General features: G+C 43.6%; 1 protein-coding gene and 6 long non-coding RNA genes across 7 annotated transcripts; 3 read left to right on the top strand and 4 right to left on the bottom strand.

The window, feature by feature from the left end:
• Positions 1-16,350: 16,350 nt before the first annotated feature.
• On the top strand, positions 16,351-21,794 carry LOC129583349 (uncharacterized). The gene is made up of 9 exons (XR_008689774.1): positions 16,351-16,706; positions 16,770-16,853; positions 17,020-17,280; positions 17,377-17,653; positions 19,140-19,722; positions 20,116-20,398; positions 20,515-20,616; positions 21,193-21,348; positions 21,540-21,794. It is a non-coding gene; the product is annotated as an uncharacterized LOC129583349 (long non-coding RNA).
• Positions 21,795-22,163: 369 nt separating this feature from the next.
• LOC129583350 (uncharacterized) lies at positions 22,164-23,909 on the bottom strand. The gene is made up of 3 exons (XR_008689775.1): positions 23,543-23,909; positions 22,884-23,308; positions 22,164-22,705 (listed from the first exon to the last, which is right to left on the bottom strand). It is a non-coding gene; the product is annotated as an uncharacterized LOC129583350 (long non-coding RNA).
• Positions 23,910-36,663: 12,754 nt separating this feature from the next.
• Positions 36,664-37,717, bottom strand: LOC129583352 (uncharacterized). The gene is made up of 3 exons (XR_008689777.1): positions 37,625-37,717; positions 36,997-37,095; positions 36,664-36,905 (listed from the first exon to the last, which is right to left on the bottom strand). It is a non-coding gene; the product is annotated as an uncharacterized LOC129583352 (long non-coding RNA).
• A 236-nt stretch (positions 37,718-37,953) lies between these two features.
• LOC129583351 (uncharacterized) lies at positions 37,954-38,485 on the bottom strand. The gene is made up of 3 exons (XR_008689776.1): positions 38,416-38,485; positions 38,190-38,361; positions 37,954-38,112 (listed from the first exon to the last, which is right to left on the bottom strand). It is a non-coding gene; the product is annotated as an uncharacterized LOC129583351 (long non-coding RNA).
• A 637-nt stretch (positions 38,486-39,122) lies between these two features.
• LOC129583452 (baculoviral IAP repeat-containing protein 3-like) lies at positions 39,123-42,021 on the top strand. Its single transcript, XM_055475248.1, has 3 exons — positions 39,123-39,530; positions 41,352-41,552; positions 41,617-42,021. Exons 1-3 carry the CDS (start codon positions 39,123-39,125, stop codon positions 42,019-42,021), a joined length of 1,014 nt encoding a protein of 337 aa, XP_055331223.1.
• A 4,958-nt stretch (positions 42,022-46,979) lies between these two features.
• LOC129583403 (uncharacterized) lies at positions 46,980-48,250 on the top strand. The gene is made up of 3 exons (XR_008689782.1): positions 46,980-47,334; positions 47,414-47,569; positions 47,707-48,250. It is a non-coding gene; the product is annotated as an uncharacterized LOC129583403 (long non-coding RNA).
• LOC129583402 (uncharacterized) lies at positions 47,516-53,592 on the bottom strand. Its single transcript, XR_008689781.1, has 6 exons — positions 53,196-53,592; positions 52,902-53,105; positions 51,391-51,702; positions 48,624-48,832; positions 48,162-48,254; positions 47,516-48,071 (listed from the first exon to the last, which is right to left on the bottom strand). It is a non-coding gene; the product is annotated as an uncharacterized LOC129583402 (long non-coding RNA).
• Positions 53,593-72,089: the final 18,497 nt, after the last annotated feature.

The raw sequence follows: 72,089 nt of genomic DNA, 5'->3' as shown, positions 1-72,089 counted from the left end.
CCGCGGAATGCCGATGACTTACGTTATCAGATTCAGAGCCGCAACCAGGACTAAAGTGGACGCCAAAGCCGTAGACAGCCTGAGCAACGCCAACTGCGCACATCACCCGGGAAGCGAAACGAGACGGAGTCCAACCTGGTTGTCGCTCAGTCCACCAAGCGTCAGCTCGGTGGCCCACAATATCAGCATCCAAATACCGATGGAAACGGAGCCCGCACCGCCGTCATCGGACCCACCGGCCCGACACGATGTGAGCGTCAGTGCCACGAACTTCGATCCATATAAGTATGCTGAGGACCAAGGCATTAACATCCGACCACTTCCCCACCGGGAGGTGACGGATTATATTATGAGGGCCATCCCATACCCCAGGGACCGATGGGCCCAAGTCGATGCCATGGTCCAGAATTTGCAAACCTTCGTCACCCGGTCCGGACTCGAAATGGAAATGCAGAGGAAAGACTGGCCCCGTGATTTTAACATGACGGAACATACCCAGAACCGCGAGGGCTACCCAATGGTCCGCGACAATGCTCTATCGAGCATCACGGACGTGAACTTACTGGGACAGCCTATCACCCGTCCGGACTGGAACGACTTGTGCCAATTGCACATCAAGGACGACCAACTCGACGTTGTCAAATACCTGGCCCCGTTCATCCTACCGTACGCGAACGCCAGTTTCATTATTGCAGCTTGCAGAGCGGCCATAGAAATCCCATGCAAGCCGGCTGATCATAAGGATGACCCGGAGACACAAACTTACTCCTATAACGGCACGATGATACGCATCTTTGCCGCTAGACTTGGCCACTTACACTGCCATTGGGAACTTGAAGTTGCTTACCGGCAAGGGAAAATCGTCCCTCGGCTATTGACCCAAGTGGCCCTCCTAGGAAATCAGATCCACGAGATCGAAGCGGGAGTCAAAATTCAGAGCGCCCTAAACGTTTTCAGGAGCTACGTCAAAGACTACCGTTATCGACGTCCAACGGACTTTGACGATAATGCGGAAGCGTTCGTTAATCGAACAGCAATGAGGAAACTTCCAACGAAGTTTCGCACTCAGCGATCCTCAACAGGATCGTCCGCACAAGCCCAGACACAGGCCACACATTCTGGCCAAGAAGCCCAGCCGACCAGCGCCTCCAGCCAGCAGCAAGAAAACCTGACTGAACAGGAACTGGCTGCCATGGAGGAAAGCGTCGTTGACCCACTCAACCCTGGATTGGGCGACGGCGACCAAGCCGGACAAGGAGGGCAGGGATAGGCCAACGGCCATTCCTGCATGTCGGCCCTAAAACTGGACCGGCATTAGCCGAACCGGACTTGAACACCATGATGGGTGCAATCTAACGGTTGTTACCCTCGCCCAACAAACGTGGCTTACGGCCATGTACCGTCTACCTCACAGGACCTTAATCCCTGGATCTTAACCGGATTCCCCGGATAGGCTCTGGCTTAGCGGCTGGGACCATGAATTTGGCCTGGCCATCCCAGACCATCCGACGGAGTCCACCGGACCGAACTTGGCACAACGCCCAGTTCACCGGCATGGAACGGATCCAGCGCCCAGAAGGCGGCGACGGCCCGCATAGAAGTTGCGACAAGTCGTGGATCAGCCTGGCCCGCATAGAAGTTGCGACAAGCCAAGGCCAAGTCCTGGCCCATAGAAGTTGGACCAGGCCCACTATACGTCTAACCGACCATAGATGGCTCACGAGTTTAGTTGCCACACCAGGCAACTGGGACGAGTGAGTTTGGGAGCCACATAGACGTTGTGGTACACCCACTTTGCATGCCATGTCCAACATCCCCACCACGGACCGCCCAGTGGCCCATCCAAACGATGCACCGCCCCTAGGCCAAAAGAGGATGTCCTCGGACTTAGAAATTTTCCCATTATGGCCCTCCTGGACTTAGAAGATTTCTGGACCTGGGTGCATGACCAAACCGGCATGCAAGGCCAAAACCGGTCCAAGTTAGAGACCCATATGGGCCATCCAAACGGAATCGGTCCAAGCATACCATTTTGGATAGCAGGAGTACCCCTCCCGCTCAGAGGCGTCATTTAAAGCCTTTATGACCACCCTAACGGGTTCGGTCCATTTCACTACAGGAGCACCTCTCCTGTCCAGAGACATCACTCTGGCCCACCACGGACCGCCCAACCGGGCTTGGTCCACCATAATCAGGAAGGGGACAACTTGTCCTTGCGCATGCAACCGTGCCTTCCTTATACACCTCCGCTGGAATTACTTCACTGGACCCCTGTGGATATCTCTGGGAACCGTCGCCCCGGATTCACAGGACCAGACATATCCTACCGGATAAAGCGGACCGTTGACTAGGACCCGTGTGGACACTGGCCCTGTGGTAACCCTAGTCGGAATAAGCCCTTTTGTTTTGTCTAGTTTTTTAACCAAACCTGGTTTTTCTAGACTTTATTAACCAAAGATGATGTTTTTATTTAGCCATTAACCAAAGGAATTGGCTTTGGGATCTCTAACTTTGATCTTACTTTAATTCTCACTGGAATTGTGATTTTCCTATTTCGATGTTTAACCAATGAGCCTTATAAACTTTATTTTTTTACTTGTTCGACCAAAGCAAGCCTTCAACCACACTGGAACCCCCAGCAACCAGAGTGCACTCCGGATTTCGGCCGTTCGGTGCACTGCACCGCGGGTCTGGAGGCAGCAACCCTACCGGGTTTAGAGACAAAGTGGCATCCGGCCCTACCGGGTATCGGATCCTGGCACCCCACCGGGTTGGCCAGGGGCAGAGTCGGAAGGTGCTCGCAGGAGCTCCCACTCCCGCCCAGAGGCTTGTCAGAGACCGCTCACTCGAGGCGGTAGACACCTCTTGTGGCTTTCTGTGTCGCCCGCCCGCACACGGCTACGCCGTTCGTGCCGCGCTTATTACGCTGATTACTCAGCGTTTACTTTGTCTCGCTGACCAATCAGCGCATCGCTCCAGCACTCTTGGGGCGTAGCCCAGCGCCTACGAGCGATTCCATGCTTTACGGCATCAGCTGTTGCATACCTGCAGCACGCTGCATCATTATCACGATTTCTGACTTGCGCGCTTGCAGCTACTTTTTCACAGCTTACGCCGCATTGGCTTTCCTGTGTTTGTTTGTGGTTGCTTTATTGTTTCACAATAAAGGCATATTTTGCCCCCATTTTCGCTCTGCTTCCGTGTCATATCTGACAGTGATTTGTTTAAAGTGCTTTTTCGTATGAGCATGAGAAAGATTTGACCTTTTCTCGCTGTTTATCGTAAACCAGGTAGCCCGGTGCGCGAATTGATTTTGCCACTTCTTTCCGCTGGTCAAGAAGATGCCCCTGGCCTAGGAGCATTTTCCCAGAGAAGTTGTGCGTCAGCGGTTAGACCACACTTCGTTATATAAATGGGGTTATTTTACGGTTGCGAGCGTGCCCGACAGAGCCTCATGGAGGTTGCAACAGGTGCAAACTATCTTTTAGCTGCAATTCAAGCACCGTATTTCCTCCATATCACATTCATTTCAATTATAACTGGAGAATCTGATGGGGAAAAGTGATTACTTTCACGGGGAAACGCACATTCACAATATCAGCTTGTTGGTTAGCTCAACTTATTTTATTATTTCTTTATAGCGATTCATGATAGGAAGAACGAGTACTGTACGTACGCCTCAAGCTGCAGGAAGCATAATTCAATGGGGAATTCAATGAAATTTTTTGATTCAATGGTGAACAGTACGATGCAAACAAGGGAATTCATCATATCACAAACGCTATCAACTACTGAGGAAACAGGATCGTATATCTGTACTGTACCTTAAATGGTTTACATAATTTATTTTACATCGAGAGTCTGCTGAAGCTTGAGACGCATCGATCAAAAACGATATCTACGGCAGTACCAAAGGACTACCTGCAGTGAAATGCATTTCGTTTCAACATCCACAGGACGGACGTCTGCGCCCTGCGCCATGGTCAAACGGACATACTGTAAAGCGTGCACATGTTCGCGCTGATTCATCAGCGTGCATTCATGGTTAAAAACAATGTAATTACAACATTTGCCCCATCCATATTGCCAGTAAGAAAAAAAAATCCAGTTTCTGATAAAAACTTTGCTGCTGTATGGCTAATAATTTGCAAGCTAGAAGTGCCAGTTAGTATGAGTGTTGCGTTCGTAATCCTGGAAATCGGAGAAACAGCGATACTGACGTGCCCCAGATTGGTGGAACCGCGAACGCTTTTCTGATATACCGATATCGGGTGGGTGATAAAGCTAAAGTACAGAATATGAACGCGAAATTTAAACAAAAGCAGTTGTTGGACTCGTCCGCGAAACGGTGCCATTCATGTCAAAGAAGTGGCAAATGGGCGTTGTCTACACATCTGCGCTGGAAAGGTCTAAAACGTGTTTCTTAATATCGGGTAAATATATTCACTGTTCATTTCCGTTGCCTGTTGATATGACTAACTGAAAGAAATCGGCGCAAACGACACAGCGAATCGGATGTGGTGGAGATAGCAGCTTCGGCAATTCATCAGTTGCCACTCAATCTTCGTATTATAACCGGCAACCGCACAATACATCAGCAAATTGCAATCCCAATATTCTTCCGGGAATAACAAACCTCAAAGCCATTTCCTTTCATCACGAAACGCTGGAGCTGCATGGACTCGCCGGCGGTGTTCTCGGGATCGCTGAAGTCCTCATACATCCGTTGCTCCCCGGGACGGGAGAACTGGTGATACTCCAAGTCCAGCTAGGTTATCGTCACTGGCCGGCGAGTGGAGCATAACTGGCGCGCTAGCGGCTACACTGCGCATGCGGTCACAAAGGGCGCAGAAAACAATGATAACAGAGTAAAATGGTAACGCATACCGCCAGAGCAGCGCGAGCAACTAGCGGCTTTTTTATCTCGATATTGGAGGACTACCACCCAAGACGGCATCTCTACATTAAAAGCATGCTAGCGGCAAGTAAGGGCACTGCACAGCGACAATTGTAAAGAACAAACATGTAGCCTAAATCATCTACTGAGGGATCAAAGTAAGAGCACTTAGCACACACATAATTTAATACATTCGCAAAAAAATGTACGCATTACACTTAAGTGACATAACGTACTGTATGAAATTACTTCTGCGAATATATTCTGATGCAAATTTGATATTTATGGACTGCGCCATAACGACAGAGGAGAAAATTAAAATGCAGCTACAAGAAACCGCAGCCGTTTAACAGACATTTAACATTACGTTAAATGCTTAATGAAATTTTGAAAATAAACAACAAATATTTTGTTAAGTTAGAAATCCCACTCTCGTGTTACAAACGAATCTGTGTCTTAGAGAGCGAATTGCTAATTTCCTTGTTCGGCAAACATCCAATTCAAAATTCCGCTACCGAACGCTTTGGAAATTAACTAGGACCCGTTGCAACTATAGAAGTTTATTTGCCAGGTTGTTTGCCACGCCGTAGTTTATTTGCCAGGGTTTGTAACTTTGTGTGACACCAAATCTGTTAAATAATCCGTTCGGTCAGACGGACTGATTAAAAGGTCGGATGGTACATGTACATCGCTTGCTGCTTTTACAGCGTATTGCTGTATGAGGTCCCTTTGGATCTCCTTGACTGACTTGTAAATTTGTTATCTTTCACTCGACGAAGAACCTCAACCGCTTTACAGTCTCTGGGATTGATGTATGTTCATCGGATCCCATCTGTAGAGAAACACCAGTTGACGTCTTCCTGGTACACTATTCCGGCTGCGCTCTGGTTCTAACACAGCACCCAATATCCGGCATGTACATTCCGGATATTGGGTGCTGGGTTTTTTCGTACCATAATATTATAATTGTGCAATTAGAGCTAACAACGCCTGATTCTTCTGAAATCATTATTGTGTGCACCAAGAACGATCAATTTTCTAATGAAGATCACAATTCCAGACATTTGAAGATACACAGGATGAACGGAATTTAGCGCGCCTGTATTCGGGCATATTGATTAAAAGTTAATTAGGATGTATTAGGACTGTGCGTTAGAAATTGGTCTGGTCCCACTACCCGCCAAAAACAGGGTTTCGTAAACTCGTTGTTTATGCGGATTCCCTAATTTCCAGAAGTCAGACGATGCTTGCCTCCTTAATTTGCTGGCATTGATTTTTTTCCGGTAAAGTTGTTTGAATGCGGATACTGGATACTTGAATGACTACGATTGTGATGCGCATCCCACGCCATTTGTGTAGTTGCATTATGGGGTGCAGAACGCATTCGCCCACCATGAGCGTTTATACGCCGTTGAACACGCTCTTATTCCAGGAAGAGCGAGAAGCACTCTATCCAAAGTGCGTGCGACATTTCATTACACTAATTCAAAATTGCAACGCCATGACACTCATTTAAAATAAAGCATCCGGATGCCATGATCATCAGTGTAGAAAACGTATCCACCAACAAACCAGCTACGTTGTTTTGTCATTTTGTGGTAATTTTATGATCAGACATTGCCAATTGCGCCAGCCACGCAAAGATCACTCCTTCACGTCCTAACATCAACATGAAGGACTATTTCAACATGACATTGTCTCACCCTATACAGAAAAATGCCTCGGTAATATCAAGCAGTCAAAATGCGGCAGGTGTGGACGACAGAGATTTTAGATTATTTATAGACGCTGCTGTATATCTGTTCATTTTAATCTCAAATGGGACACTGCTGGTGACATTCCTAACCAATCGAAACCTGATCAACGGTTTTGTCATTTATGTCATCAATCTCATGATCAGTAACCTGTTTTGCTGGTGTGTTTGCGTTCTTCCGTTGGCAGCCACGTGGGATTTTATGCAAACGACGGCTACAGGGCGATCGTCGTGTGAGTTTTATTTGTACGGTGCTTGGCTGCTGCAGGGTGGGGCGACATACTCCCATGTTTGCATTTCTTTAAATCGATTATGGGCTATCGGTTCACCGTTGACCTATCGTAACTATCACTCTTGCAAGTTTGCCATTTACATCTGCATTGTATTATGGGTATCAATGCATGCGCTCTGCTTGCCAATTATTCTACGGAATTCCTTTGTATTTGAGAGAGCTCGCAAGATCCCTTGCATAGCGAAGATTGCGGAAGAGAGGTTTGCTATGGTGTACTACATACCACTAATTTTCTACATCCCCACTGCGATCGTACTGTTATCTTTTCCGTGTATTATCGGCCTTAATGCATGGCGGAGTCGCAAGCTACACCCTGCTATCGGAAATACCTCCAGTCGTCCGCATGCTGTAGCTGGGACTACTTGGCGAAAAAATCAGTCGCACGCCCTGTTGGCACTTACGGCGATGACCACCAGCTTCCTCGTCTTATGGACACCCAATGGTTGTACAATTGTTGGCACGTCAGACGAAAATTGTGATCCCTCCCTGGCTGATTGTCATGGCGTCGCTAGCGTATTCCTTGCAGGCAGTCATGGATCCGCTTTTGTTTGCTGTTTGTCTGCATGATGTACGGAAGACCTATCTGATAATCATACAGAAATGTCTCAAGAAACGATAGAAACTATATTGCACAGCCAGCGGCCCAGCATCTGTAGGAGTGTTATTTGCTTTTCCCTACGGTGTGTTGGCTGTGGGATTAATTAAGATAAGAATACCTTATCCTCTACATTTTACCGACGCCATCTCATGATCTGAATCATCTCGAAACCAGTCTTGGTGCTGCTTGCTCAGAATCTTGCTAATTAATTCTTTTTTCTCTGGTATGGCTCATAAGTTCTCTTCGCCCGCCATCTCGCTCCATATACTTGCTAATAAACTCTTGCGTATACCTTGCACTACGTAACCACAGTGGGATGAACGTTCATCCCAGCCTTTGTCACATGGGCATAAGGTAATTTTCGGTTGGAAACAGCAGCTACTCCGTCGCCTCCGGCATGTGTCTGTCACCAGCAGAAAGGCTGAGGGGAGCTGCATCTCCGTTTCATGTACTGAATTTGACTTACTCGAAACTCGCATTGCGCTGTGAATTGTGCCGTATGCTGGAAGCAAATTTGCCAACACACGGTACCGCTCCGGCGAGCCTGACTGCATGGATACATGAAAATGCCAATCGGAAGAAACCCGGTTCCCGTCAGGCAGTAGAAGAGGTCAGTACTTGCCCCATACCTAAAGGTTGTTCGTTATAATGCGTTACAAAGTACGGCAAGCACAGTCGGTGACGTAATGCAGTCCCTTAAAGCAGATTTTATGCGACTTCCAAAACGGTGACGAACGTGACGGTGTCCACTACCAACAGCGCAGTTGGACCGCCGATGAACTGCGCGCTCTGGATGTGTCCAAGTTGACCAAACTAACGCTGCACGCATTACATCGCTTGATGAGGGAAAGTCAAAGGGTTTCAGTGGATGAAGGTCAGCAAGACAGCCGATAGTACTATTCATCCAATGATACTAGAGTGGAATGCCTTTGCTGATGAAATTATTTAGAGGTCTCCGTAATGACTATCAGGGCCCATTTCTCGCCAGTAATTCTTCGTGGCACTATTGAAGAACGGTGAACCGAAAATTTTCGGACGCATCCAGAAATTACATTTATGCGTGTCTGTAGTGTTTTTGCTGCTGTAATCGGAAGATTTTTTTCAACTTTTTGTGAATGTATGCGCAATAAGGTTGTACTAGAATTTAACATACTTGGGAAGACTGCGTGTTTTTTGCATGAGACTGGGATGTTACGAGTATGTACGTGTGCGATTCATGGCAGACGTTAAGTTCGTATAAATCATCAAATTTCTATGCTCCTTGTTTGCGTTCCGACGTTTATCGCATGCTGGAAACGCATTTACCAGCAGTGATTAACCATCAAGTTCGCCTTACCTAGCTTGTACAGCGTAAAGCTACTCTTTATTTATGTACATTGTACACTACATAATCCCTATGCCATTATGCCTATACCGCCGCGTACCTAAGAAATGTCGACTTACGAAAGTAAAACTAGCCTTTGTGTCGGGCAAGTCCTAATCATTTTCGTCTCTTCCGCTGATATCAGCACTGTTGTCGCTGCCCCCTGCAAAGGCCATTACGCAAGTTCAACCCTTTCGCTTGCGGATTTTGTTTATCCAGTGAAAGGGATCAACAGTTACCGCACTCCAAAAAGCCTGTAAAACGTCATCACATATGCCCGATGCTTATATTTCGTTATTGTCTGTTTGGCAGACTGATAACTCATACCTGTATCTCAGTTTCTTGTAGAAAGTTTCTTAAAAATTCAGAATATCATTTCTACCTTTCAACATTATTCAGTAAGCCTACAAATTGCTCGGAAACGCGACAAAAATTTGTACAGATTCTGGAGCTTTGTTCTGTCACGAGTACGACTGGTTGAAGTATAGTTTGTATGGACAGTCATACTGTGATATGGTTTGCAACGGAAGGAAGTGGCCAGAAAGAATTAGCCAATTAGTAATGTGTTAGGTGTACTTTGATCTTTCATAAAACAATCAATAAAATGTTGACTCATGGTTTGTCTATGAGTGCTGTTGAGTTGAAGGCGTGTTCTCTCATCTTCCATATTTGTATCAGAAATCACTGTTGAAGTGCTTGAGGGAGAAGAACTCTCTCTGAATGAATTAATGTCATCTTGCATGGCTAGCAGCTCTGGAATATCTGGTCTCGGAAAGTGTTCTCTAGAATGTCTTCTCAGCCTTGATGTTGTTGCAGTGCTAGCTTCAATCAGTTTACATAAAGGTCAACGTTACCAGAACGATTGGGTTAGCGTCGTGTCTGTAGTTGATAGTCAGTAAAGGTCACTCACCACCATAAACCATCAGTAGCTTTACGCTATCTGACAGTTCATTTTCGAAAGGACTAAATATTAGTAAACACTTACATCCGTTCCAGCTTATTTGTTCAATGTTCACTTTAGAGAGTTGTTCAATTTACGCGAGGGCCCCCCTGTGTTATAGTCTACGAGACGCGCCGGTTCCGTAATGAGCGTTCAATGTGCACCAGTGTTCAATTTACGCGAATGTTCAAAGTCACAGGTTTTACTGTATGAGTAAAAGTCGTGATTGCCTTTATAAAATTTGGCATAATATATTATTCCTTTGAAACAATGTTGGGTTTGACGTTTTGGAAAGATACAGACAATTTTCATGCAGACTGGAGTTAACTGAAAAAAATCTTTGTTAAACATAACAAAGATACAAATTTTCAAAGGTAGAGCTACTTTCTCAGGTCGCGCGCGCGGGTTCCAGCGAGAAAATCCAGGTGTTAGCCCGAACCTCCCCTAACCAACCGTGGACATGGTACCCGGCTAAGTTCCTCTCGCCCGGGCTTGTTCGGCGAAACATGCGCCTTTGTCGGAGTGCTCTGTGGTTCTCATATCGTCAAGGACTGCGTTCCTATCCAAGCGGTCCGCATTGTACCACCCACAACGGTGTTAAAGGCGCGCGCCATTCGCCTTTCTCAATTTGTGCTGGCATCCTACACCTTAGCGCAGTCGCACACAGACGATGCACCGATGCCGGCGCCGCTGTGGAATATCTGGAAGGAGATGTTAGCAGGATGGAGCGTTTATCCGATCCGTCACATGGGAAATGCAGTGGTGTGCCTGACGAGGAAGCGCGACGACGGCTTAAACAGCGATCATGTGGTAAGCTACAGCGCAATCTTTCCATCCGCTATCATTACGTTGAACTCCATAAACTATTGCCAGTTGAACGATGCACGTTAACAGTTAGCACAGACTGTAAGCCGCAAATGTGAGGGTGAGATACCTTGGTTCCTACTGTCAGAAAATATCCTGAATGTATCCCAGCGTACCACGTGGGTCTATTTGTTTAACGATTACCGGTTGATCATTGATGTCAGTTTTGACGCAGTGTTGTATTTTGTCTCAGACAGTCTGGAGGGACTATTTCCCCTTACTCGGGACGTTCGCCAGTTGCCCATTACGATATGCCACTGCACTGGTTTTCGCATCTGGTGTGGCAGCCGTAGTGCGTTATAGGCTTGAAAAAGTAGGGCGCCACCTTTGCAGATTCCGTGTTTCACAAAAGCGTTCGATTTCATCCAGCCCGCTTATGTTATAATTAAAAGAATGAAGAATAAAAATCTAAGAATGAAAATAAGCTTACAGCTGAAAGGTTTTCACGGAAATAAAACACTTGCAGTTTGTACTGAGTCACGGACGATTTAAACTTTTTGCATTTAACGTAGAATCTACGGCACGGGAAAATAGCACCAGCAAATGTGTGTACTGCTCGCATTCACAAATGCACTACAGTACTCGCGGAAATTCGCTTTTGCGTATGCTGATGATGCTTTAAATTACGCAACTTTGACAGCTGTTAACCAAAAATCCACAATTTCGGAAATAATATTGACGTGAAAAATAATGTTGACGCTTTAAAAAATCAAAGGTCGTGCAAGCAAATAAACGTAGATAGGGCTTGAAGAGAAAGTGCACCGAATGAATGGTAGTGCAAAAAGGTAGTGCACGGAATGAAAGGTAGTGTATTTTGCTGCTCGAATAACATTGAAAATGTTCTTATGTCGTGTCTGCCACAACAGGAAGTTCTTTTGCGAGATGCCCGGAACGCTGTGGAAGGGCGCTTTGGCGCAGGGTGGAGCTTTTCCGGGGCTAACTGGATTCCGCCGAAGGACGAACACGATGTGGAAACTTCTGAGCAAGAGCCGGTCGACCAAGACGACTGCCGATCAGTCACAATGCTGCCGGTGGAACTACTCGGCGAAGTGCTGCAGTTTCTGGACAGTATTGATCAAGTGCTATGCAGTCGTGTTTGCACGTTGTGGAATTGTGTGCTCACTCAGGATCAGTACTCCAAAGAAATTCGCGTGTCGTACTTGGTGGATTCCACAATTTGTGACCCGCAACTAAAGCGTGGGACCGTCATGCTGGCCAAAAGCCTGCGGAAACGTGTTACTACCTCGACAGAACGCATCATCATACGACGCGCTGTTCAGAGAGGCAATAACACCGACCTGGTAGACTGCCTGCGATTCATCCACGCTTTCGGTGAAGTGAAGGCTCTGGAACGGAAGCTGACGGTGATATTCGATCGGGGTGTCTGGGAGATGGTCAATCGGTTCACTCGGGAGATACACAGCTTGGCTGACGTTTGTGCCGATGTTGCATCGACGGTGGCCGCGGTAATCTGGAAAAACTGCACGGTTTCTCCGGGCGGTGGGCTCTTGATGGAGTCGTGGGAAGTGCCAGTTTCGTATGGCATGGTGAATGTGAATTCATCCGAACTGGGATCTGATTTGTGCCGCATGCTGAAAGCAGCTTTACCGACAATAAACTTCGATCCGGCCACCCTTACAGCGTGGATTGAGAAAACTGCGAATCAGGAAAACTCGCGTGACCGACGTAATGTCAGAGAGGTGATTACTGATTTGTTATTTCTGATTTTTTAATTAGTGAGTAGGTAGTTAGTTGTTCAGGGTTAGCGCTGCCTCGTATTCGACCCCCAATCTTCTCATTGTTGTTTTCCAGGTTGGCTATGTTAATTTTACTCCCTTATGGAGATATTTCTTATGATACAAAATGTAAAGTTAAAAACGCAGTTGTGAGGTCAGGTATGGCGATTTCCCCCTAGCTCAAGAGGTCGAAAATACATTAGGCCCCACCTTTAGGTGCTCTGTACCCTTAAGTGTTTAAAATTCGATTGTTTTGGCCCGTTTTTTAAACCAAAATCGCACTTACACTTCAAGCTGCTTTAGGAGTGAGCAGCGAGAGGTACTACGACAGGAGCGCATTACGGTGTACGACATGTTATTAGATGTAAATCATTGCAGTATTACATGAAGCCCCGTTGAACAGGTTTTGTACGATTTCCAAAACGGCGATGAACGTGAAGGTATTCACTACCGGCACACACACTGGACCACCGAGGAACTGCGCTGTCTGGATGTCTCTTATGCTACACTGGCTTTAGCCCATGCTGTTTTTTTTGTGGAACGTCGGACGTTGTGGCAAAAGGTTCATGTTATGCGATTCGACGAGACCAAAATCGTAGAATGGCTGGTAAAATGGTCTGTCCGACAAATAAAAGAAGACATCCAAACATCCTTGGAAGGGTATTTTAAGCCTACCGACGGGGACGACTTTGTCATGATCCAGCAACTCCCCATAACGTTAAAGGACATTGAAGAAATAGAGGTGCAGTACAAACCGTTTACCGATATTCTGCATACATGGCGCCATACAGTTAAAGAAAGCTATAGCGTTCGTAAAGGTAGAGATTTCTTAATATATATATATATATATATAATGCTTCTTTAGTTCGCACAACTACGAGTATTTACATGCATATGGGTTTATCCGTCCGCACAAAACGGAAGAAGAACTACAGAGGATTTATAGCCTGTACAAAGAAAGTTTAAATTAGTTACCGTTTCACTTTTCTTTGTTTTCGCAAGGCTGACGAACGCCGAAACCGCCGGGAGTCAGTTAAGAGAAACACAAGTGACACAAAATCTCCCAAACCGTCTCGACTACGTACCAGTAAGGCGCAGGATACTCCATCGGAAACGCCCCAGGACAGAATGGACACAGGTTACGTGCTGTGGTTTAAATGTCTCTTCGGCAATGCTGAAAAGTCGAGACGAATTAGTTTAATGAATTATTTTATATTTTTTTCGAAACATAATACTCGAACAAATCGAAAACTGAAACTGACATTGTTTTTTCGAATGAACTAGCCGAATAAACCAATCGAAAACTACGGCTTTGTTTTTTAAGGTCACCCAGCTGCACGTTTACAAGGCTGTATTGTGTGTGTTAAGATAATTTAGTAATATAGTGTTAATTTTCATAGAACTCGACTGGACGCCAGTCGGAGATAATCTGAACGATCTGCACGATACGTGTGGAGCGTTTGCGTCAATTCCAAAAGACTTGGCTCATGGAGCGCGCCTGCGAGAAAAAACATTGGCAGAGCCAGGCAAAAGCGACATGCGATTGTTTAAGCGTAGCGAATTTTGGATACTTTGGAAGGGTCTAACTGGTGTCTTGAATCAGCCCGCGACAACGATAGTCAACAATGCACAGGCTACTTTTCCTAAATTCAATCCCGAATGGTATTACTATTATGTACGAGGTCCCCCAGGTTCAGGGAAATCCTGTGCGGCGTTCAGCTTTGCCTTAAGCACGGCAGCTGGTTTAAACACAAGAGCAGAAAACCCGAACTATAACCTTTCGAACGCGGATGCGGAATGCACGGTGCTGGATTCAGAGTGGAATGTGCTATGGATCGGATTACCCAGCCAAGACCAAACTGGTGCACGGTGTTTCGAGTTCTTTAAGGACAAGGATAAGACGTTGAAATATAACATAATAGATTTTTCCGATATCACCAAGGATTCTGCTCTACAAATAATCAAAAAGTTGCAAGACAGCAAACCGCGCGTTGTCTTCATTGATGGACACCGGGGAGCGAAAGTGGATGTCAATGAAAATTATGAACCGTTCTGCAAAGAATTCAGAACCTGGAGAAAAGATGAGCGACTGCTTAATGATGGCTCCAACGTCCGCCTTAAAAATCGTAGGCTTATATTCGTTTCATCTATGGACATCAAATGGGATGCAGAAAGAGGTCGTGTGGTTGAATTGGAGCACTGTTCATGGGAACGGAACGATTTCGTTAAAGCCCTGCAGGATAAGGAATTCTTCCATTCTGTGCGGCTGATTTTCCAATATGATTACGACAAGTACCCCGAGTTCAGTAAAATTTTGGGCCAAGACGAACTGTCAGCTGAAGATGCCGAAGCGCTCATTGATGCAAAGTGGGAAACTGCTGGATATTCTGCGCGTAACATGTTTCAGAAGAAACTGTTTCAGATTGAAGCCGATATTGAAAGCGTATATCGGGGTGGTGCTGGCATTGACAAAGACAACCATAGTCGGTTGTATGGACTGCGGCGAGAAGGCGTGAAATACTGCGCCGAGGAAGACTGCGGCAAGGAAGACTGTAGCCATGAAAAATTTACAGGCTTTAAAATCACGCCGGATTTTATGTGCGCCTTTGCAAAATCAAGAGTTATCCAGAATGAGAAAACCGAAGATATTAGGCGTCAATGGAATTCCGTAATTTATGATGTTAATAATACCGCTTTTGGACATTATTTCGAACGATTTGTCATCACTATGGCTAAAACAGGAACAGAAAAGGGTGGCATAACCGGAGCCTTTAAAATAAAAATAAAATCCCCGGATACCGAGTTCAAAGAAATGTGGAAATGTGGTTACGCTTATCTTTTTAGAACAAAGAAGGATAAATACAGGATGTCCACATCTGAGGAGATAAGAACAGACGCCGCAAAAGAATTTTGGCTAATTCCGGAATCGCGAACTCAAGCATCCTTTGATTTGGTGTATTTGGATACCAAAAAAAACGGAGTGGTAACTTTCATTCAGGTCACCACGGCAAAAAAACACTCCGCTTGTTGTATAACGCATTTGTCATCGTACCTTTATCGGATCTGTACTGAACTGAATCCATTTCGCAAAAGTAAACTGAAATTGCCAGAAAACCCGATGATAAAAAGGCCTGAGAAAGTCGAATTCTGCTATTTGGTTCCATGGGGACATCCGGAGGAATACCACTTCACAAATTTACCTACGCATCGCGATTACGTGATCGAGGACGTATGGCCATGGAAAACCCTAGACTGGTATGAGTCAGTACCAGTGTACGAACTGTATGATTGGAAGTATGGTGAGTTGAGTTGAACTTTCTTGGCTTTCTTAGCTTGGTTGAGTTGACTTTCTTAATATTAACTGGTTAACATCCTGTTTTAGATCAGAAAAGAACCGAAAACCAAATCGCGTGGAAATTCAGTACAAGGCGAAAGTAATCGATGAACTTTTACCCCTGATAATAGTTTGTGCTGCCTTCGTAATTTTGTGATTTCTGTTTCTGGATGAGGATATTTTGAAACAAAGTATTTTGTAAAACTAAATCGTTTCTAAGCTTCGACAAGAAAGGCAAAGGTTTTGACCGTAGAATTCACCACTAAATCCTGGAGTATTTCCGACTAGAAAGCTAGCTGTCAAAATTTGTTGCAAGCCGACAATAAAACTCATAAAAGTCATACTTCGAAATATACCTACAGAAACTCTATCTTCATTTTGCGCTGCAAATCAGTATTTTGCTCTTTATTTTGCATTACAGTTATCTCTGCAGCCCGTCGTACATGTGATCAAAATAAAACAAAATAAGTGCATACGTAAACACGTAAAAAAATAATTATAATGCATTATATAAAAAAATAATTATAATAAAGTGATGTTAGTATTATAATACTTGTCCAATTTACCAAAATGCGCACTTGACAGTACTTACTTGTCATTTACCAGAGCTGATCTGACCTTTATTTAACCTTTTTCATATTGTACGGTTCTCCGTGCACGCCAGGACTTGGCGGAAATGATTATCCGCGCGACATTAGTGAGAATTATTGATCTATTATTCAGCGCTCAAAATGCCCCCTGCTATTATCTGCTGATTATGCGTGTTGATTGTACGAATGCTTCTGTGCCAGTGCTCTATTGGGAGAGGCACCTGATCGCGTGTCTCACGTTGAAAATCGTTATCTCCCCGCTGAATTGCGCTCTATCGACAAAAATATCAGACAGAAGGCACCCCCTAATAAATCATTTCGGGAAAACCAACAACTGGGGTAGGCGTAGAATATCTTTGAAATGATGGCAGTGTCTAGTTGCGACTGGACTTTTATTTGCAGTCAGCTCCAAAAGTAGCACCACCGATCCCTTCCCATTAGGCCATCTCCACGAAGCCGAATAAAACCCCCCGAGAACCGATCAAAGTACAGAGTACTTCCTTGTTTTGTTTTACTAAAAAGCAAATTATTAAGGAACATACAGACAAATAATTTGAAACTCTTTCTAAGCTTCCTATTAATTTATTTTTATTTATTTATTTTTTGCCATTATTACTCTAGCACTCTATTACCATTTTGATTGGCTGTTTAGCACCAGATCAAAGCGCAGTTGAGCACTGGTTCAATCAACCAACCTCAACTAACCAATCCCGTAAAAACCACCAGCACCGCCTCCAGCTCGTTTCCCTCCCCGGGAGACCAGCGAAGTCGGTTAAGAGCGGTACGGCGCCGCGGCGACGACAGGCCCCGACCAGGACTCTTGGTCCCTTCGAGCTCCAACCACCGTTCGGCAGGTGTGCGACCGGAAGTCTCCGAAAAGCGGAAAAAACAGTGTGCACGAGCAGAAATAAGCGTGAGTCGAGCTTCCATTGATCACACTCAACTGACCTTTGTATTCAGTAAAGCACTTGCGTCTTCTCGGTGGTTATCCGAAAATATGGCAACAAAGTCATCTTTAAAAGATGACGAAAAGCGGAAGAAATCCTCAATTAAGGATGATGAAAAGAGGAAAAAATCCTTAATTAAGAATGGGGAAAAAAGTCCCGTCGCAAGACATCAACCGCGGAGCGGAAAGCTCTTACAAATCCAGGTCTGACTCGAAAAGTTCAATAAGCAGCAAGAACGGCCGTCTTCGCGAGACCAGCCTGCCTCCGTACGATCCTAAACGGCCGTCGCGTAAAACACTGTCGGGTGCCACTAGACGAGGAACAGACGATTCACTACAGGTTAGCAATAGATTTTTTGTACGTCATTTTTCGTCGTTTCAACATCTACTGACGCCATCTGGTGTATCGAACATTTCATTCTATTTAGCCGTCACCGTTTGATCCAAAAATCGAAAGACTATTATTTACTTCACTGTATACTTACACGTGTCCTTTAAAACTAACTTAGCTAAATGTGGTAGTTTCTTTAGTTAAAAACATTTTATGCATGAATGTGGTTTATTGATATCTCCGTTGTATTAGATATTAGTTGAATGTTATTTTTCCAAATTTTCTTATTTGCGCTTCTTGGTTCAGCTAGGTACAGAATAAGTTCGGCTGTGCCGTTGATGATCTTTGCTTAAATTAGTCAATTGTGCGTTTAGAAAAGGCTGAAACCAGCCTGTACGTTTCTATTTTCAGGGGAAAACCTCTTTAGCTTGTACTAGCTGTATTTCCATGCAGCTAAGTAATTTCCGTACAATTCGTCAATAACTTCTCGAATAACTGATGCAGTATCATTGTTTTAATTTATAGTATTTAATAAAAACCTTTTGCAAATTTATACGGGCAAATTCGGCGTTCTCTTTCCAGCTTAACTGGTCGACTGGTACTTACATGTTCAACTCACCTCAGCCCATGCAAGTTAATAGTTCTATGTGATGTTATTATGTAGTGGTCAGTTGGTGTGTGACGCTGGACTTGTCGCTCGATTGACGGTGTGTGATACCACTGACATGTAGGAAAATGTGTGAGAATTGTGGAATGTAGACCATTTAATTGTAGAAAATTGTTTAAAAAAACGGGAAGTTAAAGAAGCAGTGTTTGTAACTGGGCTGAGACAGAGTAGGATGTAGTACCCCTGCAAGGGGCGTCCGGCGTTTAGTGGAGGAAGTGGGTGATAACGTTGTGCACAAAGCTAAAGCCTAATTTTATTCTGGCTTAGATTTTAAGATTGTCACGTCTGATCGCGCTGTCATAATCGCAGTTCGGTCGTATGAAAAATTGTTCAAAGTTTAGATTATATTAGTTTTACATTCAAGGGTTTGCCGGAATCTGCCACATTCTGCTCATACGAGTTGAGCGGCTCGCAGGTTTTATTTTGCGCCATTTACTGGTCAAATTTTGTTGCAGACATTTTGCGTTGTTTACTCACATCAAAGTGATCAAACTATGTTTCGTTACTGTACTGTTATAATTGTTGATATTTTTATGGGGTGGGCTCGGCACACAAGTTTAACCACCAAAATTTCCGCACACCACCTTTCACCACTACCATTGACTGCGCTGTCTGCGCACACCATTTTTTATTATCATCACTATATAATAATCGCGTGAGCCTTAACGAAATTCCCACTCTGTCGAGTTCGCCAGCCAGATCCACTGAAACAAACTTCCATGTCAACGTATCATTAGATAGCCCTTACTGCGTAGATTGGCCATCGCAAGTCAGTTTTTAGACAAAAACAAACGTTTGAATTTGAGAGGCTTATATTTTTCTTTTCAGGTTCCAAACAGTGGCTCCGAACTGGCGGTTGCCCAGAACCCTCGCTTATCGATTGTCTACTCTGTACCGGTTGACCTCGGCGCCGTCGTGTCTCAACGCAAACTCCAGGAAGCCGAATGTCTCGTGCATCAGGTGAGCACACCAGTCCTTCTCCAACTAAAATGCCTCCTCGTCGGTGAAGCCGACGGGTGCAGCGTTACCTCGCGCTCCTCGAAAAAACGAGACCACAATCTGCGAACTGGACACCAAACTTCAAGATAAGACCACACTGGAAGACGATAAATGCTGGTTATCCGAGCAGCTGACCATGAAGGACTGGCAGAAGCTGATGCTGGAATATGCCGGGTTCGAGCAGCAGATCATCGCTGCGCGCAACCGCCGCGGGATCTGCAGAACCAGAATAGAAATCATGAGTTGTTGAAGTTTCAGGAAGGCCAGTTGCGCGAGTTGAAACTGCTGCGGAAGGAGCATGGAGATAAGATGTCGAATCGCGCGGCGGGGATTGCGCTGCTGAGGTAGAAGGTCAGCAGCGAGCAGCTGGGTCCGGAGTATTCGCTAGACAGAGTGGATGAATAAATTACAGGTTCGTTTCTGTCAGATTTGAATACTGAGCTCATTCACCCTCGAGACTTGTTATTGAATAAATTAAAATAAGTTATTTGTTTATTTATTGACAATAATTATAAAAACTTTCATCGTGCCAGATTTTTTGTAAAAGTCATCAGCAATTCTGTATAAAAATAATAAATTTTGTTTTACGATTACGAAAAAATTACGAAAATTTCTAGAGAGTCGTTGCTTTCTCGAGCGTAAAGTAACCAGCAACTCGAAGTCAAAACCTTTACTCAAACAATTTTTACCAAGCCTGTCCATATACAGATAGTTTATTCTAAAGGTCACCGGCAGCGCCCAAATAAAATTGAATTAAAAAATCTCTACCAAGTCTTCTATTATCATTGCGTGTTTTTCCATACAGGTAGCCAGCAATTTGAGCGCGATTTAGAGAAGACGCTAAGGGAGGTGCAGGCGCTCGTAATGCAGGTGGAATCGACCGATGAGATTCGGCAGCATGCGCTGGAGGTGGTACTGCAGAAAGCGCAGAAGCCAGGGCACCATGGTGTGGATGAGAACATCCGGGTGGAGATTAAGGAAAAAGCACTGGCACAGCTGCTGGGCGAGAAGAAGGAAGTGCGCTCGGTGGAAGACAAAACGGAGGTGAACAAGGCCGACGCGCTGCCAAAGATACCTTCCGAGTACTGGTGAGTCATAAACTAGTCCATGTGTAACTGCATGGTTCATAAATAAATGCACTGACTAAACCATATTCACGCTTTAAGAATACTAAGTATGTAAAGAAAATACTTATAATTTTCAGGAGTCCAGATGTTTAGTTGGGATTCAATGCCAAATAGAGGACATCGTTTATTGCATGGCAACGAGAAGCCTAGCATCACCAAGCCCAGTCTGATACGTACGAGTAAGTACGGTTAAAGTTCAGTGCGTGGAAGCATGCGTTGCAGTTCAGCAGCAGCGTACAGTAAGTATTTGAAGTTTGGATCAAAACTTCGGTGGTTTGTCTGTTCTTTACGCCTTTTAAGTTGTCACAGAAACACGTACACATTGCCTTTCGATATTAATAGGGGCATGACGTCACAAGTCATTTATCAAGCGCATGAAGAACCTACGCTACGATTAATGTACTGATAAAAATTTTGTAGTTAAAGTTATTAATTAAATGTTATTAAGTTTAAATATTTAGTGTAACCGTTTCAAGCCTTGTCCTAAGTTTTACTTTAATCGGTTACTGCCGAGTAAACAAAATTATTCGGGAGTACCATTCAGTATTAGTGGACTGTCAACCGGAATACCGGATTTATTGTTTTGATTTTATTTGTACTTTTGCTTCTTGGTGAATCTACAGAGTACGACAGATCGCCGTATGCTGTAATGGATAACGAAGTAGAGAAATGTAAACAAATACTGTAACAGCCGATATTATTTTAATTCAGCGTGATTGCCAGTTATCCCCACTTATACACTGTTGATTTTGCAGCATGTACAACCAGTGCTTCGGGCGTTTCTCAGTGAGCAGCACCGGCACAATCCACCGCGTTAAACCGTAAAAACGCCTGAACTCCGCCCACGATGGACCGCGACACCCTGCGCCGGATCACTCGTACTATAAACATCTCGCGGGTCGAAAACCATAGTAAGCAGTCCACCGCATCCTCTTGTTTCACGCGTTTCTAAAGATTATACACTTTTTTCATCAAACAGTTTCTCGCCTAAAATTTTTGATATGTATCTAAATGTGATGTACGCGAGATGCTTTCACTGGAATCTCATTTAGGTTAAGGTCTTTATGTACGATTTATTTGCTTGTTTTTCTTTGTTTCAAAGGTCGTCTGCAAGAGCTCTGTTCGCTGGAGATTACGCACAACGCGCTGACGACGGTGGAGGATTTCGCTCCATTGAGTTTACTTTGCTCTCGCTCTTTGTCTATTAACCGAACTATAAACAGTCTGACAGAAAAATTATGCATGCAGATGACAATCTACAGATACGGAATAATATAAGTTTTTTGGCGAGAACGGTTTGTTCACCCAGCGAAAAGTAATTTATAGCAAGGCACCACAGCCACACTCACTGGCTGTACGAGCACTACGTTGATCTTAGATAATTTCCCCTTTTGAAAGTACTAAAGCACTCCAATTACATTGTTAATTTTTTAATAATACTCTGTATTTATAATTGTTGTAGTCTCATTTTACAAGTTACAGTCACTGCATCAATTTTTAAATGTTTTTTAAATGGTTTAAACGTTTCAAAAAATTGCGAAGATATTTCTTTGTTCTAAAGTTTGAGTTTTACTGCTTTTGATATTCCTTAGACTTCCACCTTTTGTGTGGTAAATTTCTTGAAAAAACAACGAATCGAGAAAACCATTCATTTTCTGTTATTTCAGTTTTCAGTCTTCTCGGCCGAACTTGATACGGTGAATAGCGATGGTCACAAGAATATTGCAGCATGACCTTGACGATCTCTAATTATCCGTGTGCGAAAACGCCGCACCATTCCGATATTAATACGTTTTGCGAAAATGCAACATTTAGAATTGAAATCCTTTACAGCAGAAAAGTACGGAATGATTGCACAACATTCATTTAAAAGTCATTTCAACCACAAACCAGATTAATTGCTAATTAGGCACAAAAATCTGCCAAACAATTTCACCCCAGAATTATTCATAAAATGTCTGATATCTGTAGGCATGGCATCGTATGGGACTGCGTAATTTATTAATAATATAACACACAAACTGAACACACGAGCGTTCATACCCACCTTTCGTATACCGGCGACGGACCGTCATCCGCCGAACGCCGTCTCCCCGGTCCTTTTCCCCTGGGTATCCCAGTAGAAGCGATGGGGTTGCGGCATTAGCGGCGCCGGCGAATTGCACTCCAACCGGTCAAAATCCATCACTCGCTCGGGGGAAAACGCCGCCACCGCCGGATTCTAAATTTCTACCCCTTTTTTCAAAGGATATCAGCGTCCGTTCCCCACTGCGGAATCAAATTTGCGAAATTTGTTTTTAATGAGACTTAAAAGTATGTATAAATAAAGAAAGATGTAGAATTAAAGGTTCTGTATGTATCTTAAATGCAAGCTCGAGCAGATCACCTTTTGTATACGTAGTTACAGTATATACTGCCACCTAATATGTCAAAAGCTGCATGATACCTTTAGAATTGATAAAGTCAGGAGGAAACGGAATGATGGTGGAATTGTTTGCGCAAATTTTCTTCTGCAGTGGAGAACATATCGCTAAAGAACGGAAGGTTGGAGATCGGTAGTATTTTTCTGACTGATGTTTTGGACGAGTTTAGCGAAAATAAGTTTCCGTGATACAGATTGTTCCACAGGTAACCAAACGAGTAAAGCAGCTCCACCAGGTTTGCCTGCTAAATTGCCTACTGAGGTTTTGATCCGTGAGATGCGGTTGTGGTTCCTCAAACTAGCCAATCGCAACTTCCCGTGCAGGATACCAATGCGGGTCAAAAATTATGCTGCCGAAGCTTGCTGTGCTTTTCCTGAACGTGGTGGAGATTCTTACTGCGTTCCCGATCACTGGAGCCGAGGAATAGGTAGCGCAGCGCGGTATAGCCCTGTCATAAGAACACATGCAGATTACGCTTTCACGTCCTCCCGATTTTATTAATTGCTATCCTCCCGATTTGCTTCATCAAATATTAGAGCACTTTGATGATTCAGATAATTATGAACATCGTTCATATATAGTTCCGGTGCGTTATACAGTTATATATGAGGGACGATAGAACCGTTGCAGAATATCTGCATTCATCGTTGGCCGTACAGGGCCACTTCCCTTAAGGTTTCACCTCATGCTGCAAATGTGGCCACATCTGCCCATTGGGAAACGACCAATCCGTCATGGTCGTCACGAAAAAGTTCACGCTGCGTTGTTTGTTGACAGATCAGTCGGAGGCTGCTTTTCCTTTTTGAAGAAGGTGATTGAGCACCATAATATATGAATCTTTCTGAAGAACCGAGAACGATTCTGAAGTGGGTGCCATATTCGTGAAAACGATGGTGTTAGTGGCTAAAATTATCACCGCTGTAGAGCCCTGCCACTAAAAAAAGTTTCCAGATCAGGGTAGATGGGAAGTTTAAAACGAAACCGTTTTCAAACCATTTATCAAGGCGATCCTTATTATTTAGCTTTTGAAGAGAAAACTTTTTGAGCAAATTAACCTGATAATAATCTTAATAACCTGATAACCAGTAATCTATAGCACTTCACTGCTATAGATTACTGGTATTCTAGCAACAAAGATGTTACAGTACTTACTCGTACTTGAAACAGTACCTTGTACGAAGTGCTAATAACTTCTGCTGGATCGATATTAAATGCCGTAAAAATATAAATATTAAATGCCTGACAAAAACAGCACTTTTGACGGCCGAAAATGCTCTTGAACATAATAATAACTACGTTATGGCTGAGTGCATGGGTGACCTTTTTCAGTCCGCGCGCATGTTGACTGGGTGCACGGGAGTCGCCAGGAGTTCTTACATTTGAATATTTATTAAATAAGGTATCTTCGAATTCTACTTTGTAAGTGATTGTTGCCGTGCTAAATTTCCCATTCTATTCAACAACGATTGCTTTTCAACTTTTGAGGCATATTTTGTGGTATGCCACACTCGAGCAACATTATATAACCCAAGAAATATATGTCTATGGGGTCAGACTACTGTCAACACTAACGGTGGCAGGAGTGAATGGTGTGATGTTCAAGGATTCGAATGTGCCATTCCCTTCAGATGACATCGCATCATTTCCGGGTCGAACGTCGCCATTCTCGGATCAAGCCTGTAAACACAGTTGCGGCCATTGCGATAGTAAAGAGCTACCGTATTTACCCCCTTGCCCCGTTTTTGACAACGTTTACTGACCACATCCACCCCGTTAGTCTCTCTGAACAGGTTTACGTGAACTTACGCAGATGTGCGTTGTTTACATTGACTTGAGAGCTACACTACTACTGCTAACTAACAGCTGCGGAAATATCCACTTACGTTTACTAACGGTACCCTGCGCGAACTTACGTTGTCTACACACCTCTGCATGTACCCAATTTTTTTTGTAACGAAACCTTTGCCATAAGTGTAGATTGTTTCCTTTCCAAGACTTAGCTTTCAGTCCATATAAGTAACGCAAGTCTGCGCAAGTTCACGTAAGTCAGTGCAAGTTAATGCAGAGAGGTAGAGGTGTCGAAGTAGGTAATGTAAGGGACAATGATCAATGACTTTCAATGAGTAATTTCTACAGCAACTTTTAATGACAATTGCGCACTTAGTTCATAAATACTAGTCGTGACGTTTTCCTGTACATAAGAAATGCGGAATATTAATATAGTAATAGTAATCTTACAAATAATCGTTTCATAATCTGAACATTTCATTTAAATAAGTTATGTGTTTATTCGAAACTGGTACAGTACGTAGCCTTCATATAATTATCCCTAACGCACCAGAGAAGAAAAGAAGCGTTGAAATGGTCACCGGACAAACATTAACATCTTGTTTATGAATAACAGACATATTATTTATTTACAAACACTCTAAACATCAATAATTCGGCGTAGCTACAATAAACAATAACATCTGGAACACAACAATAATTACGGCTATAATTACAACAACGTTAAACCCATTACAACAACAAACTTATGTTTTTATTTAGTTAGCTATATGGTTATAATCATAATCCTAACAGTAAATTACGTTATTAACTTAAATTCTTAAACAATAATAATAACTATCGCAATAGTATTCTGTATTTAACTATGATTAATGTTACCATAAAGTAGTTTAGTTTAAGTAAATTATAATGATGTTAGTGCAGTGGTGTTGTTCACACTAAGTATCCAGACGTCGGCTGTTGGATTTCGAGTGAAGTTGTGCATGGCGCGCCGGGAGACATTCCTTGAGATGGACTGCCTATTCATATGCCGACCTAATTCAGCATGACGCTGTCCGGTGACCTACTTTTTCATGGAATGTCTCCCGACGCGCCATACACATAGTTATAACAATCAGTTAATGCTGGACGCCCGTTTTGTTACCTTACTCCGCCTTATCACACCTGTGATACACTGCGAGAGATGAAAAGGCGGTGCTGGCCACCGTATTTTCTACCCAATAGTGTCTATGTGCGGAGATGGGCACTCAGTGGCTGTAAAATCGGAATGTTTACACTCCCCTTTTGTCTCTCCACAGTGTATCACAGGTGCGATAAGGCGTGGCGATGATCAGATCGGTAAACTGACGCCCTAAGAACTGCTTGCACGAGAACCACTTTGTGCAACGATAATGACTACTGTATATAAATTTTCTACACAGTAGCTTTGTCTGTTTAATTTATGTATGTACTCGTATAGTTATACTGTGTACGTACTGTGTATGCATTTTGTATGTACAGTAATCTGTTTATTGCTGTAGTTCACCGTATGTTTACAATTTTTTGTGTAATGAGCAGGCTATCATACCCATTCTATCATACTCATACTGGCTATCATTCTAATAATTATTATAAAAGTTAAGCCCTGGGGCCTCACGAGATTGTTTGGCGGGGTCCAAATGGACGTACACCTCTTAGCAATGTACTCATACTGTATTTTGTGGGACGTCGGTTTTACATGGCTAGTGGACAGACTAATAAAGCGTATTCGATCCTGGTACGTTACATTGTGAGGGAGAACACGGTTGCTGTACCACCCTGGAAACTGATAACTGATGCTGGAAAAGCTAAGGATACGGCACCCAAGGGGTTTTTTTCTTGATCTTATTGAACTGGATTTTCGGACAACTACGTCGTTATTCTACACTATACGGTAAAAATAGGTACCTACTACTGACTATTTCGATGCGGTTTGTGTTGTATGGTAGCCAACTGTATTTCGACTTAAGTTCTCATTGATAGACTGTGCACAACTTCTCATTGATACACTCACTTAAGTTCTCATAGATTCTCATTGATGACTGTGCAGATACAGTATTGCCCGAATTTTAATGTCAGTGACTGAAAATATTACTGCTTACTGTAAAGTCGGCAGGATTTTTTTGCTGTCAAAGGCAGTTTATTGTGACAGGCTTGGTAACGCGTTCAGTTATTATGATGTGGTCCTGATGGACTATGAGACTGTCAGGTGTGGGAGACACCTGAAAATTATTTTATTCCAAAACAGAAGTACGGGATAACATTCACATTCCACTGAATATAGATTCCACTCAACTAGCTAAAGCAAGTTTAGTTTTTTAATATTGTTAACATTTCAAAATTCATGAGGAAAACAAGTTTTTATTAGCACATCAGCACACAGTACGACATCTCGAGCAAAATCTATTAGCGGCGGTTATGGCGATCGCACCATCCCAGGAGCACACCCCACAAGAGCGTTGTAAACTGCGAAGAAGAAAGTATTATTATGATTTCATATACGTAATATCAACAAATAGGTCTATACAGATATGAGCGTTATAAATATTTTAGATAGCTTTTGCGTTGTCGCATACCAGCATGACTTGCAGTACCTGTAGATAATAATAATTGCCGGATTTAATAAGGGTGTATGATAATATTTGTAATATTTAATAAGGGAGTATGATAATATTAAATATTATAATTACAAATTTTATAATATTATATTTATGATATTTAATGATAATTTTTAATAAGGGTGTAATGATAATATTTATGCGACCGTAATAAGCAAGTAGCATATGTATTTACAAAACCTACCTCCGGATCGTCACGAATGGCTTGATCAATGTGACCCGGCTTGATGTCGGTGGCACGTGCAACTTCTGCCACGTTTCCAGCAAGGAACAGGAGTTCGGCAACCAAATACTCTAGAACGCCGGCCATGAATACAGATGCGGATTCTTCAGTTTGGCTACCCTGAATCATAGCCTGGTGAATACGGCCAACCGGCAGTATTGCACCGGCTCGCCTGGAGCGGAGAGGGCTCTACCTCTAGTTTTTTTCGCTACGCGACCGTGCGGCATTCTGTTACAATTTGAAAATTATAAAATGATTAATGCGGTTGTTAGGGACAGTGAGATTTAAATAGTGGTTTGTACGGATCTTTATTCCGGATATGCACAATCTGATCTGCGTGCTAATTAAAACGTAGAATATGAGTAAAGGTAAAATAAAACAGTATTGCATCATAGTTCCTTCAAATGTTTCTCAAAAGTGTACTCTTTTGTTTGCAAACCAACCATCTGCTTCCGGAATAGTGACACACACGCGGTAAAAATAGGTCAGTGCTTTTATTCTCCAATACCTTATCTGTTGCTGTTCTTTTGTGACCTTATTGTGCAATTTTTGCGCGAGGTCGGCCTTGCGCAGCCTGAAGAGTGTACAGCTCGTAAATCTATACCGCAAAAATAAAAAATGTACAAAATAAGTATTTAGTATTGTGTACTACATACTAGAAAAGTGCACTCGCTTTTTGCGCGCACTGCAGGATCGAAGCGGAGCAGGACTATATCCTAAATGATGACACCCCGTTTTACAGTGGGCACTCTTTTTCGATTATTTAATGCTCTCATTCCAGCTGGTATAATTTTAGTACAATGACAATAGTGAAATCTCGGCCTCAGGCGCCGGTAAGCATTTACATAAAATTTCGCAATTACGTAAGTGTTTCGAATACATGTTTCGACACTGTACACAAAAATCATAATTTCTTCAACTCTAGTGGAAAAATTTATGCCGGTTCATACAGTGCTGTGGAAGGTCACCGCCACAATATGCATATAATATGCAAAGCAGTCAATGGCACAGTAAATCTGCTGAATGCGGTAGGAGGGGTTGGATTTAGTAACGCTGGTGACGTTTTATAGAAAACTAAAAACTGAACTGAAAAGCAGCGTTCCCGTATAGGTCTATCATGTCAAAAATCTGGTGATACCGACTTGGCCGGAGGGCTACCATTTACACGAAATTGCCCTTAGTAATGCTAACGGAGTGCTATTCCGATTAGGCAGTTTTCTAGAAGGTACTTGTTAATAACCGGGATATTAATTTGTTTTGATTTTTTTATCGCACAGGGTTGTTTGGTTCGCTATGTCTGTGGGGACATATTTGCCGGAAATTGCACAATTTGGGGTTTTTCTAGTTATTTCGTTACTTAGTTTTTGTTATGTTGTACAATGTCAGAAGTCCGGAGTGGGTGTCAAGAAAAGAGTTTCAGGAACAGTATTATGGTACTGGACTGTGTCTGCAACACCAAACTAGAATATTGAATCAAAAATGTTTAACGGAAACCGGTAAATTGATACTGTCGCTATCGGCTAACGATTCCAGTACTGGTGATGAAGCCCATCGCTTGTGACAGGTAATAATGCCCCCACGAACGTTCGGTAGCGCTATGTTGCCATTGTTACCAAAAAGCAAACGCAGTAATCTTTTGATCATATCGGGGAGATTACCACCGGCCAATATATACGGTTACCGTGCATAGGTGGGCATCCGGGTGCAAATATCACCGTGCATGTTAGCATTTCCTGACGGTGACCGACGTACAGACACTACGAGTTATATGTGGCGTGAGTATATACGGCAACCGTGCTGTGCATTTGGTGACAGGTACCATCGTGCATACGTGCATTTGCTGGTGGTTACCCACGCATATACACACCACATTTTGCATTATTCTTGAACATAGGCTTTCGTTACGCTTCGGTCGATAGTAAGCTCGCGCCCGCGCTCGACTTGTGTGTACTGGAAATGTTAGGTTTGAGTTCATGGAGTGTAACTAGTTACGACAGCCGTGTTAATACATATCGATGTATTGCCAACTGAAATTTGTTAAATGTTCGTATATAAAACCTTAACGAATTACGGGTACAAGGAGGTAAATACACGGGAAAGATAGAAAAACGGCAATAATAAGGGATAACCCTTCACGTGTTGTGCAACACGGCCAGCCACCAAGGGAAGGCAGTTCTAGTGACACTGTGCAGATCAGTCGTTGAGACTCCAGTCTCGAGCTGTTTCTCCGTAGACTTCTATGTTAAACACAACCACCTTCGTCTTGCATATTTCAGAACTAATCCGCACAATCGATAGCTCAAAAGAACAAGAAAAAATTTACAAGATTTTTGATACGAAATAATTCGCCACTAATTAAAACTGAAGCAAGACTGAACCATTTGAGTTTCTCGTAGACTAAGCATAGGAGTTGGATGATTTGTTTTACGGAGCTCCATTGCTTTGTCTATGGGAAACTTAATTGGCTCTAACTTGTCTTGTTTCTCATAGATCACGGCTTGCGTGGTATCGAAAATCTTGTTAATTATTTCTTGCTCTTTAAGATGTAGATTACACGGTTTGATTCTGAATTCTCGAAGACGTAGGTGTTTGAGTATAACGTAGGAGTCTACGGAGAAGGCAGCTCGGGTCTCAAAGCATGAATTTTGTGTAGTGTCGCTGGACTGCTTTCCCTTGGCGGCTGGCCATGGTGCACAACACCTGAATGGTTATCCCTTATTATTGCCGTTTTTCCTGTCTATCCCGTGTATTTACCCCCTCCTTCTATTACACTTTGGTCGCTTCAGGATATTGACATTGCATGAATGAAGAATTAAAGATATACTTTTTCGCATCTGCGCTCACTCGAGGAATACGTTTTTATTAGAAAAATCCTACTTTCAAACCTTGTAAAATTAAAATATTATTTACTTACATGGATACGGTACGCTACATGGATACAACTCGATAAGCGAATTGTACCGGTATTTGAAAGTATTTGAAGTACCCCAGACTAGCAGCTAAACATTTCTCTCAGTTAAAATATTGCGACCGTTTAGCACATTGAAGTCCGTACACATAATGTGCAGCCGAAAAGGCGGAGCATGTTGCTGCATTTTACAACCAATCACTTTCCATTTCCAACTGCACTACTACCGGCGTTAAAATACTGCGGCAAGCACCGCTCTTTTCTCCCAGACTTGTGTTCAAGTCTAAGTTGTCAGGAATCATGTGGACAGCTTTGTTTAGAGGCGGCGGTGGCGGGTAGGTTTGGGCACTCACCGGCAGGGCCGGTGAGTGACCAAACACCGATCCATTACTGAATTCGGCATCACTCATCATCAAGTTCAAGACATGTTTAGTGATCTCATTGGATTGAGTCAGGTTAGTTTTTCGGGAAACATGATTGCATATCTCAAGAACATTGAATATTAGTAGTACGGAGATCATAAGACCCCAGAAGATAAGTGTTGCTATTTTTTGGGGTCTATCCATTTTTTATTAGTTGCCTTATAAAATTATCGTCTCGTAGCGCAGTGTGCAGGTTAAAGTACTTGTTTATAAATTTTCGAATAAATTTGTCATTCACGCCTTTATGCTTGGTTAAGGCGGACATAACATCTTCATAGGAATACCCTCGACAACGTAGAAGTACGTAAAACATACAGTACTGACCACAGACTGTAGAATCTATGCTTTGTCGCATCGTATTTGACATGGTAATGTAGTCTTGACCTATCCAGTCTTTGATGTGTAGAGAATACTCTGCTGGGTTTCGTCCAAACGAGTCAAAGGCTTCCACTGTACCGGGTTTAGTGCAGTAAAATGCGACCCAGTGCTCTCCCGAGGCAGTGCTAGGTTGCGTATTCACGATGTAGGCACCCGGAAATTCTTTGTCAGGAATTTTATCACAAGGAAAGACTCCAACAAAAATATCACGAACTATTGGATCCCTTCTAAGGGCATTGTCGATTTCTATACTGTTCATGGAGCAAAATCAAACAAAACCTGTCTGTTGTTATTTATTTCGATAACGTTGTCAAAGACTAACATTGCAACACACACCACTCCTTCCTTTAAAGCTTTGGCAAATTTAAAATTAATGTTAAGATTGCCTTGCCTAATTAGGAGAGAAGAGCCCCGCGGCCAGTATGTCCGCGAGTGAAGTCAAAGCCGTAAATACAAAAGCCACCAGCATTATAATCCGAACGATCAAAGGGTAGCTCGCCCGGACCTTCTCCTAAACGCTCCAGTGTGTCTAAAAGTCCTTCGTAGGCCTCGGCTGTGGCCCCGTTTTCATAATCTAAATTGTATCCTCGAGTGGGAAACAGCTGGCCGTCGATCTCGGCATGGACATAAGACAGGTTAAAATGATCGAAATTAAAGGGAGTTGACTTGTATTCCCCAGCAAAAGAACGACTGGGTGATAGGGCTAGGAACATTACCTTTGGGAGCTGTCCAATCACGATATTCGCCCACACGTGTTGTTGCTGACCAGATATCAGAGTACACTGCCGCATCGCAACGCGTTCAACGTGATATTTTGCATTATTGCCAACCAGTTGCTTTGTCATTGCGGCAAGATAATCCGGAGCTGGTTCGTATTTGCGTATACGCAATCGGGGATTCCGAATCGCTACAACTTTAGGTGCTGCCAGGTCGCTATCGGCAATAAACGCTAGATTCTTTCGGTTACGAATCAGTTTGATGCTTAACTCTACGCCTGGTATAAGTGGGCGATCCTGCTGAAACAAGTCGCAGTGCAACTTGCCTGACAACTGGAGTGGCTTCAATGTTTGTATCCACTTTCGCCTTTTTTCAGCACCTTCACTATGGAAAGATGATTTTCCGTCTACTTTCTCTGTGAAAATCGGATCTTTGGACATTTCAGTGTCCATAGCGAACCCACCCAGACTTAGTTAGTTAGTTGCGCTTGTTTTGTATAACCCAAAAGGCTCTCCAAATAAGCGCGAATGTGATACATCGAGCTACTGTCCGATATACTGCGACCGCCTAGAGTAACACTAACTTGCTCGAAAAGACTGTGTACAATGTTGTTAATAGGGGCCAAACAGTCGCTATCCGTTGGTATGGTTCCAGCTGCATTAGTAACGTGAAGATCGCACGTAAATCGAATATCGGCTAAGCTAACCAATTCCGACTGACATGGAGCTACAGTAAATGAAAAATCATTGGATTCGTCGGTCGTGGCTTGTGAGGGCCCCAAATAATAATCTCTGGTATTCCATCGTTCCGTTAGTGTTGAAGGTAAGTAGAATAAGTGACTCTCTAACAACATTGATGGCTCTGAGCCGTTTTCTATAAGCGCCATTGCTACAGTTTGTCTTTTATCGCGTCAATTGCTCGTTGCTTCTTACTAATGCTGACTATTTTTTTCTTTCGTCCCTTAATGCCTGAGCCGCTTTGTTGACGTATTTTTTCACTGACGTGCTCGACAGCTTTATCGATGGCTGATTCTACCGCTTTCGAGGCAAATGTCTTCATGTGTGGTTGGGCGGTAGCAATCATGTTGTTGATGTGAGGTGCAGCCTTACTAAACAACCCCCGCGCAAATCCTATGATGCGACCCCAAAAGCTGCCACCCGTCATTGGTGCACCGCGGTAAACGGGCATTCCGTAACCGTGCTGACGATTGAATATTTGAATGTAGCGAGATTCATCGAATTTAAGTTCTTGGAGTACCATTTTTAGTGTTTTTTCAGTCGGAAGTGTAGTTTGATTATTGCAGTACCTGGATGGAAAAACACTTCATTACCTAAATCATCGCATACTTTAATTTCAACTGTTTGGAACGTATGACGGGCTATAGGTACGTAGTGAGGGCTTTCAAAACGGATGCACGTATCTTCAAACGAGCTCGCTTGCGTTGATATCGTGCGCAACAAAGGAACCATAGCATCCCCCACTAGACCGTATTCAATGATGTCACAGTAGACGTGTACAATGCGATTATGTTTCCCCGGGTGGAGGACATAAGTAGGGCTATCACTGCCCGTATAACTGTAGTCTTGCAGCAAACCTAAAGCACGGGTATACTCTGCACCGTGGAACGTCAGGGTGGTGTCTGGTCTGATACTTAGTTCAGAGGAGTTACCACTGACTACGATATGACCATATAAAACTGGTTCATCATCCGTCGCGCCATCACGCAAAAGCACATTAACAGCGTGTATTAACCGGTTTTCGTCCGGATATGCTTTTTCACTTAAAAAACGAGTCTCCCGAGTGGGATAATTAGTTCGCGCAATACCAACCACTAAGCCGCTATTAAATTTTAACTGCATAGGAGGAAGTATTAATTCTGATAACGCAACTTCCCAGGTACCGTCCAGATCCACTGCCCTGGCTAATAAAGTTGTGAAATGTCCGGGACAGTTTTTTGGATACAAATCACGAGACGCCGAAGATGGCAGTGTCAAGTAAAAACTCATTTTAATTCGTTTGCGTTTTCCCAAGAGTCATACGCGGGGCCGTAGCCATACCAACGTACCAGATATTGTTTTTTACCCTTGTGTGTGCGCTCCCTTAATATCCTAGAAATGCGATGGTATGGCCTCTCAGTCATTACAAATTTTGACAGTTCGGAAGCATAGAAGTGTCCGTCGATTGCTTCACCAGCTAGGTCTTCGATAGCATACAAAAAATGGCTTTTATGTTTTAAAACTCTGACTACTTTAAAAATTTCTTCCGTGTAATTTGTTTCGTAACCTTTTTCGAACGTGTTTTTTCTTTTGGCAATTCGCACATGGTCGCCAGCTGTAAATGCGGGCCCCTTTGATTTCTTTTGTTCGCTGAGCATACGTTCAAGGATAGAGTTGCTCTCGTTTACTCCAACGTTTTCTGGAGCATAACCGGTTGAAGAATGCACAGTGCTATTATACCCTTGCATTATCTGTGGCAAAACGTCTATGTATCGATATGTGTTTTTTTCAGTCATGTATACGTACATACGGTTTTTAATGGTACGGTTGAGTCGTTCTACCATTGCGCATTTTACATCATCATTTCGAGTAGTAAAAAAAGGTTACATTACATTCTTTAAAAAATGCACGCATTTCTCTTCCAACAAATTCTTTACCGTTATCACTTTGACAGCGCAGTGGCGGACTGCATTGTTTGTAAATTGTGCTGAGCGCTGCAGCAATTTCTGGCGGCTTTTTTGACTTCACTGGCTCCGCCCAACCATATCTGGAGAAACAATCAACACACGTCAGCACGTAATTAAAACCATCGTTTTCTTTACGAAACTTTTGCATATCCATCAAGTCAATTTGGTGTTGGTCTCCTACATTTACTGATATAATTTTTCTTCGTTTAAACTTTGAGCGGTATGCTTTATGTTGTGTATACGCGTCCTTAGACTGTAAGTATTGTTCAACTTGCTGACGTGTATAATTATGTTTTTGAGCTTCTTTAAACAGACGCTCAACTCCTCCAAGGCTACCGGGGTTCCCGGCATCCAGGTAAATTTCATCTAGTGTTACCATTTTAAGCAAAGTTTAACCACCCTCCAGTTTGTGTTGTACGCTGTTTTTTACGTGGTGGCCCGTAGAACTTTGTTGGGGCTCTAGCGATTCTCCGCCTATATGTGTTGGTTTCTTGTTCTTCATCCTTTTGGCTACTTAACTGAACATTATTTTTTGTTTTCGCAGGCTGTGGGTTGTATGTTATAGCTTTTCTATGCGCTGCTTCAATTGGCATGGTGCCGACGGGCCCGTTAGCCCCGGAACAGTTAAGGCATTTTCAACAGACAGTTGCGTAGACGTCGGCAACAGAGCAGTTTTATCGCGAGTCTTACGACGCACCGCGGTTTTAATTGGAGCCAACGCCTTACCTAAAACCTGTAAGCTGGTGGAAGGTCCTCGATGGCTAGTCGCGTACCAGCATACGGTAACGCTGAATTTTTACGTGTACTTCGTCGCAGTGAGACTTTATTTGGTTGATAATTAAGTGCCTTTGCATTTATATTTGACGGCAGTGCTGGATTTTCATGGGGTTCGTAATCCAGAACTCCGTCAGGAGGAAACTCAACAATTGGTGGTTCTTGCGGTGCATCTTGTATGCTTGGTGGTGTCGGTGCAAACTCTATAGTTGGCGCCTGGTTCTTCTTCGGCATGGTGTTACGGGAAGTTTTTGGAACACCACGCTTTTTAGTTATTGGTGGGACTTTTGGGGATTTGTATACGTGTTTGACTAAAGTTTTCGAAGGGGTTGGAACATAGTGGACAACAGGTTCGCTCGGCACGGTTGTAGGAACATAGTGCACGATTGGGTCCGCGGGCACTTGTACGTAATGCACCAACGGCTCGGACTGTACGTACTCAATTTGGGGTGACGAATTTGCTTGAATTTGCTGGTCATTTGTTGCTGTACTAACCTGGATACCACGGCTCTCAAGCAAAGGTCCGGTTTGAAAAAATGCATCTTGCATTAGCGGCTTTGCCTCAACGTATTTTGACACGGTTGCTGGCTTATGCAAAGTTCCGATGGCAAGGTATTGCTTTCTATGGTATAGTTTGGTGTCTCGCTAACCGGCAGGCGCGTAACCGGACGTTGGTTCTCCAAGGCGGCTCGCACCATTAGCTGCTGATTCATGTTATCGCTAATTTCTTGGGCCCTTTTCCAAGTAGATGTTGGACCTGACCTATTTTTGCCACTTACGAATTCTGATTCCGGTACTAACACGTAAGTCTTCATTTTGTTAGGAACGATGTTAAAAGAGTTCCCAAAACTGGTAGAAGAACTCCTAAAAATCCACCTTTTTGCTGTAAAAGCTTTTTTCTTTTTTCACGCGTTAAATTCCGATCAGCTAGTCGCTTTATTTTTCCAACATGAGCACGTGCTTTCGCTAAATGTGTTTTACTTAACCCCTTTGGTTGCTTAATAAGGTTCAAGCAGGCTTCTTCAATTGCAGCGACCTGTTTAGTAGTAGAAAATTGAAAAAACGCTCTCTGCTGTCTGGGTGTCATCAAACGTAGAGCGTCGATTAGCTTGAGAATTTCTTCTGGCTTCATTTTTCTACATAGATTCTTCGGTAGCCAAAAATATTCGATTGTAAGCGGGCCTTGTCGGGGGTTTCCCGGACGTAAGTTAATTAATAAGTATCCAAACGGTTCCTTTATAGCCTTTTATAAGCTTCTGGCAAGTGTGGCATGCCCAGCTGATGCGCTAGCGTTTTTATTTGCTGTGTGTCGCGAACAGATTTAAATACGACCATATATTGTGAGTTGAGAGAAATATCACGCATGTTCTTTCCTTGCTTGAAAAGGTTTTGTGAGATGAAAACAACAGAAACGTTTTTGTGGTGAACATCACGGGTAAATAACGCGGATGCCTTAGTAGCAGATGCTATTTCCTCCATTAAATCATCCAAAATTAGCAGCGTTGTATCACCTTTTCTGAAAAAGCTTTCGTCATTAATAATGGAATCAATGCCTTGTACAAGTTCAATAGATTCGTCAAAAGTTGAAAAGGTTTCTTGCCACGTACCGTACGCGTAAACAATACGAGTAGGGACGGGAGTGAAACTTTGTGAAACGTTTTTCAAGAGTTGCAACGTAAACGTTGATTTCCCAGACATTGTTGGTCCTGAAATGTAAATTGTGCAAGGAGTTTTAAAACGAAAATCAAAAGTGATTTTTTCCATTTCTAAAACCTCAGATAATTCGACCTTAAGCCGCTAGTTCAGCACACCTGTAAAATCCGCAAAAATTCCGAAAATTTTCCGTTGAAAAGTCTAAAATTTTACGATTACTGGGAGTTTTGGTTAATTAACTGCAGGAGGTTTTTTATCGCTTCTGCAACTGCCTGCACTTGTACAACGGATGTACATCCTAAAAGAACGCAGTTACCCGTATGAAACACGTTAACTGTGGCTCCTAAATACTTAAATTTAATCTGAACTGCTGGAAATAGTTCAGGCTCAAAAAATGCCTTACTTACTTCCGGTATTGTTCTGCTTTTATTGTATAAATTGGCAAGATTGACTTTTGTACTATGACGGTAAGTGCTTACGATATTTGCTATACTACGTACCTTAATCTCCAAAGTAAAATCATGCAGAAGTAACATCAGCTTATAAAGAGCAGCAGTTGCTCCGCTTCATCAACTGACTTACCGCCGTTTATGATGGCCTTGCCGTTCGCAAACAGTTGACAGAATGTGTTACCATTCAAGCGAAGGTTAACGGCGTTAAAGTTTTTCATCTTAGTAGCGTCGTTCCCGAAAACACGGGTTATCGCGTCCAAGTCGATCCTTCTGTCAAACCTGACGGACAAAATAACGTTGTGTATCTCCATGGCTGAACACACTAATCGCGACAGAATGAGCACGAATTCTTTATATACGTTTCTTACTCAGTCTGTCGCGAATAGAGGCATTAGCCCTTTTTTTATCCTATTTAATTTTCTTTTGCTACCTAAAAGTATCCCAGACAAAGCTGTAGATTGTCATTAGTAAAAAGACCAAAAACATAGTAAATCGAAATAGTGCATTATGTTACACAAGTCAAATGCTGTTAGCCTACGTATCCATGGACACTCCCTCAGGACCCCAGAAGCTGTCCTGTACAATGCGAGCTACATCCAAAAATCCTCGGTATGGAATCTGTAAAGAGCGCCCGGGTTGTGAAAAGCGGATCATCCGCCCATATTTAGGATGGATACTGAGAAGTACATCCATACAAGCAGGTCCGGCAAGAGTGACCTTTTCCGCAGATTTGCTTGTGATTGCCTTGTCCATCGCTGCTTGGATAGTTCCCGCTTTCAACTTATTCAGGACGTCCGAAATTTCACTACATCCCAGACGCACTCCTTTCCGGAACGCCTCTTCATGATCTTTGTAACCGTCTGTTTCCTGATCAAAAGCTAGAACAAGACTGACCTTTTTCGTGTTCCAAAACATACTTACCACATTGTTGACCTTATAGATGATGTATCCGTTCAGCTCTCCCAAAATCTCCAAAGTGCGTGCAAAATCCATTTTTGATTGCAAAAGCGACTAACAAGTAGCAAACAATTTTTCTTACGGAACTGAAAAGCAACTGACAATTCAAGGTTTACCCGCTAGCCTTTTATATCCTCACGACTACAGCGACTGCAAAGTGTTGGATTTTGATTCGCATAAAATCCCTCCAAAACTCCGCCTTTTTATGGAAAGCAATGGTTTCCATTCGTCAAACTTTTCCCAACACAAGACTGTAGCGATTGGCTGAAAAATCGATAATTTTGCTCCGCCTTTTTTCCCCTGCAAGCCTTGTTAGAAGGTGTAAAAGGCGGAGACTTGGGAAGCTTCGTCCTTATTGGTATTATATATAAACTACGATGGTCAAGCAAAATTTAGATTTCGGTTTTAGAAACAGGCTTTTATTGATTCAGTTTTTTTGTCATTAAACAGCAAAAATGGACATGCGTAATGTGATCCATCGTCTGGCTACGTTTAAACACACCAATTGGGACAATAGTTTACTTCCACCGACGTACTTGGCCTTAGCCGGAATGTTTTATCGTGGAACCGGGGATGAAGTTCAGTGCGCATATTGTGACGGTATTATGTCCGGATGGGGTAAAATCCGAAGCCCAAGGCGGCATCATCAATTACTGTTTCCAAACTGTCCAATGTCAAAGAGAACACCTGAACCCATTACTGCGGAAGGAGAAGACGTCGTGGAGGTGTGGGCGTCAGCACCAGTTGCTATTCCGGGGACCTATAGCTACGCTGTGCGCTTTCCAGACATGATGGATTACAAGGCTCGTTTTTCTACATTTGCCGAGTGGCCTGAATCAAAAGCTCAGCATCCCAGGGTCATGGCCCAAGCCGGTTGGTTTTATAACGGGAACGGTGATTGCGTCCAGTGCTTTCACTGCGGTCGAGAGCTTGAAAGATGGGTTCCCACCGATGGAGCATGGGAAGAGCACGCCAGAGCGTCGCCCATATGTCCATTTGTCATAGCACAAAAAGGAGAACAGTATGTCCACGACGTTCAGACCAAGCAAGCAAAGGAATCAGCGCAGATCTGTGACAAGGTATCTCAAGCGTATGCGGCTAGGAAAAGAGAAAATAACCCCCTGGAGAAAGTGCAATGTAAGGTCTGCTTAGACAATGAAGTCCAAGTTGTATTCCGCCCATGTAATCATCTGGCCTGCTGCAATAACTGTTCAGATAGATTGATACAGTGTCCTGTTTGCAGAACTGTGGTGATTCAAAATCCGAGTTTTTTTGTGTTAGTGTAAAGTTTCACCTATTATTCGTGAAAAAACAAAAAACCAAAAAATCACAAATCGTCAAAAATACCGATTGCAGTATTGCAGTGCTACGGCTACTTTTGGAAAATGATAAACAACTGTTTCACTTGTTACTTTAAAGCTTAACAAAAAAACAAAAAAAGTGATAAACTCAAAAAAATGATGCATGTTATGTTGGCAAAAACAAAAAAGGGAAGAAAAAGGGAGGGGAAAATTTAATCAAAGAAAGGGGTGAAATGGGTGGGGAAAATTTAAACAAACAAATGGGGTACACCGGGTTGGACGATGTATCGTAAATCAATAACATAAGGTGGTGTTGTGACGCCGAATTGTTTGTGTTAAATGCACGTCGTATGCAGTATGTTTGTAAACAAGATGTTTATTGTTTGTTTGGCCATCAGTTGTTTGTTTGGTGACCATTTCAACGCTTCTTTTCTTCTCACCAGTTACCTTCGCAGACAGTCTGTTCGACCGTGGTGTTCTTAAAAAAAAGACACGCCATCTGAACCAACGATGAGATTGCCAGAATGCGGCGGTGGGATTAGACGGGCAGGCCAACGCGACCGGCATGAAGATTACATGACGATTACAAAATCCTTCGTCTTGATCGCCCCGGTTCTCCGGGCTGAATCGAGAGGACGACGACGGACTGGCGGATAACATATTATCAAGACGGCTTCCTGGTACTTGTCTGGATCACAGGAGGACAGCCAGCATATCATCATCAAAAAGGAGCGCACCGCAATTTTCTTCGGACTTCCGCAAATCTGCCGATCACGGTCTCCGAGTTTCTCAGATGGACGACGAACCAGATCATTTGGGTCATGGCCCGGATCCAGGAACCTCCTTGTCATGGCCCGCAATCCCAACGGGTTTATCGCGTTTCATGTTAAAACCGTGGCTTTGCGCTGGGCTTCTATGTTGACCCAGACGAGCGGCCCGAGTGTCACGTCGACCTCCGGATCCACCCACTTTTTTCCGCTGCTTGGCTGGCACAGACATATTGTCTGGAAGGCTACAGCAGACACTTGCAGCCATATGCGTGTAATAATTGTTTTTATTTTTTAACCAAGAATGGCCTGATTTCAGTCATTAATACTATGTCGAGGTTCCATGTTTTATTATCAGTAATATAAACAGTCTGACCTCCTGAAACTGAGCGTTGCAGATTTTTGACTGTTAGAAGGTTTGATGAAATAGAGAGCGCAAGCCTTAGAACATTCCCTAAAAACATTCAACGACACTTTCAACAACAATATGTATAAAAATGTTTTGATAAATTGTCTCCAAGCAGAATAGTAATCATGTAATGACCATGTGATTTGTAGCAACCTCCAACTCGGTCTTAAGGTGACCTTTAAAAACATTATATAGTTTACTTTTGATTGGCAGTTCAAAATTTTGTTGAAGCTCCCGCGAGAAATCTTTGAGCAGAAAAAGTTTTCCAATTCCTGCCTTCGGAAACAGTATACGAATTCCATAATATTATAATGGTAATAACCTTGTATTTTACAAAAAATCTACGCTTCATTTGCTTAAATGGTTTAAAACTGGGAGCTAAATGGAAAATTCAAGATAATTTATTTAAAACATATTACACAGAATCATGTAGAAGAGAAGAAGCCCATCGCAGTTGAGAAAAACACTGCGACAGAGCAAGCTGCGGAAGGCACGGATACCGCGGCGGCGGTAGTGATGTTGGCCAGGGCTCCATTGTCCAAGTCGGTCTTGCAGCGGGCCGACTTGTTTCTCACACTAGACGGGAAGGTGCAGCAATATTCAAAGCAGCTCATTGATCTGCTGGTAAAGAGTATATTTAAGTTTGTATTTACCTTGCTTACCGTATTACTTTTTTTCCGCATGACAGGATCAACAAGACAAGTGCAGGAAGGAGATCTTGCAGCACACACAAGCGGCTCTGTCCCTTTACCGCGGCGAAGTGCAGAAGTCCTTGCCGAAAAGCGTTCGTTTGATCGCTGCTAATTACATCCCTCGCCATCTTGATGTGGCTGACCTGGAGCGCGATCGAAAGATTCGTGACACGGTGTGGGAGCTTCGGACAACTATTGTTGCTGCAAGGTCCCAGGACGCATATAGGAAACTGGCTCGTCTGAAGGAGGAGGAAACGAGCTTGCTAAAAATTGTTACGCAAACCTTCGGCCAGTGGCGTGCTGAGCATTTCCAGAAACTCTGTGTGCGCCGCTACGTTGAGCACAAGCATAACAAAACAGCATTACCGTACCTGACGATTTTGACTGTCAAGAACGTTTAATTGTGACTTTTCTGGATATGTAGCAACTGACAACAATGATATGATAGTACTGTTATTCGACTACCGGTATATGATTGCGTATTCGCTCGTTATTCTTGCTGTTTCTGTTTCACATGATTTTACCAAAAATCTTTATTAACTTTTTTTTAATGCTCTGTTTTCTTTGTGCGTAGATAAAGTCCTTTTGAGAGATTCCAGAAGTGATTACAGAATTTAGGCAGTTGAACTTACCCTTCGGATCAGAAAATGCTATTGTAAGGTCAGTAAAGTAAATGCCAAGACGATCATTTCAACTATGCAAGCAACGTGCATCTGCATCAATATACAGCTCTGTATAACCATCCTAACCTGCGACATACGTATTAACGTTCTACGCGTTTGATACGGCATCCCGATCTCCATCAGGCGGCACACCATCCGCTCTTTCTTCCGCTGCTCTTACAATTTCTCCTGCCATGCATTTGTCCGCGCTTTTTCCTCCCACAAATTATGCTTCACCATACATGTAATTTGCGTGTCGTTGACAAGATAAACAACTCACGGCAGGTTGCAACAGCAGCGGTCCAAATGACACGCATGAAGCAGCAGACAGCCCACAATGCACGACTGTAGCCGTCAGAAAGGTGGACGGGTGGATGTTCAATGAAATCCACATTCTGTCGAAGGTCGGCAGATTGGATGAGGCTGATGAGCCATCCACCTTTCTGACGAACTAACCCGTCCGTGTCGAATGATGTGACAATGACGCATACCGGCACAGAATACCCAGCCCCTGTTCAAAATGTGTTAAGCGATCCTTCCGCGCTTCTAATAATTTACGGATCGGCCGTTAACGCGCAGTTCACTTTATCCAATGGCGATTCTCACGAGGTTCTCCGCGGTTTACTCGTCGCCGCACACAACCGTTCCATATCGCTTCGGTCTGTCGCAGCGCCGCCTGTGCGCGGTAGAAATCAGCGTCCAACATCGCGTTTTTGCCTTGAACTGCATGTGCTCTTGGTACCACTGCGATTCAGTGTTAAATATCTGGTTCTCGTATAAGTCCACCGTGAGCCGCGAGGTTCAAGCATCGTTTTGCTGCTTCGTACAGATACGATTCATGCTCGGCGCAGAGTTCCCGGTTCGGTTGCTGTTTGACACACGTCGCTTTTTGGCACACCTTCTCCATGGCGGCCGGATTGCACTTGTTCTGCATATTCTTCTTGCAGATCAAATTCTCCAAACGTTAATTCGAGTTCTTCGCGCGTTTCCCTAGTTCTTTCTTGGCTTGTTATGGACACTGTATGTTTAAAATAAGTCAGACGGTCCTTCCGTCCATCCTTAAATAATTTCCGGTTTGACAGTTAAGCGACCACTAATGCACAATTCACTTTGTCCAATGGCGACTCGCAGAGGTTCGGTGACTTATCAAGGGTGACATGTCTCCGCACAGAAGCATTCCACCCACTATTCGGTCTGCCGCCGGGGGGAGCGCCGCCTGAGTGCAGTAGGCATCTAAGTCCAGCACGGCGTTCTCGCCTTTGCGTTGCGTGTGTTTCAGGCACCACTGTGACTGTTCTAGAATGGATCCACCGTGCGGCTTAAGCGGCGTTTCGCTGTTTCGTACGATTCCAGCTAGGCGCAGAGTTCCCGGTTAAGTTGATATTTGATATAGACCGCTTTCTGGCCGATCAGCTCCATTACTGCCTGCACCCATTCTGCAGTGCCTTTTTCTTTCATGACAGTTCGCCGGACGATATTTCAAGTTCTTCACGCGTATCTCCAGTTCTTTCTTTGTTTGGTAAAGACACTGTCCGGCTTTGGTTGAATGCTAACGTTCGTTTTGAATTCTTGCTTTTTGTTGCTCTGTTACAGTAACTCTATACGCCGCAACACGTAGAGAACCAACTCTGTCAGGTCAGAGTTAATGTGAATATGAACTTTGTTGTACTTTTACACAGGGTCGAGGCTGGGTGTGGTGACCTTTAGGGAACCGCCCGGGTCCGCCCCTCTTTCCATGCAGGAAATTTCCATAATTTTCACTTGAGAACATTTCAGATCTTCCATCTCCTTCTTTATAAGATCTTAAATCGCCACAGCCGACGGATTTAAACGATGCTTCCAAGACCAGCTGACAATTTACCGCAAAAGCTACGATGATTAACGATGATTAACTACGCTCCTACTCTCCTTGAGTGACTCTTAAGCATCCCCTCTTTTTCTTGTCTGTTCGTTTGTCACGGTGGCATAGTTTATTCTGGGTGAACTCATCTGTCGGCAGCAGCACTGAATCGGCACCTTTCGGTTTCTCGCCTTTGACCGTTTCCACTGCCTTTTTTTCGGACGCACATTCCTCCTCAGACATCCACCCGTCGCGTGTGTTTTACGGATAATTGTTAAGAAACACCGGCATCGCATTCTTCAGTTCGCGGTTACGAGGTTCACGGGTGCATTTAAGCCATCAACCTGAGACATTCGGATAATGGAAACTTTTCGTGGCGATCGCGTCGGATTCCTCTATTGTGTCCGTCGTTGCTTCGATAGAAATTATTTTATGGTGGTTCTTCCAGGATTTCCCGAGCGGGATAACACAGAAGGTACACGTTGGCATTTCCGATCATCCAATGCGTCCGATTTATGGTCGAACTTGCTCTTTTTCTCAGATTTCGGTTTTCCGATTTGTCGGTTGCCAGTTGATGGGGATGTCTGCACATCCATCCCGGATATTGGTCCTTGCTTTTTCCTTTGCGCTTGGTTATCTTATTTTTTCTTTTCGGGAACGATTCATTTCGCCTTTGGCTTTTTGTGCTCGTCTTCCTAGATTTCGTAGGTAGGTAGGTAGGTTTCGTTGGTAGGTAGGTTTTTCACCTCGTTCGCTTGCACTGGTTCCTGGTTCGACTGGTAGTTTCCGGTAGTTTCAGTTCTCCGGTAGTTTTTTCAGCTTCTTCCAGTTTTTCTATTTTGACTTAAACCGTCTTCTAGGTCTCCACGAGATTTCCAGTTTGCAGGCATTCGTCAATCTGAGTGGGCTCTTTCGCCAAGTTCGCAGTTTTCCCGATAGCGTCGGTTCCTGGCCGCCAGCGAGGATCGGTCAAACAGGCATTGATCTGATTAACTGGACAACCGCATTCCATCTGAACTGTTTTTGCATCGTTCACCCTGCTTTAATGGACAACCACGTTCGCATACTGGTTCTTTTCAACGGACAAGCGCGATCCATTTGCATTTTCTTGCTGCACTCATTCACTGGTCTCCTGTAGCACGGCGTCGAACGGGTTCATCTACGCACACGGGTTTAACAGGCTTAAGGACATCCAAACCTGGAGAGCGTTCTTCCCTTTCGAGTTCATCGCTGATCGGTGTCAGAAATTGTCGAGAACTGGACACGCTGCGGTCATGCACAAAGCCTGCTGGTGTCTGGAAGGGTCAGCGTTGGACAGTTCGCATGTTCGGCAGGTGACGGAACGCTTAGCGCGGGTGACGCGATCAGAATTCCTATCGGTTGTGATAAATTGCTCGGTGACGACTGTGGAATAATACGGAGCGGATCTCAAAGGAAGTGTGCCACTTCCTTTAATGTTGTGACTAGCAATGCGATTATACGGGTAAGGAAAGTCGCTGGCGCCCACAACATCCGGTTCAAGAGTTCTAGCTGTAAGAAAGTTCCAAAAAGGTTAAACTCACCATATTGTACCAAGATTCTCATTATGCACCGATCTTTTTTAAAGATCGGTGCATAATCTTTTTCCAACAGAGGGCATAATTATGCACCATTACTTATGTGCATTAATGCACATAAGCATGGCGATCGTTTCTGCAGCGAAGCAGAGTTACACCGTTACTTTATCAAATTAAAGTGATCTTAAAATCTCTAAAATTTCTAAATTCGAACAAAAGGTGGCTTGGTGTAGAAACAATCTTCATAGTTCATACTAATACGTATATTACATAGTTTTGTTGAAAACTGAATGATCGGAAAATAATGAAGCTTGGTACACCTGAATGCGTTTAAGCGTTTAGGTCTTTTTTTGCTGCAATAATTCACCAACCGGATCTGCGCCCACAAACGGTTTTCACGCCAACGTGTAGAAATAATCTGGCTAGAACGCAAAAAACAACGCAAAAAAAAGTTTTTGAGTGCGCGAAAATAAAAGATTCGTCCATATTCACGAACTGGTACATGTAGTACATGGTATGGTAGCTTCCCTTAAAAATTGGGATGAAGCACAAGTAGGGGAAATACTCAAAATACGAGAAATGATTCCACAATAACTCCCGCGTGGCCAACAAACGCGCTTGTATAATTTTATCAATAATCCGCACTGTTTTAAATACGTAATTACAGCGAGGAATTCCGATATTTCTTGGTGACTAGTCAGCAGTAAAAATCAAAAAATGTTTCTAATTAAGTTGTCGGTCACCATTAATTCTTACTGCGTACGAAGCTTTGACACATTTTGCAGTAGCAGATAATTATTATGTATGCGTAGCAGTAGCAGATAAATATTATGTATTATTATGTATTACAAGGTAGCCTCGCGCATCCGCGCTCGGCACTTAAGTTCTTGATGGTATTGGCTTTATTTTGGTATTGAGATTAACAATAAAGGATTGGTCAGCACATGTGCTAGTAGAGAACAGGATAGTTCAAAATGTACGTAGGTTACGTTGTCAAAATATACTTATATTATTATATTAATTAATTAGCAGATAATTATTATACAAATTCTTCATTTGATCTTATTTGTTGAGCGAAGCTCGCCTTGTACATATTGAGAAATAAAATTATATTATTATGTGAATTGCTTGCAGTACTTGCGAGAACCTTGCGTTCCATCAGTCGATAACTTGCTTCATGCGACAAATTAATTACGGAACTTAGCAACTATTCACATACATTTTAATATACATAATATTATTTTCAGCCTGCCAAAAAATGATGTAATACGCTGCTTTCCAACAGAGGGCATAATAATTTATGGTACGTACTTGTATACGTTTATCAACAATCACTTGCTCTGCACTCCGCTACTAGCAGCTAGTTGAAAACTCAAAATACTACTAGTACTGTGCGAGTATCGGTAGTTGTTTTCCTTTAATCTCCGGCGTTCGCTATTCCCATTTTATGCACCACTGAAATCCGTCGGAGCAGGGAAATAAGCGCCTATACTTTTCGTCGCAGTTACACCCCCTGAACCGCTGCCTTTTCACCATTCGACTTCATGATCGGGCCACGCGGTCTTTCGCTCGATAGGGCGGCAAGCAATTTCGCTGGGGCGTTTGCTTAAAGCTCGTCACGTCCAGAAGTGGCATTCTGATTTCACACTTAAAACTGTGCGTAACTTATTTTTGTCTGTTTCAAACGAACCCAGAGTCAGCTTACGACAAAGTAAGCGATGGCGACTATTTTCAGAGCTAATTTAACCGAGGCGCTATCTGATGTGCGAGGCCGATCACCGATTGGATCACTCTTGAATACGTGGAAATATAATTACAGTATACGGGATTATTTATTGTCAATCGAATTCGATGACTTGCGTAACAAATACAGAGCAAAAATTAGAATTAGGTAAAAAAGCAACGTGTAAAATTAAGGCTACGTTAACAGTTTTTTGATTTTGCATAACTTCTGTTGCAGTCGGTTCAACAGCAATCGGCGCATCATTATTTTGAGCTGGCGATACAACTATGGTGTTTTTTCTTTAGGCTGGATTAACAAGTGTCGGCGTCTCCGATTTCGGTTCCATCTTTACCCGCATATCTCCACATCAACCGCTTGGATATTTTGTTTCATGAATGAATGATTTTCGCATTGCCCCAATATCCGCAACCTCCAGGATACGGAAGTCTTCAGGACTTCTTGAGTTGCGCACCGCACCGCCGATCTTCTTGTGCTGTTGCTCCATTTCCGGGACGTTCGAGCCCGACAATTTTGATGGCAGCATTCCAGGTTGTAATGTCACGGATTCCTAATTAACAGGCGGGAGTACTGGTTAATGAATCTGTACGATGGATCGCTTGCTCGTGTCGAGATAGCCAGGAACAAACATCGGTGGATGTGAACGACGAAACTACAGAATCATTTAATGCTTAATAACCGCCGAACCGGTATCGTTTACAAAGAAAACGTTCATAATGAACGCATATTTTCGCAGACTCACTCAGGCAGTTTTCGGATACTGTTTCGGCAGGTTGTTTTTTTCTTGATCTCGTCGGCCTTCAATGTACGGTATCTGGGTGGATTGCGGTCCTCTCTAATCAGACAAAATCAAAATAAAAACGAAGTTTCGAAAATATGAAACTTATTTGAATTTTTGAATAGAATGATTGCGTAAAAACAAATTCATTCAAAATTAATAATTTGATGTAGAATTTATCATTTTATGTAAAATCTATCAAACTATAAAATAAAGCAATATTATCTCGCGCATCGGTCGCTCTTGGATTGCCGCTGCCGATGACCCTCCCGTAAGCGGCCGCGCTACCTGGTGATCGCAGTGTGGAAATTTGGTGCCGCCGTAATGACCGGCCGCTTGTTCGTACACAAGACATTCGTGGTCGCGACTCGCGCATATGTCTCTGCAGCTGTTTAATATAACCACCGCCAAATTGCGGAATTTTACCTCGCTCCGCTTCTGCGCGTCACTGCAGTCGCCGGACTGAATGGCGCGGTACTTCATCATCTGGCTGGATGGAGTCGGTGATGTCGGCGCGCGGACAGCTGGACGTTCGACTAAATTCATCGGTTTAGCCTTACAAAGCAAAAATGTAACAGGCGTGTTCCTGCTCAGGTGCACATTTACTGGATTTGTCGCACGATACGCCGAATGGCCTGCAACAAGAAAAAGTTACCGTAAAATTTTCCACAAATATTTTCGCGGTATTTATTCTGCTGTCCTTTAGTAAAATAAATTTGACAAGAGTTTGGTTTGCAAGCCTTCTGATCTATTTTAAAAATAAATACTAATATGCTGCAGTCAAAAGTACTTAATTATCGTTAATTTTTAATCGCATAATTTTTTTGTCAGTTCTTATTCTAATTTTTTTACGCTTTAATGTCCTTTATTTACGCTTCAATGTCAGCCGCATTGTAAACTAACCTATTTTACCCAAGCTTTCTCTTGCTCTGCACAAAGATACAATTTGTAATGCAGAAAATGAATGTTGTACAATTATTACACAAATTTTGTACAGTTTGGCATGGTTGTAAAATCTGTACATGTACCGTTTCGCTCCAGCGAAAAGGAATGGTTGTAAATTTGTAATTATAACCTGATTACCCAGCGATTTTATCGTGTGAGCGTTGCCTACTCTAGATCATTTCAGTCCGAAATTCGAAACGGGGTTATCTTTTCTTAGTTTTTACACAAGCACTAGTGGTCTTTATGATTTATTATTTATCTGATTATTTATTATTTATTTATTATTTATCTAGCCAATAAAATTACCGAAGGTTTCTTACCGAATGAGCGTACAAATCGAGGCAAAACGTTTCAATCGTCACACTGCACAACATAATACAATTTTGTGCTGTGTGATGAATTCGAAATAGGTATACTGCATTGAATTCCTGCTATATCTTTCTCGTTATTTGCATCACAGCTTTTGTGGCTTTTGCGGGATAGTTTGCAGGAATACAGCAATTTTGTTTAGAGCGTAAGGGAGAAACCGGGCAAAGCGGAACTAGGTGGACGGACACCAGTTCCAGCTTTTAAAGCAGACAAACCGGAACATCGGGCTAGTGGATGAACGCGTGAATCGGCGTTATTCAGTTCCAAGGTGTGCTGTCATGTGCATTCCGCTCATAACCGAACATTACAAGAACGCAGCTCGCTCAACAGCTGCTGCAACTCCGCGAATTTCCCCGGCGGCAAAGATCCGTCCACGGTCTACCGACATCAGATTAGAGTCCGGCGACATCTTGCACAACCTTAACAGCGCCCCATACATATTGTACTCACATGCAATCTGACAGCACCGCACCAAGCCACCAGTCTCCAGATGCCGCACACAGTCCACGCTCTCCGTGATAACAGCCGGCAAACGAGCACGTAACCCAGCTTAAGGACTTGGGTCCCGTTCCCGTGGATCAGGCCGCCTTGTGCAGAAACCCTGGGTTTCAGGATATCACACTTTATCACCGCCGTGGTGGTAAACGGATTTAATCCGTATTCAAAGGTGACGTGTCCATGGCGTCAATGGTCTCCCGGAGAGTCAGGGAGACCACACGCATGTGACCTTTAAGCGCGGTGCACGGTCTCCATCAGCGGTTAGGAAAAAGAGATCACTGAGAATTCCAGGATCAGGCAGATTGATGGGAAACTACACAAGGGTCTCTTACGCTGCTGACGGCGGCTAACTGCTCATCATTCGGAAGGCTCTGCTGTCCGGATAGTCGGAGGCCGGCGGATTCGTCGGGGCAGTGTACAAGATATAGTTGGCATTCCATGGTGCGTTCTTTGGCTTTCTTCAGCCGCAGACCGCCCAAAACCAGGGCGCACGTCCAACGGGTATGTAGCGGCGCATGTTCAAAAAAGCTAATTTGTACAAGCGCCATTTGAAAGTGGCGCTAGCGTCCACAATGTCCACGCTAGCGTTTAAACGGCACCACCAGGATTCTGAAAACCTAGTCCCGCGCGCTTGAATACCAACTCTTCAACGCTGATGAGGACAACGTTTCAGTCTACCTCGCCGAAAGGGATATTGCCATGCTTTCCCTGGACATAAGCCACAATGAATCTTGCTCTATGGAGAAATGCTTTACCGCCATGGGACAAAAGCTCGGCCCCAGAATCATTTCTTCTTACCACACCCGGGAAGAAACGCCGGAAGCGGCAAAACCAGAAGTGGAATACGGCCGGGATGCTGCCAAAATAGCCCAGCCAACCGCCTTCCACTAGAAAGTCGCGCAGTCCGCTTATCAGCAGCGCTACATTTGGTAGAAATTTAAGCTAGCGGATGTGGCTAGTTCCTTTATAAACCAGCGGAGAAGAAACTGAAAATAGGGAAATATCTCATGACCTATGTGTTGCCAGTGTTTGTGAATGGGATTAACGCGTGACAAGAAAATCGACTGGCCGATCCATTGGTATCCTCCCATTTCGCCAACCCGACATTTCGCCAACTGAAATGTTTTTCTTTTCTTAGGTTTTCTTAGGCTTCTTAGATTTCTTAGTCTTCTTAGGGTTCTTAGGCTTTCTTAGGCTTCTGAAATTCCTTAGGTTTCTTAGGTTTTTTTCTCGTGTATAATTTCGATTTTAATTGTTTTTGATAATTTCGCTTCGAACTGCTGTGTTATAATTTAGATTCGAACTGCTGACATAGCGAAAAGCAGCCGTAGACCGCCCTGGTTTTGGGCGGTCTACGGCTGAAGAAAGCCAAAGAACGCACCATGGAATGCCAACTATATCTTGTACACTGCCCCGACGAATCCGCCGGTCTCCGACTCCCCGCCGGACAGCAGATCCTCCCGATCGATGAGCAGTTTGCCGCCGCCAGCAGCATCCCCGTGAAGCTGACTATCAGGGTGACGCAGTTCGCCGCATTTGGATGTTTTCCCAGTAATAGCACGGCTCCGCTCCCTGTTCACTGGGAAATGCGCGAACACGGGAATTCTGCAGTTGGTTATCAGCCTGGCCATCGACGGATCAGGTGTTCTTGTCCACGTTGAACTGGAACTACGGCCCCTGTGTGGTCGGCACCCTATCATATGGGAAATGAATGGACACGGATCCTTTAAGCAGAAGGGGACTTTTCTTAACTATTCCGAAAAGAAATTTATAACGGTTCTTTTTACTCGTTTTTCTCAATCAGGAATGTTGCAAACATCAGAAAACGAAGACATCAAAAAAAACTTTTTGAAATTTCCAGATGATACCAAATTAAGCCAAAGGTTCAACCTGACAAAGTTCCGAGCCTTGCTAAAACTCAGACGACTCACTGCTTTCGTGATGTGACTTCAAATTTAATTTTCGGCAGCACGATCACTTTCGACTTCCTGTGCAATTTGCTTTGGAGCAAATCGCACCAAGGTAAATAAATTAATTTATATATAATAAATTTATTAATATAAATTATATACGTTATGAAAATGATTGCTATATAAATATTATATAAATTAATTTTTATAATAATTATTATTTATGCACCGTACATTCATTGTCGCATTCGTAATTCACAGGTCGCAAAAGCACTAGCCTGCTAGCACTAACTTTTTAGTGACCATGGCCCAGCGCGGTCCGCCGCGCCGCTTAAAACACGCTGCATTTGTTGATGACGAAGTTTTCGGATCGCTACTCGCACACTGGAACCGGTTGACTCCGAACTCGTTGTACCCAGAGGGACGCGGGACGTACTGACAAGAACCGCGCTCGGGGTCGACCTTAACTGATATCATCGAGTCGTACGATCATTGCGGTAAAATGACAACCAGCTGGCCGTTTGAACGCATCATTGGCGTACCTCATAAAAAGTTTTTGAACCGGTAAATGAAATTCATCGAAGGAAACATGAAAAAATTAATTATTGCCCCAAAACTTGAGAAAAACAATGGAATATAGTAGCGAATATAACAGAATCTTCCAGGATTCCCTTGCTACAACGCAAAGCACCCATAAATGCACCGTAACAATTAATAACCTCGTGAAGCTGATACATGACATTTTCTTCACTTCCTCAGCGTGCCGTCTGACTTTAACTAATTCCCGTTTAAGCTCTGTCGATCTCCTCAAAAAGTGGCACTACAGTATTCCCCGTATTTTCTTCTCAGCGTCGCAAAACAGCCCAGGTTTCTCTCGGCCTCGGCGGATTTCTCCCGTAACGATGCTTGCAGTTTCTCTTGGGTACTGTGCGAGTTTGAAAGGAGCCGATTCAACCCAACAATTTTTTTGTCACAAACTGACCTTTGCGTAATATTATATCCTGCTTACTCCTGTTCCAGTTGTGTTTCCTCCTGCTCTAGATGTTTCATCTTCTTCTCGATAAACGCTAGTTCTTCTATCAACGTTCGCGATTGCGATTCAGCATCTCTGCAAACAGTACAAGCTCCGTGTGAAGTATCGTCTGGCTGGCTGCTCACATCTTCTCCAGACTGTTATTCAGCGGGGCTAAAAACTATGTATGGTCATTCTCTGTTCACACGTAGCGTAACAAACTTACATATTGACGCAAATGCTAAGGTGAACGGGTGTACCGACCTGATTTTAACGACGAGCTGACGAGCTGTGTGTATGCTTGTTCAATCTGATGCTTGTCTGTCTGGATACTGCATTTCCGCAGATTGTCTGCCAGCGACGAGCTTCCATCGCCCGGAGAATAGCAAGGGCGGGCTGGTGTCTGTCGACTGTCGAGGAAAGGGAAAGGTCGTTGTGGATTCTTTCAATCTATAGATGTATGGATATACTACATGAATTTGCTGTCATGGCGCCAATTTGCTCAGCTTCTACACATCACGAAAATCGCGCTCCACGAAATCATTCAATCTACAAATCCACAACCACAGAAACTTATTCCAGATTTATGAACCCCTGAAATTCTTCTCCAAATCCTGGTTCAAGCATTCGTACGACTGTCGACTACTTTGAAGTTCCACAATTATTTTACCAAATTTTGTATACGCACCGTAACGGTACGTATCTAAAAACCAGGAGAAGAATTTTTTTGCATGTTGAAATTACGCTGCTCGAAACCATTAATCGATAACTTGAAAAGAAAACATACTGAAGACAAAAAATATTTAAAAAATTTGCTTAAATTCAAATTTTGAGAGCTTGTAAGATGGTCCGCGAATTTTAATAAAATCGACACGGCAATGTTTAGACAAAAGTCATCAAGTAGCTGTATTGAATTGCAGTTTCATTTTGCTGCGGTTAAGTTTGAAATTAGAAGACGGTTTGCAGTTATAAAATGTAATTACGTATTACGGTAAGTCGTTAGATAAACAAAAGATGTTGCAGACCCGCGAAACAATTTTTGATCCCAGTACGTTTGATCGATCGCATGAATATCTGCACCATGATCGCCACAAAGCGCACTGCTGCAGTGGACAATGGACATCTCGCAGTAACGACTACCCTAGCGTCCTGCAGAACAGAAAACTGGCGCTACAGTGTTTCGGTTAGCGTCTTAACCAGGAAGTACTGTGTTCCGTCACATTCGTATTTGCTTAACGCTTCAAAATTTCTCCTAAGTTTGGCCATGCTAGAGAGAGAAGCAATCTGCCGGGATTGCACTGGAAATGCCACCAAGTATTGCTACGCTTTCCGTGTAGAATAATGCGATCTGTGATGCAGAATTACGATTCCCGATGCCGTTGGTGTTGCTAAGCGCCGGCAGATGGAATCCCCGCAGCGTCGACCAGATTGGATCGAATGCAGCACTTACCATATTAAGCTATTAAGCGCAGAAAATGGTTTTAATTCGAATGGTGTAATTTTTAAATTTTCGTAAAGAACGAAATACCAACCGTTTTTAGTTTATGGTCTATTTGCCATGTATAATTGGTTTGGGAAGGCATTGCGCTTTCTTACCGTTTTTGGCTCTGATGAGGTTTTGCGCTACGGATTCTACCGTGCTATCGTGCCAGTGGCAGCACGCGATCGTAGACAGCGCGGGCGTGACCCGTCTGCCGAGATTCTCATGAGTGTCCGACCGGTGCTTCCGCATTATTCAATAAGTGCATGCTAAAGACTACTTACTGTAGGCCCTTAGGGCCTACAGTAGTCTTTACAGTGTAGGGCTTTCGTTGCAGTATACAAAGTACATACGTGCGTACACTAATTTTAATCTGCATTTTGCACATCGAAAATATAAAGCTCCCGCCCATGTTTAACATTCGCCATACTAAAACCGTCTCCGTTTTCTTATTACGTTTACTGTACTTCGCGTTATTGTTCACAAAACCCGAAGAAAATCGGAAAAAAACGGGACATCTGCCAATAGAGAAGTGACAGATAGCCGCATTATTTAAAGTTGGGACACTGGTATCTCTGGTTGCATGTTGTAGTTCTCCGATGACACAGTTAAAGCGGACTGGAACCAACGAGCGCGAAAGTGCGCGGTTTCAAATAGCCACTTGAATGCCCGTTTGGTTGGTGCAGAGTTCTGTCCACCCAGTAGAACGTTGCCACCACAAAGCATTTTTTCAACTTGCTGATCCAGTCGGCTCGAGATCAAGACGAGCGCACTTTAAATCTAGTTGCCTGTGTGGTAGTTTGCATATTACGTACTCGTATTTTATCTTTTTATTCTGTATTGTGTACCGGCTGGAAAAAATGGCCGACAATAGCACCTTTTACACCGCCCATATGGAAGACGATGCGTTGCGGGATGCAGGGGTTGAATCAGCACTCGAACGCCGGGGCTGAACATGCATAGGGAAGAATTCTCTCACTATGTTCCGTGTTGCGACTGTCTCGGTCGTCACCCTCGAAGCCATGTCACCTTCGTCCGCGCGAAAAACTCTGGAGGATGTCCTCCGACCTGATGGTCAGTTTGATGTGACGATGCGATACTCAAATATTACTTTTGAGTGTATTCGTTACAGCTATATATAGAACCGTAATCACAGGAGAGACTGGAGCCCGCAACTTCGGCCAAACCAGACTTCTTTAAAACTCGGCTATTCTGTTTGCTTTGTGGTAAACATCTTTGGCGTGGATAATGCTGGTTGGCTGAAGTTTGAGAACCTTCCCGGTAAAAACGACAAACACGGACAACGTAACAGGTTCATCAAGCGGATGCATTTGTATGAAATGGTACTGGCGGATATTAAATAAAGGTCACTCTTTCGGACTACGCAGAGTACATGAATAACGAGAAACGGCTTATTATGCACGACTATCCCGGGGTCAAAGTAAAGGATGATCGTCCAGCTATTTCCCTGTTCTGTTCGTGAAAAAACCACTGACCAGAGAATTTTACACGACAGTGTCAACTGGTGCGAATACTTGCAAAATCTATTATCAAAAACCGGAAAATCGTATCATGTAATGCGAATCCGGACAGCGGGTAAATGACTGGCAACTGTTACTATTGCTATACTCTTGGTCTGCCATGCTGGCAGCGCTTGCAACCAGAAGGGTCCAAAGTATGTACACATTTGACACTGATTCTTGCACACGAGCAACACACGACACGACACGCGACTCGTGTGTCGTGTCGTGTTGGCGGATAGTACACGAATAACGAATAGTACACGTGTCGGCGAAGAGTACAGGACTTGCGACGCTAGAAACATTGTGACTAATCTGCATGCCTATTCCAAGCTCTTCCGCTACAAACGTAGCGGTCATCTGGATTGTCGCTGCGCGTACGTCGTCAACAGCAGTGAGAAAAACGCTATCCCAAATCAGTGGAGCTTCATAAGTTCACCAAAAAAGCTGATGAAAACAAGAATCAACATGTATATCCGCCGATGAATTTATGGCGACAATTGGTCCATTGGCGCTCATCTCCGACGGTACGCCAACCACAAGCCTGGTAGCGCCTAATTCCGACGGTACACCAGCCGCTCAGCCTGGCAGCGCCCATTTCCGACGGCACGCCAGCCACAAACTGCGATAGCGCCCATCTCCGACGGTACGCCGGCCCCAAGTTTGTGAGCCATCCTCGAAGGCAGCCGGAAAGCAATCAGCATCCACCATTCCAGCGAACTTCTGCCTGTTTGGGGTTTTAGGTGCATGGGCTGGAAACCGGCTAGCGCGCACACACAGGTGCGCAGCCGACACTCCTCCCTAGCCGAGAACTTCCACATGCCCACATGGCACTCTCTGGCCCGACGAAAGATACGAGTAGCATGCACACTAACTACAATTGACCGCAACAGCGTAAAATTTTTCTGCGATGTGTGCTTTTATAAGATCCAGCATATTTGGGGGCGAAGTATGATAATTATGCGCCTGAACATGTTATTTCTGTTAATTTAGATAAATACCGTGACCTCTGATTGGTTTTTGTCATCAGTAAGAGCACGCACGATACAGCGACATTCCGATTTTTCGTATAAATGAACGGTAGAGACGAATCTGACACCTACCCTACTACATAGTGGTTGAATCAGCACCAGTACCTACAATTAACAGTACATAACAAAACAGGCGCAGACTCTCCCGCATACATGAAACAGTAGTTCCTGCGTACCAAGTACAATTGTACCTCCTACTACTGCGAAGATGCTGGTCGGTGAAGCGTACCGAAATAAAATTGTTTCAAGGAGACAGGTGCAAAAGCCCAACGCCAAGAGTCGCTAGATACATACATACATGCAATATTTGTAGGATGTTTTTGTTTTTGTAAAGTATTAAAGTTTCAAGCGCCATACATGAAAACCGTTACCGATTAATAAATTGCGTGCTGAACTGGTTGAAGGTCATTCACCGAGGATCAGGTTTGATCGTTACTAAGGACTGCGAAGACAGTCAGCGGTAAGTTCACGCGGACTACCCGGGTCGGTGCGGCATTCACAGTACGCAAAAAAAGAAGTTACTGCTCAGAAGAATACTTTTGTCGTTTCGAAGTTTTCGCCAGGTGGGAAACGCTAGCGGATTCTTTCGAATTTCCCTTCACATGAAAATCGGCTAGAGTGAACTAACTCCTTGTCCCGTATGTCCCATCCTACGGCAGTAATTAAAGACGGCTTAAAGAGCTAGACCACGTACTCTGTACTGTTGAGTAGCTGTCGCAGTGTAATGGCTGTAGTTGCAGGATAGAGTGGGTGCAGGCCCTGAGTGGGTGCAGTCGAATTCTATCCAGGAATGCCGATGTGGTAACATGAAAAGCTTAATCTACGATTTCCCTCCCGTGACCGCCATTCTGTTATCGTGAGCATACAGTGGCGTAGCCTGCCGGTAATAATAGGTTTAATGACTCTAACCCAGGCGCTCAATTTTTCCCGCTTGCACGGTTCGGGCATTTTCCGGATAAACATATACCGTAGAAATTACAATATCGCGCCAAATTACGGCCTCGCCTTAAGCCAACCGTGGCCGCCGCAAATGGCTTTGTAGCACAAAATATCGCTTGCAGTAACAAAAGCAAGTAATAGTTGCAATAACAGTTATCCATGTATTACTAGTCTTGTGAATCAATCGTTACTTAATCAATAATAAATAGAAATTATTTCAAATGGTTGAATTCTGGAATCGAGCCATCGCGATATGAAACTTGCCTGTCAAGTCGGCTTATCTTATTAGGATACTCTACTGCTTAATGCTTCCGCAAAGTTTTCTTCGAATTAAAGATGATCCCGAACGATAAGACGGACAAAATAGCAAGTTATCTCCTTAAGTAACGGCAGCAAATGGAACTTGAATGAGATAACGGAAGACGCATAACTTGGGTCGCGAGTTGGAGTGTGCGAAGATGATGTTGACTCACTAACACAAATTATGAGTACTATATTAACAACATTTCGAATATCTGGGTCATTTAGTTGCCATGGCACCTGTATAAATAGTATTAAATACTGTGTAATTTGCGCAGGCTGGCAGTAGCCAGTAAGTAACATGCAGCAGTCATTGCGAATTTAAGTATGCCTACACATTCAATCTTCGAAAACTGTAATTATGGGAATTTATTTATTTACTCTATCCACATTTTTCCAATTTTTTGTTCGACTATTATTTTATTGTTTTTTTGTTTGACCTTTGCCCATTTTTTATTCGTTAAATTTGAAAATGCTTCTGATTCTTGCCAAGGAATGCAGTGTACGATACATGCCGTCGATATCAACATGCGACTGCACCTCGCATGTACATAGATACAAAATATTTCACTAGGACCACCGCATTTTAGATCAAGAATCTGTCGGATCCACGTTCTTAACGCTTTGTAGGATGTTAAAATGATAATAATAATAATTATTATTATTACGTGTGGTGCCGAAACATTAGAACTTAAAGAATACGCGAACTTCTCATAAAGGCAGATACCTCGTATCTCGTATAATTATGTATCTGTACTGTAACGAAGAATCAATTATGTTGCCACAGTTTTGCATAAAATGTTTCGGAAATTGCTTATGACAACCCTCAGATGTAGGTGCAAAAAAATCAATATGAACCATAATTACTGGGTTGTACACGGCAGTTATTGTTGTGCCGTGTTGTACACTATGCGGTACTAACAATGAGTGACATAGTTTTCATAACTTCTGTACAGCAACTTCTATACACTTGTCATCGAAGAACATAGGCATAAATTTTTGGTGTTCTTCTATTTTGGGTGTTCTTCTATTTTGGGTGTTCTCGTACTTACAAAATGCTTTCTTCGTGCACGTGGTACTGCTCAGCTTACCATTAGCTGTGGACTGGCGAAGACACACCCTTATGATTTCCGTCTTCGGCATGCAAACGGATATCGACTGACGATATCTGAAATGCTGTCAAAAACGGAAACACAAGGCCGAACCTCAACAGTTAGCGTAATCCGGTGTATTTCAGATTGTAGCGTAGTTCGTACTTTGCACAAGAGTATGTCTGGTTGCAACCAGGAAAAGAGCACCCGAAACTTTAAAAACATACTCACCAACGTTTTGCTTGTACTATCCATCGGCAAGAAGAACACCGACTAAAATAGTGACCATGGAGCAATGCAAGGCACAGTTTCGTAACTCGGTAAGAACATTGCGGCAACAAAATACCAGGCTCGACAGTCCCTGATGGTCATGATCATGACGACATGAGTAGCCACTTTAAACGAACAGCACTCCATTAATATATTTGAACGATTGTTGCGAAAGCGCCGGTTTTCCCTGTCAACTAGAACCGACCGGCTTATCGAGCAAGGACGGAAAAAGACCCGACGGGATGACGCTGATTCCAGTCCGCCATGGCAAACCACTGGTGTGGGACGTAACCAGTTGGTGCACGGTCGCAGACTCTCATGTCACCGGCAGCTCGAGGAAAGCTGGATACGTGGCTCAGCTCGCAGAAAATGCCAAGCGCCGGACATATTCATTTGTGGAAAATGGAAACTTTTTTTATCCTTAAGTGATTGAGACGTTGGGAGTATTTGGCCCCGCTTTCAGTGAATTGTTGCATTTCATGGGCCGTAAAATTCGAGACTTAACTGGAGAAGCGCGTTCTACTGCTTTCATTAAGCAACGTTTTAGTCTCGCCGTTGTAAAAGGAAATGCTACGGCTGTTTTGAGCACGTTACCTTTTAACCCACGAGAAGATCGAGATTTTGGTTGTTTTTTTAATGTTTAAATTTTAACTATTAAGTAGTGTACCGGCGCTTGCAGTTATTGTTATCGTGGTGGCTATTGCCCATTAAAGACCATTTGAACGAAACACTAATATACAATACAATACTAACCGCCTGGCATCACAATATGCCCCGAAGTGAAGAGCAGCACAAAAGAGTTTTGTTTGTGCTGTACTAGTCGACATATTTTATATTTTTTTTAAAGCGTAGTCAACCGGCTCGCGTAGTCGGCCGATGACAGAACGCTGTTCAAGGCTAACATGACCTGTGGGATGCTGGTTGAAGAACCAGCAAAATTACGTGACCCGTCCACCAGCATCTTTCGGCTTAAATGCTGCCGGGCGGGGCGCCGCAATATACTACATAAAAGCAAATCGAAACAATAATTTACAACTAAATATTTATAATAAATTATAAATATTAAATAATAAACTAATATATTAATTTAGATAATAATGTTCAATACATTTTGATAATGTTCAATAATACGCCTCCAGCTGACCCGCCGCCATTGAGGGATACTTTAAACTCCGTCTCAGGCTGGAGGCGGCCGGACATTGCCGAAAGCGAGCACAGCATCGCCCAGGAAATCCGCGCGCGTGAGCGCGAATGCAGCCTCGCGGCGGAGGAGGCCGGTCTATTGGCCGCGGTCGAACGACTTCCCTCCGGCGCCCGGCAGCGGAATTACCGGACAGACCCGAACGAGGCATTCCGCTGGTGCCGCGCCCACCAGGCCGGACAGCGCACCTACCCTTCAGCCAGCAAAAACGACCAGGTACTTAGTGCTAAAGCCATAGGTCGGGCAGCAGATAGATTTGGCCCTCCGGGCCGAAAATTGGGCCAGAGTGATGGCCAGCGCGGACAAAACCTTCTAAAGCACGCGAGACGCCGCGGCAGGTGTTGTGCTGCGTGGGAGCTGCTTGGACGTCTCGGGCAGCGCCTGCAGCAGTTGCGCTGCCGCCGAAGCCATCGAGCCCGACCGGCGGGATTTTTACCGGTGCTTTTTGTCGGTCGGTGATGGGAATGATTTCTGTGCGCGAGTACCCTGTCCGCCGACGACTTTGTGGCAGCGATTTCTGGGCACGCACATGTCGATATGGAATTCGATTAAAAATAAAAAAATTATAAAAGATAGGACCATCTAGCAAAATATAGCAAACAAATAGAAAACCAATAGAAAAATGTTGTGTCATGTTCAGCATGGCAACTGCGGTGGCAGGCTGCCTGTGCCCGCAATGTAAGCCTAAGCTAAGTTCTTACTTAGTTATAATTTAGTAATTCCAATTTGGTTTTTGCCAGTACCGATATCCAACTTACATTGTTTATTTTTTCAGTAGATTTAATAACTGAATATGCATACCACCACCACCACCACCGGAGGGCAGCATACATCATTCCATGCCATACGCCACCAGGGTCCATTATTTGGAAACCGCGCCCACCTCTATAAATAACTGTTAAATTTCTTAGGGAAAATTAATTTTATCTGTTTGACAGTGGATGCGCGTCTTGAACTTGATAACCCGCTTTTCGGCTAAAAACATACATTCAAAACAAGAATTAATCACAACAAAGTCGATTCTTAATGCTTTTGAGGTTTCCCTTACTCTTGCCATGAAACTAAATTAAACTAATATCGACACGCACAAAACCTTTTCCAGAATTATTTAGATTTTTATATAATGATCAAAAGATAACGATTTGTTTTCAAAATGTTTAGGTGCTATAGAAATTCGCTGTTGTCTAACGAAAAATATACGAAAATGTTCACGTTTCCCGCAGAATGTTTTTAACATTTGTACTATGCAGATGACCTTCGCGAGAACGTGACTAAATTACCTTTGACTATAACCTTTGACTAACTTAAAGTACTGTATCCGCTCGCACATCTTGAACCACAGAGTGTGTGTACGGGAAAAACGCGCATTCAATATACACACTCTAACCGGGCCAAACGCGCGATTCGCGATTTGATAAATTTCTGATGTCTTTGCAAAATCTGGTCTGGAGAACTTCTTGAATATTAAAAACAATTGGAGCTCTAACAATTTTAAACTTGTTTATGCTCGATAGCAGCCATTAACATACAGCTTTGCCGTAAGCACGAGTTACAAACTGATTTGTTGTGGTTTTTGGGGTACCCTGGAGGATGGGTACGTTCAGCGTTAACATTCTTGATGGCGATGAGCCACAGAACAATTCGAGCTTTCAGCTGCAGAACCTTTTTTCCAGAGTGAACTGCCATTTAAATGAAAATTCTTGGTTTATTGGACAAATTCACAAGAAGAACTGTTCATCTTGAAACCAAATGAGCAATATTTCGTAGTCGTGCATTTTGCCCGGTTAGAGTGTGTATATTGAATGCGTGTTTTTCCTGTACACAAACTCTGTGGTTCAAGATGTGCGAGCGGATACAGTAATATTGACACCCACAAAGCCTTTTCCAGAATTATTAAGATTTTTGAATACTGATCAGAAGATCACAATTTGTTTTCGAAATGTTTAGGTGTTATAGAAATTCGCTGCTGTCAAGCGAAAAGTGTACGTAAAAGTTCACGTCTCCCGCAGAATGTTTCCAACATCTATACCGTGCAGATGACCTTTGCGAGAATGTGAAGCTTTCCGTAGAAACGTGTTTCAAAACAATTTCCAACAAATGCAACCTTGTAGCCAATCGCGACTGCTGTAGCTTGTTAATTAACTGCTACAAACCAGTATTCCCTGATTTTTCGCGTATAACCCTTGGTTTTTGCATTCTTGACATCCAAGATAAATGTTGCATTGAGTATGCAGTTAATTATTTCTCGACCTTGTACCGCAAAATGAAAAGAGCAAAAGAGCCTCACGCAGTCGACGAGCCAAAAAAGCTGTGTGCACTTTTCGTAACCCAAGCTGGGCTTGGCTGCTACAAGACCCCGTGGAAAGTTGGGCGTATAATGGTAAAATTTTATTTTTACAGTGAACGTAACAAACTGCTTGCACAGCTGACAGATCTCAAAAAGTATTTATGCGGGCAGAAAAACATGATGTTTCGTATTTAGCGAGATACAGTTTTCTGTAAATTTTATCTTCAGCTTACAATTACACTGGTTAACATCTGATACGGATCTCTGACGTCGATAGAACATACTTAAATACGGTTGGTTAGCTTAGCTACGACACCTGCAGTAGTACTGGATGACGGGAAAGCATTTGAGAAGCAAGAGTTCTACAAACTGAAACACGCTGGTAGCCTGTGCTCGTAAGCTCCCAATTACTATGCCCGTTTTCATCTGCGCCCGTGAATACTGTTTTTTGTTTGTCTGTTTGTGAGAAGAAGTTCATACGGTTCTAACCTTACCGTGCAACACATTTTAAGGGCAAAATAAACAATACTGGTACACAGCAGCTATGAATTGAGAACAAACGGTGTGTCCTAGCGCTAGCGCTAACAAACGTACGCTGCCGAGTGACTGCGCACTGTACATCATAAATTGCACAGTAGATTATAACCGCGGGCGTTCCTTTTCCACCCGTTCCAAGAAGCGACACGGCTCACGCTGCCACTCCTGCGCTAGTTGGCCAGTGGTGATCCCTTACTCCCGTGCCTACCACTTCTCGACAGCAGCGGAGAGTCATCCGCTGAACTGTGCATAATTTCTTAACGTATGAAAGAATTGGCCGGTAAAACGACCTACAAGTTATGAAAACAGTACCCAATAAGCCTGCAAATAGTTAACTTGTAACTTTTCCAGGAAAAAACCTCGGGCGTCGGGTTGCCAGTTTTAATGCGAAATGAAGTTTAGAGGCAGCATAAGTCCGTTGCGATATCGTTAAAGCACGCAGGAAGCCTAGCATCATCGTGGGCCACCCGGACCTGGCGAAACGATTACTCTTAATTAATGTGCTTTACAGTTGGTCTGGGAAAAAAACGTTGACGTGGGTTTGCTCCCATTTCATGCCTGCAACGCTATAATTTCAAGGTCGAAACAAAGCAGTTTACCATGTACCTTCTCTTCCGAGGTCAGCGCGTTCAGGCTCGATGAAGCGTACAGAAAGCGAAAGACAGGGGCACAAGTGCAACCGATTCCTGGGACGATGGGAAAATTCAGCCAAACCTGTTTTCTCGTTGATCTTGTCGACGATAAATTTTCGATCTATTTTTCCCCGTGCTTCTTTCAACCGGGTGTTAATACGCATCAGAGACTCCGTTTTCCGGAACCTTTTTCAAGACAGCTACGTCGTAATGACGAAGACTCCGGGCGGTCAGAAGCGAAATTAATCGTCAACTCGCTGAGCGCGCCGGCGCTGGAAATGGCAGTTTCGATGTGTAGTCCGCACGAACCGAGTAAGTACGGTGACGGGGCTGTTGCGAGAAATTAGAAAACTGCTTACAGCAAGCCTGTGACCTTATGGACAGAACGGGCGAGTTTCCTGACCATCAAGCAGCAGGCAGGCGAGTCATTAGTGAGTGTCGCTAGGAAGCTGCGGTTTCAGGTCAGAAGTATAAGTATGCGGATACACATCTGTGTGCAGCTATTACAGCTTGAAAAAGCAAGCAAACGCTATCGGTACACAATTGCCAGAGTCATCTGTTAAAAAAGTTTGACAGGTTGCTTGAATTGGCAGAGCAGTGCGAAAGAAGTCGTGATAACAAAAAGGGGAAGAAGGACTCGCACGTGCAGGAAGTAGCTGCGATGCGTGGGCGTGGCTAAGGTCGCGGCACGAGGCGGTTTGTTACCCAATGTACTTCATTTATTTAAGTGGTATTTTTAGTAAAAAGTGCTCACGAGAAAATTTCCAGCTGTTTTTGAGAGAAACGTCGTGCATGGCTGTATCGCAACACATAATGGCGGAACGTCAGGAGATTATTCGAAAAGCCGCGCGCCGACAGCTTGGAGCGTTGGAGAAAAGGGTTTATCCTTGTTTTCAGTTCGCTCATTTGAGTTTTTTCAATATTGTAATATTTATCGAAAATTCTAACGCTTTTTGCTGTACGACCAAACTTTATTCGTGTATTACGAATAAATAATATTCGTGGTATTTCCTACTGCTCTGAACTCTTACCATCCATAATAAAACTCAGATCAATAAATATTTCATTAGCCAAAAACTTTCTAGCCGCCCGATTGGTTACCCCCAGACCATGGAGCATCACGTTGAGTGGTATTTGCATAATTTTCATGAAGCACTGACTGGCTATTGCTGCCGAATGCCCGTGCTCTCAGGAAAGCGTCCCTTGTTTGTCATCACGATCGATGACGACGCTATTGTGAAGAGTGAATAACCGACACCGACGCTAACCTGGACACCGGTTAAAATGCGCATTGACTTGCCACTGAAGTCAACCCCCGACATGCGCCCACCTCAGCCTCCTTACCGCTCGCTTACCGACGCACTATGCATCTGTACGGAGATGACGAGCATTCCTTAAATGCCTGAACGCCGTTGACGTCCTCGTCGACGAATTCCTGCAGCACGGTGAAACCATCGACGTAGCCAAGGGCGGCCAGGGTATTGATTTCCGATGTGTTGGACAGCGCGCGCAGGCGGTCCAGTACGGATGCATCTTCCGCTTCCCTATAGCAACAACAAGGAAGTGCGCTTGCCAGCTGCCGCTGTGCAAGTATTACTGCACCGTGGGACCGATGGCGCCTGGATCTGGTATCCAGGAACGACAGTAGATCTGAGGGACTACTGCAACAATGATTTCGTATCCCTGCAAGTGTCACTGCCCGACACCATGCGGGAGTTCATCGGAAACAGATTCGCAAACCGCTTGCCGACGGGATTTGGGATAAGTGCCGGGTGAAGGAAACAGACTTTGTCGTCCAAAGTTGTTGGCTGCCTGATGCATATCACGCCGATGGACTGCATCTTTTATGGGAGGTCATCACGCGCCACCTGGCGCGACGATTTGCACTTACTCCGCTCAATCAGACAATGACGCTGCGATATCTGCAGCGTCAGAATGCCCGTCCTCTTAAGTGTCCCCAGCTCGTAGGAGCCTTAATAAACCTCATTACATAGCCAGGGATTCTAGATTTTTGATCTACAACCGCAGAGGGAGAAAAAGCCGGTAATTCGTTTTAACGCATTCTGAGCAATTTGAGGATGGGCAAACAAGCGATTCTCTGTTTGAGCCTGGCATCCAGTGCTGCCCTTTATTCACTAAGTTATTGATTATTCACTAAATTTTTGACCGTCATTTTTTAACAATTTTGAATATGTTTTTCAATAATATGTTGGCATTTTGGGTTCAGAAATGCCGCTGAGAGCTCTGGGCGTAGCTGTGCTCGGTAAAAATGAAATTCAACAGTTTTGGACCGTTTTTGGAATGAAAATATTGTTGTCTTTAAAAAAAATTAAATGTAAACACATTCAGAAATGTTTAAAAAGAAATGTACAGTATATCGGCAAATTATTATTAAAACATTTTTAAATATTATTCTCATTTCAAACCGTTTTAAATGTCAAGTACAGCTTGATTTTGAGCGATCTGTCTTGAAACTTGAAATGAAAACGTCTGAAAATGCATTTTGACCCTACAGTTCCATCTCAATCATAGAATGATGTAATCATAACTTCACAGTTCACACCGGAATAATAATTCACTTTACGACAATTTAATCAAGCCTGTAATTCTCCTTACATTTTTCCATGTACGTAATTATTTCTTGGCACCTAGCGTTGCGCTGCACCTTGCTTGGATGAATAATATGGCTGGTTGCAGGCAAGGGTGTACGCCTGGACACAGAACGAGGCCAGCCCAAGCCCATCCCGAACGAAAGCGTGGATCCTGCGTGACGTTACTACTGATACACCGGAAGATGGTGCCGGAATGCCGCTACCGCTTTCGCTACAGATTGAGTCTTCTCGCTGGACTGCATCGAACGCTTTCGTTGCCGGCGGCGGCGGGTATGTGCCTTGGGGGCCTGTGGCACAGCTTGCTTAATGCTTATACCCTTTGAACCGTGAAAACTCTTATAGGTGCCAGTGGTCACGATATTTTCTCTTGGTGAATCTGACCTCCAGCTATGCACAGAGCGGCTCATCAACCCGTCCGGGAACGGCAAATATTCGAAGTCTTCACGTAGAAGCATTTGTCGTTGTTACTACGTTTTGACATGAGAACAATGTGGGAATTGCGCAAACACTAAATATTCAAAAACTGGCACGGGAAAGGCTCTTGCAAAAAGCACTTCGCGGACGAACTGACCGCTGCTTCCCGTGCTAAGTAAAGGACTATACTCGATTATTTTAGGCCAGCTGATGATTAACTTGTCCCAAGAATTATGATTGTGATGCTAACCATTTTTTGAACTGTAATTAATTAGTTCACCAATTACGATCATAAAACCATACACTGGAAGTACTGCATTTGTTTCTAGATGCCTGCAACTTCTTCTTGGCGACCATCCCCACCGACACCTCGGCACCCACCCCGGCGACGCGCTTAATCACCATGTACGTCAACCAGTTCCCGCCCAACTCACCAAACTGATTTTTCGCTACCGTTTCCCGCGCGATGTGCACGGCGGTTACCTGAAACTGAACGTGAAGATCTTCGACGAGGAGTACGAGTACGAAATCTGGCGCGCCACGCCCACGCCACATTGGCAGACGGCCCCGGTGTATTTATTCTTCGGGCACCCTATCATTTCGGAAACCATTCATTTCGGAAACCATTCATTTCGGAAACCATTCATTTCGGAAACCATGCATTTCAACACTTTTCCTTTACAGTTAGTCATGGAAAACGTTATTTCGGCCATTATTGTATAGAAACAATTATACAATTGTGAATTGTCAACGAAAAAGCATTTCAGGGATCTTTTTCATAAACTTTTATGTGCTGTACTGAACTGACAAGTGCCATGTCGAGGGTTCGATTTGCTTGTGTTGTGGGTTACAATGAGAGCACAAGAATTAACTGCATCATAATCGAGCGCAGCATTGTTACCCGCATTTAGCAACTATTAGTGCGCACGATCGAACACGGCCGCAGATAAGCGGCGTCATAACCAAAACAATAATCTCTGATACACGAAAAAAAACCACAGCAGTTGCGCGTAGAAGTATTTCATAAACCTTGCCCATAAGCCATGCATTTACATGTTACAGCCTAACGTGAGACGTGCCGATAAAACAATGTTGCGATATGTTGCGTTGATGTTGCGCTGAAATGAAGATTGTACAGAATTTGTACATGGATTACTGTTATTTCGGGAACCCGTTTAATTGTACAGATACAAAGTACACAGACTGTACACTGGCTACTAAACATAATAGTACCAGTTATAATAATATTAAACTACTGTTATAATGGTATTGCAATTACAAGTGATAACGTATGGTTTCCGAAATGAATGGTTTCCGAAATGAATGGTTTCCGAAATGAATGGTTTCCGAAATGAATGGACACCATTCTTCGAGCCGGGCTGTCAGCTGACGCTGGAGACGACGGCGGTGGACGTCAGTGTTGATGATTTCGTGCTGGTCGGGGAGACCGCGCCGGTGCATCCGGGCGAGGTTGACGGGTACTGTAGCTCGCCGTTGGTGGCGTGCGGTTTCGATGATCGACGGGTTCTGTGGTTAGAAAAAGGCCAGCTTCCATCGCTATCGCGAAGATGCCGGACAGAATGCCGTGCTCGGGACATGGTAAGCAACGTCGTTGTCTGATTCGTATTCTGGAATCGAGCCGTCGTCATATGAAAGTCGGCTTACCTTAATATTATACTCTGCTGCTTAACACTTCCGCCAAGTTTCCAATAAATTAAGGCTGATAACAAACGATAAGACGAAAAAAAAATTAAAAGCATGTTATTTTCCATCAGTTACTACAACAAATGGAACTGGGATGAAATAAAAGAAAGACGCATAACTGGTTACCTACAGAGTGCGAGTTTGCGAGGATGATGTTGACTCACTACCAGTAAATTAATTATTATTACGTATATTTTATTAACAGCGTGTCGAATGTCTGGGCATTTCGTTGCCATGGAACCTGCATAACTACATATTCACGCAGGCGGGCAGTAACACGCAGCAGCATGGCGAAAAATTATGCCTACGCGTTCGATTTATGAAAACTGTAATTTGGGATATTATTAATTTTATTCGATTAAAAATTTTTAAGTTTTTGCTCGATGATTATTTGTGCATTTTGTTGTCGCAGTGTACCAGGCAAGTACGAGTAATTAAACTTTGCTTTTTTAAAAAAAACGTTTAATTTCTCGCACTTGCCTGGTACACTGCGATAACAAAATGTACAAATGCTGCACGTCGCAAGTATTGTACTGCACGTCGCGAAAAGGCTTATGACGATTGTCAAAGGAGATACGCTGTACATAGAAATCAATATTATGTACCAGAATTACAAAATTAATATGGCGTTGTAACATAATTATTGAGTTGAATAAGAAAGATAACATTTTAATTTTCAAATCGCGACATTACAGTCATAGTTCCATTAACTACGGCCATCATTGCACAGTTAAGAATTAAAAAAACAACCAAAATCAGCATTATCAACCAGTTTGTTCTTTCCCGGTAAAGTTCCCAAAACAGCCGCAGCGTTTCCTTTAATAATTGCGAGGCTAATACGCTGCTTTAAAAACGCCGTGGATCGGCCTTCTCCAGTTCTCTCCCTAATCTTTCGTCCGAAAAAGCTGACCATTTCTTTGGCTGCTTCGCCAAGCACACCCAGGGTTTCCACAGCGAAAGGATAAAACCAGTATTCTTCGCCCAGCTGCCGATAGTTAGATCGTTTCCGGCTTTCCGCTTGGTGTGCCGCTGCGCCCGCTGCCTTCGCTGACCGTTTAACATACGACTGCGCTAACGTGTCCGCAAAGGTTGCGTCCCATACAAGCTGCTTTCCTTCTCGCACTGGCACCAATGTCAATCCGTCCGGGCGCTTACCGTTGTCTCTGAATATTCCTTTAGGTTCCAGCTCACAAGGAATACCCGCTGCTACGCATCCCCGCTCCAGTATACTGTTTAATTCCAGATGTTGGCTCCATCTACCTTTGCTATACAAGCAGGATAGTCCATGGTGACCATCTGGAGTTACTTGGAAGCCACATCCCACGCATTCATGCGATGCCACTACTTGCAAACCAAATCGTAGTCCTACGGCAATTCTAACTTGTTCGTCATTTACTACCGTTCCCAAGCTAGCCGCCGGTAACGCGTGCAACCATGCCGCAGATTCCTTCTCGGAGGCCGCTAAAAGTGCCGCCATTTCTTGCGGTTTACCGCTGGCCATCGCTTGAAGACGTAACTGGGAATATGTCCTTTCCACAACCGGACAATCCCAGCTTTTCTGAAATTTCCGTAAAATTTCGGGGGGCATTTCACACTGATACGAGTTCAGCCACTTGTCCATAGCCTGATCCAGACCCGATATCCGGTCGACCGGGAGCATTTCCAGGCACACTGGCAAAACCGAGGATGCCGAAGCGATAAACGCGGACAAAGCTAGCTCCTCTGCTCGCCGTATTCCCAGACCACCCCGTCCGACCGGCAAGGTCATTTGAATCCAATTCTTGTCATTAATGTGGGCGTTGACGATAGAAGTTATCGCACCACGCATTAAAACGTCAAATTCACGGAGAACTTCAGGGTGATCGTGGCACTGGCTACTGCGGAGAGTGTGCATCAGTTCAGGCACGCTGAGGCAGTTTCTGAGGAGGTAAAGAGCTTGCTGGGATGGCAGTAGTTTCAGTCTTTGCACCAGTCTCTCGATCTCCTGAATTTTACTTTTCAAAAAAAGACGGCACTGCGACCACGTTAACTGGTGCTCCTAATAGCGTGAGCGTTTCGCTATCCATATAGCGAAACGCTCACGCTATTAGGAGCACTGAGTTGAATTATATAAATATAGTGCAGTATGCATATTGGCTTGTATACTACCGGTACTGACAGTAAGAGTTCTAACTGTCAAACGACCATCGTATTTACGAGTACGATGGTATACTCGTACTTACAGTATTTGGAAAATGACACCTACTGATGGCTAGGTAGGAGTCTCATACTCATAATCGTTCTCATACTAATAATATTCATAATCATAATTGTGTTCAATGTTCTCATAATATCCACACTCATATGACTTTGAGTGTGGGTATGATTATGAGTATGAGAACATTTTACACAAATATGATTATGATTATGACGTACAATATGATTATGATTATGAATATTACTGGTATAAGAACGATTATGAGTATGAGACTCCTACCTAGTCGCTACTGGTAGATCATGGCACTGTGAAATCAATCACTAGAAAATAAGATTAGTACTGGAAAGCGGCACCTTGATCAAGCCGAACCACGGTTTAATTTGGCTACTAACAATAACACTGACTTTCCTATTAGTGCAACATTTTCCTCAATGATTTACTCTAATAATTATTAGTAGGTATGTGTAAAACCTGAATTTTGTCGGTACTTTATCGCATGCAATTAGGTACAGATAGGTATAGGCATGCGGTAAAATAGCGCAATATGTACAGTAATTCAGTTATAAGTACGCCGTTACACTCACGTTCAACGCGCCAGATACAGTAAGTACGTTTTGCACATTTGGATCAACAAAGAACACAGGAATATTTTGTTTGCGTTTCGTACAATCAAGAACAAACTGTTTCCTTCGTGCACTTGGTACTGCACAGTGTATCGGCGGAGACAACCTTACGATTTCCGTTTTCGGCATGCAAGCAGATATCGACTGCCGATATCGGAAATGCAGCCAAAAACGGAAACCCATAGTCCCCACCTAAAGTTAGCGTTAGCGTAAGCAATGAAGCCGGTGTTTTTTTAGGGTAGGACAGTTGAAATTCATTCTTTGCACAAGTGTGACTTGTAGCAACTACGAAAAGAGCAAGTTGAAACTTTCTGTTTCGA

The sequence above is a fragment of the Paramacrobiotus metropolitanus genome, unplaced genomic scaffold, assembly GCF_019649055.1.
Source record: "Paramacrobiotus metropolitanus isolate TYO unplaced genomic scaffold, Prichtersi_v1.0 Parri_scaffold0000010, whole genome shotgun sequence".
Taxonomy (NCBI): Eukaryota; Metazoa; Tardigrada; class Eutardigrada; order Parachela; family Macrobiotidae; genus Paramacrobiotus; species Paramacrobiotus metropolitanus.
Note: the sequence above shows the minus strand (reverse complement) of the source record. Positions and strands in the feature narration are given on the sequence as shown.

Bases quoted from the DNA above. Each gene is read 5' to 3' on its own strand.
- LOC129583452 (XM_055475248.1), top strand. From the start codon at position 39,123: ATGTCAAAGAGAACACCTGAACCCATTACTGCGGAAGGAGAAGACGTC. The intron at 39,531-41,351 runs GTATCTCAAGCG...CATATTACACAG, and splicing joins CAGCGCAGATCTGTGACAAG to AATCATGTAGAAGAGAAGAA. The intron at 41,553-41,616 runs GTAAAGAGTATA...TCCGCATGACAG, and splicing joins AGCAGCTCATTGATCTGCTG to GATCAACAAGACAAGTGCAG.